At 43.3% G+C, this 72,089-nt stretch overlaps 1 protein-coding gene across 1 annotated transcript; it reads left to right on the top strand.

The window, feature by feature from the left end:
• The first annotated feature begins 22,455 nt into the window (after positions 1 to 22,455).
• ERICH6B (glutamate rich 6B) lies at positions 22,456 to 68,486 on the top strand. Its single transcript, XM_065399559.1, has 15 exons — positions 22,456 to 22,837; positions 29,757 to 29,814; positions 33,915 to 34,027; positions 35,935 to 36,015; positions 41,931 to 42,029; positions 44,338 to 44,397; positions 51,184 to 51,251; positions 54,666 to 54,767; positions 55,876 to 56,030; positions 57,052 to 57,116; positions 57,773 to 57,888; positions 61,126 to 61,214; positions 61,532 to 61,684; positions 66,547 to 66,775; positions 68,262 to 68,486. Exons 1-15 carry the CDS (start codon positions 22,456 to 22,458, stop codon positions 68,484 to 68,486), a joined length of 1,995 nt encoding a protein of 664 aa, XP_065255631.1.
• The last annotated feature ends 3,603 nt before the right edge of the window (positions 68,487 to 72,089 follow it).

Raw genomic sequence — 72,089 nt, 5'->3', positions numbered from 1 at the left:
GCAAAAGCTACAAAAAGAGATTCCAATGTCTTCTGAATCTCACTGCAAACAGGCTCCCAGAGCAGTTGTAATGGGACAAAAATTACATGAATTCCAACAGATCCCATTTGTTCAGTCAATGTAGTGAATTTTTGAAATGCCTCATCATTTTTTCCCCTATGCAAACTGCAGGCCTGTCAATTCTCACACTCTTTACTAATACAAGCCCAGTAATTCTTTATCTGTCCCTCACAATCATCACTAGAGTTTTCTGTTCATACTAGAAAGATTAAAAGGAAAACCACCCAAGAATATAGGAAGGAACTATCAGCTGTGTAATATGATTGGTTAATTGTTACAGAATTAACAGAAAAGAACAGTGCTTTAATCTGTATATGTAGTGTGCTAATAAAAATACTCTAGTTCATTTGTCTCTTTGAATGAATCCAGCTTAAGTTTTTGATTAAAATTCATGTTCTGAATCTGTGATAGCTAAGTAACATGCAACCCCTGATTTCTTCCTTCCACATATCCATGAGCTGTTTGGTTCTTCTGAATGGTTGAATCACAAATTGTTACTGTTCATTAGAGATGGCCAGATTTTTTTTTTTTTTAAGGGTTTGACATTTCAGTGAAATATAGAAAGAAATTCTGGAGAATTTTTTCTAGGATTTTTTTGTTTTAACCTTTTTGCAACCAGTTGTACCCACACATATGTGAATGCAAACCAGCTAAATGTGTACACAATTTGCAGTTTTGATTTGCAATTTGAATACTCTTGTTACCAGCAAAAAATGCAGCTCAGTAGCTCAAAGTTTCAGAAAGTTATGAGCAACCGGAGATAAGTTCTTAGGGTAAAATCCTGGCCCCTTGCAGTCAATGACAAAACTCCTATTGACTTCAATGGAGCCAGGATTTCACACACGGAGTGGAAACATTTTGACAACCTCTACTATAGCTGTTACTATGCATTCAAAGAAATGCAAAGAGGATTTCACTTGTGTGCAGTCTAATGATGAGAGGCAAAATTCTGCTGTCCATTATGCAACAGTGTAAATCCAGAGTAAATCCATAAACAGCTCCAGTGCAGTTACTCTAGACTTGCCCTGGTGTTCATGAGAACCAAATTTTGCCCAAGAAATTATATTTGATTACATTTTTCAATAAATTCCATCCTGATGTAGAGTCCAATTCTTCACTCAAGCTAAACTCCCTCGTGAGTGAGCAATGAAAAGATTTCAGAGGTAATCTGCTGTTCAGTACTTAAGCAACATTATTTTCACCTCTGAGGTTTCAAAAGCCACGAGGGTTATTTTCAGGGCCTCGTATATTAAATTAATGCTAAACCAAAAGTCCTGCCCGCCATGGAACTTGATTGGATTTGGACAAAGAATGTAGCTTTTTGGAGTCATCCAGGCTGTAGATCATTTTTTCCCCATGTAATCATGACTGTGGGGATGTAAATCATGAGAATTACAATAGAGAGACTGATGAATGTGCACCACAGGAACTCACACTTCAATCCACTCTTGGATCATCACTGCAGAAAGTCATTTCCCTTAGTTGTGTTTCCCCCTTTACAGACCCACTGGAGTGTGCTGTCTGTGATGAGATGCTAATGTGCCCCATTTTTCTTTGTTTTGTATCAAAAAATGCTTTTTTTCCTTTTAACTGTAAAATAATGCCTTCTAATTGTCTTCGCTTTAAAGTTTTCCTATCAGTTTTCTATCCACTTAAGATCGTGCTCTTAATAATTGGATGTGAAGCAAGATCTGGTGTGTAAGTATAAAGTCTACAAGGGCCTGGGAATTCAATTCTCTCAATATTTATGTTTAGCATTAAACACTTCATGCAAAAATAATGACTTTGGCTCCGGGGATTTCCCTCCATTATCTCAAAAACTGTCCTTACATATGCTCCAGGACCTCTATCTAAATATAAAAGGGGATTAGGGTGTAGGTGCAGTAAACTCTGTTTTAGATCAAATAGGAGAAGCTGAGATCTCTTTGATCTCTTTGCCAGCTTACTGAATAGTCTTAAAGTTTCCTCCTCTCAGTCATCATTGGAAGATAAGAACTGACCTTTTTCTAAAGGGAAATTGAAGTCAATTATACATATTAAAAAAAACCCTACATCAGGGAGCCCTAAATTCTTCTCTCCCCAAAACCACATCTTGAACTGAAATTCCAAGCCCCCTCAACCTTGTTAAAAGTGCATCATAATCTTTTCTAACAATTTTGCTATACATAACTTGATGGTCTAGGAGTTTGACTTTAACAAGTCCTTCATGATGTCAGATTAAAATCTTAAATTGGCATGGGGGAAGAAGTCCCGGTTGCTGGAATAGGTAAAGGGATGCAAGCTACTCCAGTACTACACTATCTCCAACTTTCCTCTTATCAATTTTAACTCCTTCAGACTTGCAAAGGTCAAATCCACTGACATTTTGTTCAATTTCTATTGCCATTTCACAAAAAGAAAAGCGAGGATGTGCTGGCAAGCCGAAGGGCACGTAGAGCACGGGGCTTTGCTGGCAACATGGCATTATGGCCATTGACCTTATCACATTTAGTTTTGTTTCAGTTATTGTCATTTTTCTCATTTCAACACCCAGAATAACAGAACATAAGAAAAATTCTTCCTCGTGAATTACTTAAGGTCACCTTATTGGGCCACCCCGTAAGAATAATAGCAAAGATGAAAAATACCCTTCGAAGTAACATATAGGGCTCAGGACCAATGAAACGGTCTATAAAAGACAAAGCCAGAGCTGCCAGTGAGATTTAAGAAGCAAAAGACTCCAAGAAAGTGCAACAGAGTTCTTGGTCACACCTGTCCACATCAGCACTAGACTCTAAAATAGCTGTCTCTTTAAATGCGGTTTTTAGAATCATAGAATCATAGAATATCAGGGTTGGAAGAGACCTCAGGAGGTCATCTACTCCAACCCTCTGCTCAAAGCAGGACCAACCCCAGCTAAATCATCCCAGCCAGGGCTTTGTCAAGCTGGGCCTTAAAAACCTCTAAGGATGGAGATTCCACCACCTCCCTAGGTAACCCATTCCAGTGCTTCACCACCCTCCTAGTGAAATAGTGTTTCCTAATATCCAACCTAGGCCTCCCCCACTTCAACTTGAGACCATTGCTCCTTGTTCTATCTGCCACCACTGAGAACAGCCTAGCTCCATCCTGTTGGGAACCCCCCTTCAGGTAGTTGAAGGCTGCTATCAAATCCTCTTTCACTCTTCTCTTCTGCAGACTAAATAAGCCCAGTTCCCTCAGCCTCTCCTCATAAGTCATGTGTCCCAGCCCCCTAATCATTTTCATTGCCCTCCACTGGACTCTCTCCAATTTGTCCACACCCTTTCTGTAGTGTGGGGCCCAAAACTGGATGCAATACTCCAGGTGTGGCCTCACCAGTGACGAATAGAGGGGAATAATCACTTCCCTTGATCTGCTGGCAATGCTCCTACGAATGCAGCCCAATATGCCACTGGCCTTCTTGGCAACAAGGGCACACTGTTAACTCATATCCAGCTTCTTGTCCATTGTAATCCCCAGGTCCTTTTCTGCAGAACTGCCACTTAGTCTGTAGCGGTGCATGGGATTCTTCCATCCTAAGTGCAGGACTCTGCACTTGTCCTTGTTGAACCTCATCAGATTTCTTTTGGCCCAATCCTCCAATTTGTCTAGGTCACTCTGGACCCTATCCCTACCCTCCAGCGTATCTACTTCTCCCCCCAGCTCAGTGTCATCTGCAAACTTGCTGAGGGTGCAATCCCTCCCATCATCCAGATCATTAATGAAGATGTTGAACAAAACTGGCCCCAGGACCAACCCCTGGGGCACTCCGCTTGATACCAGCTGCCAACTAGAGCGTTTCCCTCTTCTTTATGAAAAAACATCTGAGTGATGCACAGAACCAGCCTTTGCCTATTTCCAAGACTTTCCAAACACAGAGGCACTGTACACTCAGCTGCTCAGATGCCATGCTAATGGGCAACTGTATAAAAACCTGGGTCGATAAATAGATCTGCAGGAGGGATGTGGCATGTCAAGGATATATGGGAACATATCACTCACCACTGAATTGTAGCACTCTTTTGTGTGGAAACAGAGCTATTGGTTAACAGCGCAGAACAACAAAGCAACCCAGAAATTTTTCACATGGTACTGTCCACTGTCCCTCTCCCAGCAGGCTCTCCAGTGCGGACATTTACTGCAGCTCCCCATACTTGCAGCAGGTCTTCAGGCTGTTGCTGAGTGAGTCCTGCAGCCTGGGCACAACAAAGGGGATAGGGGCTGCTGTCAACAGGGCAAGGTTAGGCTGGCCCAGGGGGAAGCCCTAGTGCAGGAACCAGCCCCACAGCAGCAGCAAGGAGGAGCAGCATTGTCCACCACACCGCCTACCCAGATTTGGCCCTGCTGTCCCACTATCGTGACAACTGGTGGTAGGGCCAACACTGAGTGAGTGGCACTACAACCTGGTGCATGGGGGTTGCAGTGTTGCTCCCCTCTGTCATGATGAAGGGGGCACAAGGCAAAACTTGCTCCTCCTTACCACTGCTTTTGGGAGTGGCCAACACTGATGAATTGGTATCCCTGCCAGGGGGTATGTACCATGAGTAACATGTATGGCTGGGGGCACCACTGCACTGCACAACAGTTTAGGACAGAAAGGGAAGCGGGATACCTTGTTCTGGGGGCAGAAAGCCGTACTTAGTTGGAAATGGACTAGGATATAGGCGCTAACATCTTGACTCTGAAGAAAGGTGTCGCTGAACTCTTCCTGACCAGAGGACTTTAGCTTTCAGGAACACAGCATCTCCCAAGCCCCCATCCCTCTCCGGTCTATGCCTATTTCAGTCCAGGTAATGTTCCAGTTATATTAAGGAATGAGATTTAAGTCTGTGCCAGGCCATTAGCACAGGATGCCTAAGGAATTTCCCCAGCCAGAAAGAAGATGAGTAAGTTGCAAGCTATACCCCATGCAGGGTATCTGCTCTCTTGGCCGAGCATCCCTCAGGGCAAGGCAGCGGTGCTCGGGTTGCCATGGGAGTAGAAAGCGAAACACACTAACAGCTGTGGGCCGGCAGAGGGCGGGGCAAGCTTAAACTGGGTTCGAGGCGAGCTCTGAGCTAGTCCCGGCGGCTGAGAGAACGTTAGGACAATGTTTTCCGAACGTTGCAGTCGCGAGGATTCGAAAGGAAGGTCTGAGCGTGGGGGCGCGGAATGCTGAGCCGCTGTGATGGCATCCGGGCTAAAAATTGACCAGGAGCGGGACTGGCTGGTCAGGAGAGGTGGGACAGAAGAGAGGAATGAATTGCAGACCGAGTGCATTTCATTTCTCACAAGCACTAATTAGTTCTTGATGTCACTGAAAGGCAGAACATGTTGCAAAACAAGGGAAGTAAGTTTCCAGGGTGGGAGAGAGAGGGGGGAAATCTGGTTGCGCAGGGAGAGAGGTTTTTTTGGTGTTGGGCTTTTTGTCTGTTTTGTTTTTGAGCTATTGCTAGGGTGACCATATTTCCCAAAGGGAAAATGGGACACCATGGTGGGCTGGCCCAAGCCCTCCACCCCCCAGGTGGGGCTGGCCCAAATCCCCCTCCTCACGCGGGGGGCAGATAGGACTGGTGAGCAGAGATGCACATGCTAGGCTGACTTTGTTGAGGGGTCTGTGTGTTTGGCAAGTCTTTGAGGGGTTTGACTCAGGAAGAGGGTGGTTCTCACTCACTCAAATGTTTCTTCAGAAAGAAGAGGTAAAAACTGCACTTCGTTGAGACAGTTCTCTGAGATTTTATTACTGGAAGAGGTTTAGGAGAATCTAGCTGTGAATATTAAACCCTGTGGCTGCCTTAATATTGCTTAATATTTTATACTTTCTCTAGTTTGTATTGACCTCCAAATTTCCCCCTCTGCAATCTGGATTAAAAACAAACAAAACCTTCCCAAAATACTGGCAGCAGGCCTGAAAAAAGGTGAGGGCTTCTCCAAGGGCAAACCATTTTGAAACAGGCATATAGATGGGAACATAGGTAATGGAGTGCTGGGGGTGCTGCCTCATCCTCTGGCTTGAAATAGTTTCCATTTTATACAAGGTTTACAGTTTAGTTAAATGGCTCTCAGCATTCCACACTATATAAATTGTTCCAGCACCGCTGGATGGGAAACCTAATAAACTTGGTGAAAAGGGATGAGAGGTGTGTTGTATAGAATCTTAGCACCTTGCCCACACCTACGCGTTTGCAAGTCAAACTCTAATACATTTCTGTTGCTAAACTGCTAGTTATAATAGCGATTTCTGGACGTGTTTCCCGCTCTTCCCCCTCCCCCCACCTGTCCCCCCCCGAGAGCTACCCATAATGCTAGAATTCTAGGTGCTTATTTTGGGGTCTATATGAATAATCAGGTGACTCATTTATTCCAGTGTAAATCTGGAGTAACTATATTTACGTCTTTGGTATTACTGCAGATTTGCCCAGTATAAATGAGACTGGAATCTGGTGTCTTAAATTTGGTCCTTATCCCTGGTATATTTTAGCTTAGCGCCTAACTTGCGTCCCAGCACTTTATAAGGTACATGGTGAAATTTACTTTTAGCCCTGTGTTTAGGGCCACTAGGGCCTATATATGGACCCAAGGGACTAATGTATTATTTGCCATGTGTAAAGGTTGCAGAACTGGGCCCTCTTAAAATCCTTTCCCCCTGTAAAGGAAAGGGCCTCGTGCACTGTTATATGGACTTGATTCTTCTCTCACATGGGTGAATCAGGAGTAACTCCACTGAAGTCAATGGAGTTACACTGGTTTGTAACTCACATAAGTGACTAGAGAACCAGGTCCTGTATATAGAAATAGGTCAAAAATATTTCTGCCTGAAACCTACTGCCGTGTTGGAAATCTAAACTCTACTACTGTTTCTGACTCAAACTAGAAATATTACTTAAAGCTAAACATAATAATTCTTCTGTGGTATCATCAGAACAATCATTTCTACTTTCAAAGCACGAAGGAGCCAGTATAACTGGAAATATTATGTTCTGGGAATTCTTTGCATTCAGACTATCTAGCAACACTTTATCTCTGTTCTTTTATGACAAGAATCCATAAATACTCCCCAATAACTACAATTTATGGACTGACCCATTCTTTTTTATTATGTCGTATAACTGCTTTCCTGTTGAACGATGAAGCTTTTTAGAGAGTATTTCAGAAACGTAAGTTCCTCAACTGTTAATAGAATATGTGCCCAGCCTGCCCTGGGATGCACTGGTGCAACTTGCCATTTAAATACCAATATGATAGGTGAGTTGAAAACACCAAAGACAGAGACTTATGGCCTTATTCTTACCTCCTCTGACCTGGTATAGCCAGTTACACCTGTGCAACATGAATGCAGAGAAGTAACTATTCTCATTTACTAGCATTTTACACGTACTTTGCACAGGTGTAAATGACTGCACAAGGTGCCAGGTGATGGAGAATCAGGCCCAGTGATAGAAACTTTCACTGAGCTAAGGTCTTCTCTGAGTAACACTGGTCTTATTTTTGTACAGAGGCCTGTTTCTGATACCTTTACTCATACTGAATGCACCTGATTCCGTGTGTGGTGCGTGTCATTGACTTCGGTAGGAATGATCATGAAGTCAGGTGCCATTCAGCATGAGTAATGCTATGAGAATCTGGTCCAGAAGGGATCTAGACACTATGGGTTAGATGGGCTGCTAAGCAAGGAGTTTATTCCCCCAACCCACAGCATAGGGGAGAGCAGAGAAGGTGTTTTGGTTGAGAGTCATCCTAAGAGCAGACCAGAGCACAATGCTGCCCCCTTACACAGAGCCGATTGTAACTTTACAGTCTAGCCCAGTTCTGCCACCCTTTAGTTTACACTGAGGTGCACTACCATGAGTACTGCTATTGACTCCAATAGAGCTATTGGTACTTATCTGAGTAAGTGCTACTCAGCGTCAGTAAGGACATCAGAATTGGACCCTGTGTAGAATTGTGTGTTACTTGCAATAGTTGATTATTGTACAAACACCTAGAACAGTGCCGAATAGAGCTATTTTAGCTGGTTGCCATAACATCAGCTGTGGTAGGGAAACCACAGATCTGGGGAGGAATGTGATGGAGGAACTGTGTGGGATTGTTTTGTTTTAAAATGTGTCTGCTCCATTCTGTTACACCACATCTGTGTTGCTGTACCTCACTTGATATCAATGGAAGTACACGGGTCTAAAATTAGTGTCACGGAGGGAAGAACTGGCCTACATACATGAATGGTTTAGAATTTATACAGCACTTTTAAATTTTTTCTTTACAAAAGCTTTTCTGGTTACTTCTACCAAGTGTGCGGTCCCTGTCTGTGGGTATTGATGACAAGGGTGTTCATTAGGATAGCAGCGTGAAAGTGCTGAGTTACAGAGAGAGGTTCCCATGGGTTATACTGGCTTCCTGAACTGCTTGACCTCTCAAACAAGAGACAAAAAGGACCAGCTATACATCTGTTGATTTTTTTTTTCCACTCCCCCACCCCTTCTGGCATTTTGTCCTTTGGCAGAAAAATGTAGCACTGCATCCTATTCTCAATGGAGAGAGGGAACAAGCCCAATTAAGGATGGGGCCTGAAAGGGAGCGGAATAACATACTGGGATTTGCCCTTGTGACTGAACTCTTAGGGCTTGTCTACACAAGCATTTAGTTTGTGGCAATCTGAGATGTGAATCTACACTCCACTAACCTGCCACATGCTAACTGTCCACGTGGACCCTGATGACGTGATCTACCCTGCTTTAGAACGGGAGTGGGTTAAAGTGCTCTAACAAACTTAATGCACATCAGCAGGGCCCACCCGGACGGTTAGTGCAGGGTAGATTCACACTGCAGATTGCTGCGAACTAAGTGCTCATGTAGACAAGCCCTTATTCTTCAACTTTCTTTCTTCAAGAAGGCCTTACACATGGGGAAATTTACCAAGAAGCTGAGCAGAAATCAAGTGTGTCCAAACGATTAATGGATTTATTAATTCTTCTTATCAATTTTGTTAATTGTCAAAGATATTAGGGCCTGATTCCCCTCTTGCACCAGTGTAACTTTGCTGTGCTCAACCCTGATGTCATTACTCCAGTGAATCTCAAGAAACTCCATTGAAGTCAGTTCAATTACTCCAGATTTACACCTGAGTAACTGAGATCAGAACCTGGCCTGGCGGAACTCACTTTGATTCATACCGGTGTCCATTAGAGGAGAAGTGGGCCCATTTGCTGTTTGCTCCCTCACAGCAAATCCTGCCTCTCCGCCTGTTTTTCAGTAAAATCACAATTCTGCATTTGAGGCCCTTCTTCTGGGTCTCTCAGTGCATTTTGTATTGTCCACCTGTTGTAGTCTGTAAGCTCCTCCGAGCAGGGACAGTGCCTTCGTGATCAGATCTGTACCTGTCAGGGCCTTACAAATAGCAATCACCATTTTATGCATTTCCATAGCAATAGACTATGAAAGCAGAGGATTATGAATACTGTGGGATCAAGCAGTCACTGCTTGGAAGGAAAGATCACCTATGCAAGCACAACTATCTTTAAATATAACAAAGGAAAATGCAGGCTGAGTAAAATTCTTTTGGCCGAGTATTATTTCCAGGCTTACTGCTGTGTGAAAATTCTCCTTTAGTGCCTAAGTTGCTGTATACAAAAGTCTCTTTAGCATTGCATACATATTAGTTCTCTCTCTTTTGGGACATGTATAGGGAGTTTACAATTAGAAATAATTTTGCTGGCAGTTCTCAGTATGATACTTTGTGTTTAACCTCATTTAAGAGGATTACATTTTCCTCCTCCTGCAGCTGGCTTGGGATGTGCAGTAATACAAATAATAAACATCAAATAATAAGATTCCCTCCCCTGTCCTTGGTTAATCCCAGAGGGAGGGAGTCTTCTCTGTGTCCTCACAGCGTGCACTGGATCCTGATGCAGTTTCATTCAGCTCTTATGCCTGCTAGGGATTCTCTCTGAGAAAGGCTTCCAAGTGCATTCGTTACCCTCAAACAACATGCAAGCTTCCCAAGGGTGGCACCCGGGCTCAACTCACTACAGAGCTTATTGCCAGAGTCTCTGGGCCTGATTATTCTCCCCAACTGGTGTAAATCAGGAATATCTTAGTGGAGGTTCGCCAATATAAGACTGGTGTGAGGAGAGAATCAGGCCTTATCTACAGTCAGGAATAGCTCTGATTTGTCAATCAGTGGCCAACAATCTGTGTAGCTACATCATTGCTGACCCCTATGTGTAGGAAAAGCAAGCTGGAGTTTTTCAAATGACTTAATCAGGGTTTATCCTGGTTGCACCGAGGGGTAAATCTCAATTAGCTCAGTCAGAGTAAACCCCAGGCATAATGTTGTCTATTGGGTCAGTGCTAGTGCCGAATCAAGGCTATGCCTGAGTATAGACAAGGCCTCAGGGACTCTTCACTTTTCTCCCCATGAAAGCGAAGGTAGAAGGTCATCAGGGAGCGTCCGCACATGTGAGAAAGCCAGGCACTCACCCCATCCCTGAACATAAAGACCCACTTTCAGCCTTCCTTCTTGGATCATTCTCTAAGGCCCATAGCACTTACCCCCACTGTAACCTGAAAGAGTTTCTGATTCGCAAATGATGATTTCCTCCAAGCCCAAATCATGAGGATGCGTGAACTGGAATGAATACAGCTTGATTTTTATGAGCTATGATTGAAGTGCTCAGAGTAAGGGAAACATGTTTTTAATCGTGAACCAAGCGGATGTGACCAGAATGTATATTAGGCGAACAGTAGGCCATGCTAAGTCACTTGCTTCACCAGGGGGACTCCGAGCTCACTTGAGTGGTCAATTTTATCTGGGCGAGATTGTCAGTGACCAGATGTTTTGTTTTTAATGAGGGAAGGCTGCTCTGACACTCACTTCACTGCCTGAAGGCCCTGGATCAAACAAGGTCCTTCTGCTGCTTCCAGCAAATATGTCAGTTCTGATTGCCATGGACAATTGAAGTGCACTGGTGGTGAGACAGAAGATGAAACTAAGGAAGAAATAAATGCAAGGGGCAGCTATGCCAGCTAGGCGATCCCACTTTTATTAAAATGAATATAATCATCTCTTTTCCTATGTCCCCTGATGAATCAAAGGAGATTGCCTCATAAACCTGCAATCTTCAGTCCACTTCAGATGTATTTATTTCCTTAAGTTTCAAGTGTTCGGACTAGATTTCATCATAGAAGAGCTGCAAGGACTGTGAAGCTGTGTAAAGGAAATAGCAGACAAGCATCACTTTTGCTTACTTTTCTAAATACAACTGTGATGTCTGGGTGCCCTGGCACAGCTTGATTTGGTTCAGCTTAGAGCTTTGCAGGAGAGGAATAGCTGCATGCAAACATTTGTGTATTCTAAACAGGTGATCCCTCGTGACATTTTTAATGGCAATTTAACATTCTGTAGTTTAGTTTATTTTCTAGGCTGTAATTTTAATGCGACTGGATTATTATTTGATATTTTATTTCATGGCTTCCTAGACCATGAGCTCTGTAAGGCAGAGACTGTCTTATATGTTTGTAGGGAACAACGAGGACTAGATCCTTTATCGGGCCCCCTAGAAACTATTGCAATATAAATTTGTATTAATAGCAATATTGTCCAGATGCTTGGATCAGGATGAAAGCCCCATTATGGCAGATGTTGTACAAACACAGAGGTAGACACAGTCCCCTGCCCTACAGTCTAGGATGTTAGATTTGTACGGCGTTCGTATTTTGCACTTGTGTGGCAGGGGGGAAAATACATTTGAAATGAGCCCCCAACTAAAACCTCTCCAGCACATCATCAGAGATCTACAACCTATCCTGAAAGATGATCCTTTACTCTCACAGATCTTGGGAGACAGACCTGTCCTCGCTTACAGACAACCCCCCAACCTAAAGCAAATACTCACCAGCAACCAGGTCACTGAACAAAAACACTGACCCAGGAACCTATCCTTGTAACAAAGCCCGATGCCAACTCTGTCCACATATCTATTCAAGTGACATCATCATAGGGCCTAATCACATCAGCCATACCATCAGGGGCTCGTTCACCTGCACATCTACCAATGTGATATATGCCATCATGTGCCAGCAATGCCCCTCTGCCATGTACATTGGCCAAACCGGACAGTCTCTACGCAAAAGAATTAATGGACAAATCTGACATCAGGAATCATAATACTCAAAAACCAGTGGGAGAACACTTTAACCTGTCTGGCCATTCTATGACAGACCTGCGGGTGGCTATCTTAAAACAGAAAAACTTCAAAAACAGACTCCAACGAAAGACTGCTGAGCTGGAATTGATATGCAAAATAGACACAATCAACTCAGGATTAAATAAGGACTGGGAATGGCTGAGCCATTACAAACATTGAATCTATCTCCCCTTGTAAGTATTTTCACACTTGCTTCTTATCAAACTGTCTGTACTGAGCTATCTTGATTATCACTTCAAAAGTTTTTTTTCTCTTACTTAATTGGCCTCTCAGAGTTGGTAAGACAACTCCCACCTGTTCATGCTCTCTGTATGTGTGTATATATATCTCCTCAATATATGTTTCACTCTATATGCATCCGAAAAAGTGGGTTGTAGCCCACGAAAGCTTATGCTCTAATAAATTTGTTAGTCTCTAAGGTGCCACAAGTACTCCCGTTCTTTTTGCGGATACAGACTAACACGGCTGCTACTCTGAAACTTCCCACCATTAGTTCTTTGTGAAAGTGTGGCACTCTGTCCCGCTCTAGTAGTGGGTAAGTCAACTAGAAATTGATGAGTCAGCTGCAGCACCAGCTAACAGAGAGGATTGTGTTAGTTCAGGTAGTAAAAGCTCCTATACTAGGTTCCAGATGTGATCTCTGCTGCCAACAACCCACCAAAGGGCATTGGTGTTACATTTGCACCTGGTTTGTAAGTTGATTTTGACATTTCATTTTAAGAACGTCAGGGTATGGAGGGTGAGAGGTCAGGCTAAACACGCTGTATATTAGGGAGTGGATACTGCCACGAAGTTCTGCTATTGTATAGAGCTAGTCAAAAAAAAAGAAACTCCGCTTTGTATGAAAATTAAGAACTGTTTCTGTTTTGCAGGGTTCAAAATGGGCCTATTTTCCATTTTTCGCTAAAGTTTCTGTGCAATTTTTTATTTTTGTCATGATTTTTTAACCACAAGCAAACATATTCAGTAAAAAATTGATGATAAATATCAGTAAGAATGTCACTGTAATTTTCAGGAAGAAAAATATTCAATTTTTTTTTTGTGAAAAGTCCCATAGGTTGAAAAAAAGGCCATTTTTAATCAGAAAAAACATTGACTAGCTCTAGTGTAGTAGCCTTGCTCAGAGCTGCAGAAGGGCAGGGATGAGTTGGTTGGAAGAATCCTCTTCCTCTCCAACAAACGAAAGAAAAATTATTTGTATTGTGGTAGGACCCAGTCAAGATTGGGGTCACATGTAACGTGCACTGTGCAACACCTAAAGTAAGAGACAGTCCCTGCTCTGCAGAGTTTATATTCTAAAGGCTAGATGAGAGCTGTCCAATGGATCTGCCTGGGCTCGCCCCTGAGCCTGTGTAGATCCCACTGGAAGGATCCAGTCCTATTATGAGAAAAGACATAACAGGGTGTAACAAATGGATGGAAGGGATGAAGGAGGGAGAAAGAAGGGAGAGGAAATTTATGGTTATAAAGGCTAGCCATATACGACGCTTAGATGGTTTTGAGACTTCATCTTTTAAATAAATAACAAAATATCAATAAGCAACTAAATAAAATACCAGAAGTCCCAACAGACTTTGTCTCACTCTTGTCACACACACAAAACTTCTCAACTTCCTCCACAACAACTGGTACTGGGAACTCCTTGAAGAGAAAGTGAGCTGGAAACTCCTCTTCTTGGCCCAGCTAGGGGCCGCAGCAGCAGTAGTAAATTTGAGGAGCAGTATGCGCTGATGGACTGGTACTGAACTGGAAGTCAGAAAGCCTGATTTCTAGTCCCTGCTTGGCCACAGACATATTGTGTGATCCTGGGTAAATCACTTCAGATCGCTGCCTCTGTTTGTCCTCCCACCCTTAGTTTGTCTTGTCTATTTAGACTGTAAGCTCTATGGGGCACGGACAATCTCTCTTACTGTGTATTAGTACAACATCTAGCACAATGGGACACTTTACAAAAGATGTTGCCATAATCATTACTATTAATTTTCCCCTTCTTCCACTTGTTTTTATTTATTTTATATTTATTATATAATATAAAATATTATCTATATCTATCTAGATAGATAATAAAAAAGTGGAAGAAGGGGAAAATTAATAGTAATGATTATGAATCAGAAGTTAAGAATTGTAGAAAATTGATAAGGGAAGCAAAGGGATCAAACAGAAATCTATGGCCAGCAGAGTTAAGGACAGTAAAAAAAAAAAAGGAGTTTTAAAATATATTAGGAACAAAAAGAATCCTGACAATTGTATCAGTCTATTACTATATGGAAATGCTAGCATTATCAATAATAATGCAGAAAAGGCAGAAGTGTTCAATAAATATTTCTGATCTGTATTTGGAGATAAAAGAGATTATATAGTCATCATATGGCAATTCCAGTAGTATCTCTGGAGGATGTTAAACTGAAGCTATGAAAGTTAGATTCTTTAAAATGAGCAGATCCAGATAACTTGCATCCAAGAGTTTTAAAAGAGCAGGCAGAGGAGCTCTCTGGACTTTTAATGTTGATTTTCAATAAGTCTTGGAGTACAGTACTAGGGAAGTTCCAGAAGAAAGCTACTGTTGTACCAATATTTTAAAAGGATAAATGGTATGATATTGATCCTGGGCAATATAATGAAGCGGCTGATATGGGACTCAATAAAGAATTAGAGGAGGGTAATGTAATTAATGAAAATCAACATAGGTTTATGGAAAATAGATTCTGTCAAACTAACTTGATATACATATTTTGAATAAATTACAAGTTTCGTTGATAAAGGTAATAGAGTTGATGTAATAGACAGAGACTTCTCTAAGGCATTTGATTTGGTACCACATGAAATTTTGTATAAAAAAACGAGTGACAAAATTAATATGGCACCTATTAAAAGGATTAAAAACTGGCTAACTGATAGGTCTCAAAATGTAATTGTAAAGGGAGAATCATCATTGAGCAGGTGTGTTTCTAGTTGGGTCCTGCAAGGATCAATTCTTGGCCCTAACATTTTGATCAATGACCTGGAAGAAAACATAAAATCATCACTGATAAAGTTTGTAGATGACACAAAAATTGTGGGAGTGGTAAACAAAGAGGACAGGTCACTGATTCAGAGCGATCTGGATTGCTTGGTAAACTGGGTGCATTTTAATATGGCTAAATGTAAAATGTATACATCTAGGAACAAAGAATGTGTGCCATACTTACAGGATGGGGGACTATCCAGGGAAACAGTGACTGTGAAAAAGATTTTGGGGTTATGGTTCATAATCAGGTGAACAGGAGCTCTGAGTGTGCTGCTGTGGCCAAAAAAGCTAATACAATCCTAGGGTGCATAAACAGGGGGGATCTCTGTTAGGAGTAGAGAGGTATTTTACCTCTCTATTTGGCACTGGTGTGACCACTGCTGGAATAGCGTGTCCAGTTCTGGTGTCCATAACTCCAGAAGGATGTTAATAAATTGGAGAGAGTTTAGAGAAGAGCCACAAGGATGGTTAAAGGGTTATAAAACATGCCTTATAGCGATAGATTGAACCCCTTGAGTCTATTTAGCTCAACAAAGAGAAGGTTAATGGATGACTTGATCACGGTGTATAAGTATCTGCACGGCAAACAAATACTTAATGTGCTCTTCAATCTAGCAGTGACCGGTGTAACACAATCCAATGGCTGGAGGATGAAGCTAGACAAATTCAGACTGGAAATAAGGTATACATTTTTAACAGTGATGGTAATTAACCACTGGAATGATTAGCCAAGGGTCATGGTGGATTCTCCATCACTGACAATTATTTTAAAATCAAGATTGGATGTTTTTACTAAAAGATCTGCTCTAGGAATTATGTTGGGGAAGTTCTATGGCCTGTATTACACAGGAGGTCAGCCTCAATCATTATCATGGTAAATGGTCCCTTCTAGCCTTGGAATCTATGGATCAATGAATCTATTCTCTAGTGCTTATTATTATTATTATTAATTAGTAGCCACTACTGGACCAAATTGTGATCAGGCCTCATTTATATTAATAGATTTTAATAATGGACCATAACATTCATCTAATTTAACCTCCAACATAACACAGGCCATAGAATTTCACCAAGTGATTTCCAGAATCACACCCATAAACTTCTTCTAGAGCTACAACGAATCTTTTAAAAAGACATTCACTCTTGATTTAAAGCCTTCAAGTGACCGTGTCCATCGCAATCTTAGGTACATTGTTCCAATGGTTAAATTCCCTCATTGTTAAGAGTTTGCTCCTTATTTCTAGCATGAATTTGTCAGCTTCCACCCATTGGATCTTGTTGCCTATGTCTGCTAGATTAGAGTCCTCTACTATAAAAATTTCTTCCCCTGGAGGTACTTGTAGATGGTGAGCCAAGTAGCCTTTTAACCTTCTCTTGGATAAACTAAATAGACTGAGTTTTTTCCGTGTCAATGCATGGCAGGTTTTCTTGATCTTAAATCATTCTTCTAGCTCATTTCTAAACCCTTTCCAATTTGTCAACATATATATCTTATATATGACTTTTTATAGCTGCCTTCTCTTCCCCTCCAAACCAGTTGTTTTTTTAATCAGCACAGATTTCTTCATCAATGTGGGATTGTGGCTTTTAGGGCATCTAGGAAGGTGTTCTTAAATGACTCCCAATTATCATTCACATTTTTATTAAATTCTTCTTTCCAGTTGATTTAGCTCATAATTGTTTTCAGCTTTTTGAAACTGGCCATATTAAAGCATCAAGTATATATATTATGGGCTTGGACTTTATTCTGTTTGCACTTTATAAATGTGATCAAGTCATGATCACTTGTACCTAAGCTATCATTAATTTTTAGTTGTGTGTTCAGTTCCTCCTTATCCATTAGGACAAGATATAATAAAGAATTCCCCCATGCTGGCTGCAACACTTCTTGGGTTGGGAAAATGTCATCTATGATGTTTTTTAGAAATTCAAGGATGTTTTAGTATTGACAGCATGTGTCCTCCAGCATATATCACTCAAATTGAAGTCCCCCATGATCACTCAGGGTTTTTTTTCCCACATTATAGATAGGTGCATAAAGAGGTGGTCATACTGTTCCCTAGTGTGATCTGTAATGGAGACTAACTAATACTCCCGTTTGTGCTTTATTTGTTAGGACAGTGATTCATAAGCATTTCAGATAATTTTCTTCAAGTTATCAGTAACTCGGAAACAGGTAATGCCATTTTTGACAGAGTGCTACTCCCTCTCCCCCTTGATGCACTTGATCCTTCCTAAATAGGTTATAACCATTTATTTTAACATTCCAGTTGTGCACATCATCCCACCAGGGTTCAATAACACCAGCTAGATCTAATTTATCCTCATAAATGAGCAATTCCAATTCCTCTTGTGTGTTACCCTGGCTACTAGCATTGGTGTTAAGGCAATTCAATATTTTTTTCTCCTCATGCCCTTTGGTTCCTTAATTAATTTTGTTCTCCTCATCTTAATTTTGTGCTGAGTGCTCAGATCTTCCCTCTTTTTACACTCCTGTTTTGCTATTGGTTTACCCCCTCCTGACTACTCTAGCCAGTCTGTCCCTGGGTAGATTGATCCCCCTTCTTCTGAGGTGGAGGCCATCCAAACTAAACAGCCAGCTCTTCCTCAAAAGGTGGATCAGTGTTCCACAAAGCCAAAACTTACACCGCTTACCTAGCCAGTGGTTCACTTCCAGAATCTTCTGCCTTCTGTCTTCCTTCTCTGGTGGGACAGCAAGGATCTCAGAGAAGATTGCTTGAACATTCTTCTTCTTCAGCAAGTTTGAGTTCCCTGAAGTCATCTACTATCTGCGAGATATTTGATATTTCATGACTCAGTGCGAATGTGAACCATCCCTGATGGCTCCTTACCCATCAACTTTAGACGCCTATCCAATCTTGGAGTGAAGTCTCATGTTTTGGCTCTGGGAAGGCAACACAATGTCCTGTTGTCCACCTGTCCCTTGCAGAATGTTCTTTCAAGTGTTCTGAGTATTGGATCTCCAACAAGGATTGTCTGTCTTCCTTGGATGGCTGGAGAACTCTTTGAGGGCAAACTCGGTTTTTCGTACAGGTTGGACCAAGCTGCCATCTACATGTGTGTACCATACTGTGACAGTGTTGGGACTCACCACCGCTGGCACCTCCCACTGGTCACTCCGGGAATTAGCTCAGTCCATGGGGAGCACCCTCTGCTTGCGGCGTCCCCTTCAGGATACTGCCCTCCAGCAGTGCCCCCTGGTCCGGTCTCACCCCCTTCCAGGGCGGGCTAACAGCAGTCTTTCACCTGCCACAGTGGCCAGCCGCTCCCAAAGTCTAACCCCTTCCCTCAGGGGTATGGTGCAGTCCCATATGGCCACTTCCCATGGCCAGTTGCAATATAAGAGGGAAGGGGGGACCCAGGCCCACCCAGTACTCTGGGTCCCGACCCAGGGACCCTCTAGCGGCAGCCTCCCTGCCCTCCTTCTCTCCCCTCGCTTGCTGTCCGCTCTCCCTGGGTCACTTCCCCTCTGACCCCTTTGCACCCTTAAGGCCCTTCCCTCAGGGCCTGCAGCCTGGCAGGTAGCGGCCTGGAGTTTCCTTCGGCTCCCCCGAGCCTGCGCTGCGCCGTGCCAGGTGCTGGTCTCCTAGCTCAGGTCTGGGAGAGACCGCCTGCTCCTCTCCTAGGCAGCCTTTATATAGGGCTGAGCCTGGCCCTGATTGGCCGCCACTTACTCAGCTCTCATTGGCTCTCCCACAGGCCTTCCCTGATTGGCAGCCTCTCGGCGCAGCCGCTCTGGCCTGCCCTAGCCCAATCTCTCACAGGGGTGGGGCAGCCGCCCCACCACACTACATCTCTCTGTCCCCTTAGACCTCCTGGATCTTGAGAGGTATCTTCCAACATTTCCACATTCAGGACCTGGTATCAATTTGAAACTTCTATCTATGTAGAATTCCTCCTGGTCCTCTTCTCTGTGATGCGCCCATCCTCATCTGTCTCCAGCTGTGCAGATTGCCTCCGTGATTTCTTATAATAATAAGGAAAGCTACCCAGGAAAATGTGGGACCCTCTAATGTCCTTAGATACAGGAAACTGTCCCAAAATCCTGTTAGGCAAATGTCCAGTATTAACACACACAATAGCGAACACCCTATGTCTGCTTAGATCAGTAAGAGTCAACCTGGTTCTGCTGAGGCTGAACTGGTGGTAGGCCAGCATAGCCAGGGCCCTAGTGTTTTACCATCAGGTTAATTAAAGTGGTGGTAAAAAACAGCCTTGTCTACAGTAAGGCTCCCATCAGTGAGAATTTTTTGTAAAGAAGGCCCAACTAGGAAAGAGAGGTAGTAAATTCTGCTCCACATGGCCAAGGTGACTATGTTGGAACACACACCTATGACATGGCAGTGTGTCTTAACATGGTGAAAGCAGAGAATGGCTTTGAAAAATTCTAGAAAAAATACTGCTGATAAAAAGAGACATAAACCTCTCAGTGGAAGAAGGGGGGAAAGAGAAAAAGCAGAAAAGGAGAAAAGTTTAAAAAAAGATGGGAACTTAAGTAAATTTTAATGTTATCAAAAGTTTGACACCAGAATGTCACAATAAAATACTCACACACCTATTTCCAAAAGCTTTTCTAAAATTTGCCTCCAAAGTTTCATTCCACCAGCCCCAACCTCAGAATTCCCTGGAATTATTATTAGGAGGAGGGTATGCTATAAGGAGAGGGTAGGACAGGAAAAGGGGAGCAGTTGTGGGATAGGAAAGGGCAGAAAGAATTTCAGAATAGCTAAATGTTTTGAAATGGCTTTTGCAAGACATTCTTGGAAAGCAACAAAATACATTGTAATAACACCAAACCAATGTACAGCACAGAACTCCTTAAAGAGCCTCAGTTGTTCCTTGCAAGGAATTGCATTTGGTTCCCTCATCAGACTTGAATTTCCTTGCCCTTAATTTGGACGAATATGGCAGAAGACCCCTTCCAATAAAAAGGAAAGGAAACCACAGAAACATAATGAACAAAACTCTCCAGAACTTGTAGAGATGTAATGTAGGGCCCCAAAGGAACTATCTGAGAATATAGCAGAGCTACAGCAAGGATAATATTTGGCACCAGTGTGACCACTGCTGCAATACTGTGTCTAGTTCTGGTGTCCACAATTCAAGAAGAATGTAAATAAATTTGAGTGGGCTCAGAGAAGAGCCAGGAGAATGATCAAAGGATTAGAAAACATGCTTATAGTACAGACTCATGGAGCTCAATCTATTTAGCTTAACAAAGAGAAGGTTAAGGGGTGACTTGATCACAGGCTGTAAGTATCTACATGAGGAACAAATATTGGGCTCCTCAGTCTAGCAGAGAAAGGTATAACATGATCCAATGGCTGGAAGATGAAGCTAGACAAATTCAGACAGGAAATAACATGTTAATTTTTTTATTAGTGATGGTAATTAACCATTGGAACAATTTGCCATGGCTCATGATCAATGTTCCCTCTAATTTTTTACATCCATGTGCGGAATGAATTTTGTTATGTGTACCAATATGGAGGTGATGCATGGTGGGGATGAGGCTGGGGGGGTTGGAGTGTGGGAGGGGGCTCAGGGCTGGGGCAAAGGGTTGGGGTGCAGGGGGGTGAGGGCTCTGGCTGGGGGTGCAGGCTCTGGAATGGGGCCGGGGATGAGGGGTTTGGGAAGTGGGAGCGGGCTCAGGGCTAGGGCAGAGTGTTGAGGTGTGGGGGGGTGAGGGCTCTGGCTGGGGGTGCGGGCTCTGGGGTGGGGTCAGGGATGAGGGGTTTGGAGTGCAGGCTGCCCCGGGTCTGCGGTGGGGAGAAAGGACTCCCCCCAGCCCTCTCTCACCGCAGCAGCCCGGGGCTGGGAGAGAGGTGCCTCTCCCCACTGTGCGCCGGTGTGGCCCTTGATAGCCTGCTGTGCGGCCGCACAGCTTAGAGGGAGCTTAGGTCATGATGGATTCTCCATCACTGACCATTGTAAAATCAGGATTGGATGTTATACTAAAAGATCTGCTCCAGGAATTATGTTAGGGAAGTTCTATGGCCTGTGTTATACGTGAGGTCTGACTAGATGATCACAATGGTCCCTTCTGACCTTGGAATCTATGGTAATCAGGTGAGTTTTCCAATCACTGGAAGAAGCCGAATGTTCCTCCAATCTTTAAAAAGGTAAAGGAGAGTCTCCAAACTATTGATCTGATGTTTAATGTAGGTAAAATGAGTGTTAATGGCAATATTGGTAAGCAACCAGAGTAGAGGAAAACAATACATGATTATCCAAGATGGGTTTGTGAAGTACAGGGCCGTCAAGCTATCTTTTAGTCCACTCCCACTCCCCTTTTCCTTTTTCTTTACATAAAATGGATTGGGTGGATCAGAGGAAGAAGATATTGTCAGCCAGATATTCAAAAGAGCAGGGCAAGTCGCTCTGCTTGACTAGTGTATGTTTCACAAAGAGCTGTACAAAACTAAAAATATCAAATCCATACAGGATTTTCAAAGGCTAATATTTTTATTCATTTCAAGTCTTTCTTGGGCTGTCTTGTTTGTCATCTCTTAATTGGCATGTTAAATGGACGACCAGCTGGGCCAGTTAAACAGATTCCTCTCTATATTTGTGTTCTTTGCCAGCATGTAGCATAAAATGCCTAAAACAATTTGTTTGGACGCTGGTAATGAATATAAAGTGCACTTGGATCCAGGCTTCATATGGTAAGTTTCAACCATTCAGCATTTTATAGCCAATGACAAAGCTCCTGGAAAAGTGGGCTAATAATGAAATCACCGGTGCAATCTTTAGTGGGTACCACGGTAACGTTGTGTATTATGAGGCGAGGTATTTGATTCTAGTGTGTTTGGGCCTATGAATATGGAGTTCTCTAAGGTATTTTGGTGTTTCACTTTTTTAAGCTATCCCAGGGCCCAATTCAGCAAAGCACTTAAGCACACGCTTAACAAAGTCCTGCTGACCTCCATGGGATTTAAGCATATGCTTAATACTAAGGACATGCTTAAGTGCTTTGTTGGATTGGAGCCCTAGTAGACCCTCCTGAAAAGAGAGTGATTTTCAATCTAATAAGGTTATCTCAGTGTGAATATTTTAACTACATAAATCAATGTGCCCAGCAGTAGCAAATGACTAATGGGATTATTCTTTCTTTCTTTGTTACCAGAATGATGAATTGACTTTGCCTGTTGCTGAAGGTTTTCATCTCCTTAATGCATTGCAGATATGTCGAAAGGACACAAGCTGTCAGGGGCTGGCAGTAACCAGCCCCAACCGAGAACATCCCCGTCTCCCTCTGGGTGTATTTCATCAGATTCCCAATCTGCTATTTTGCGCCTCACTGTAGAAAATGTTAAAAAGCTAGAAAAAGAGTATTTGACTGCAAAAGGAGTCCTTGGTAACCAATCTGTGGAGGAGTACGTTAAGCAGAGTAATCTCTGTTTGCTGGAGAGAGAGAGGAGTGGGGAAGTCAGCGGAGAGCATGTCCCAGATAAAAAAGATCTGGAAGGCGCCGTCTCCTTCCTTCCAAGAGAGCTGGATAAAAAGTCCAGGGAAACTCACTTGGAAAAGGCTGAAGAAATTTCACACAAAGGCAGCTTATTGGCAGGTATTTTGGCTGAGAGGGGGATTTCTTTTTGTCCTTTTAAAATGTGTTCAGACAAGGAGAACATGGTTATCAAACTTGGGTGCCTAAAATGGGTACTCGGGGAGGGCTTTTCAAAGATGCTCAGTGCTGATCTAAATGCTCCCGGTGAAGGCAACAGTAAAACTCCCACTGACTTTGGTGGGAGCAGGGTTAGGCCAATGCTGAGTGCTTTAGAAAATCCCACCCATGGACACCTACATCCAGATTTAGGCACCTCATTTTAGGTACCCAGCTTTGGGAAATGGACCCACAGTTGCTACATAAACAGATGGATTTTTTGCAGCAGATATACTGGGTAGAGAAGGGTGTTGAGTTTTGATGGTGGGGTCAGAACCCAAATCTGAATTTCAAATACAGACCCTCTGGGAGGGATTTTCAATAGTTCTGCACTCTGGCCTAGATACTCCCATTGAAGTCAGTGGGAATTTTACCAATGATGGGAACAGAGTTAGGGCAAGGCTGGGTGCAAATCCCATCCCATCCATACGAGGGGCCAAAACAACACCTTGAAACTTTGAGGGTGCTTGAAATCCAGATGTGAATTTTGTGGCTTATGCCCATCTGGAATTTAACAAGTTATTCTGTTGCATACAACCACCAACAAATTAATAAAAGACAATGTCAGGTGGTGATATCCTAAATCTGTTTGATTGCAACTCTTTTGCTTTATATCCAGCCTTTAGCAGTATTTTATTGCTTGTCAGGCAATCCAGCCAAACCGTACAAAGCAGAAAACTGAGGGAAGAAGAGTTTGTTAAAGTACCTCTTAAATCACAAAAATCTTGTTTATTTATACTCACTACGGTTTTGCCTCATCACCTATGTCATGCTTCTTTCAACACCTTTTATTTCACTGCAGTCTCCAATATTCTGGAGTCACTTAGCTATACATGATTGTCTTTAAAACTGGTAGTAAGAAATACCCAATTCTCCGCTCCCTTGTACCAGTGTAAATCAGAAGCCAATCCATTGAAGTCATTGGTGTTCCACTGGTGTAAACCCAGGGAGTGAGTGAAAAACCAGGTCCTGTTCTATAAATGCACTAGTTCACATGAAATAATGTCTTATGGATATGGGATTAAAATTCCAAATTTATTTTGCAATGAGTTGCTCACGTGTGATCAATAGCCACACTTCCATTTAATTACACACACAAAATCTATGTTTAAAGAACACGATTAAGATTGCAATGTCAAGCACTCAAAAGTTAGAAAATGTGGCAAAAATAGTATGTGATGGTGTAATTAAAGACTGAATCATAATGCATATGCATAAGGATGCTGAATTAAAGTTTCAGAGGCAACCTTGATTCTGGTATTTTGTAATTTTTGAGAGTTTGATATTGCAATATTTATAAAGTTCTTTACACACAGGTTTGGGAGAAGGGGTATATAATTTTCTAGATTTTTTTTTTTTTAAAGCAATTGAAAAATATAAATTCAACACTCACATGAGTCAATAGCAGGGTTGGAACTTTCAGAAACACTGCACAGACCTCTGCCACTTGCGCTAAGGAAGTAACTGATAACAATAGTAGGTTGTTATCTTCGAAGGGGACCAGCACTAGAGGGGGATGAGAGACCTACTTTGCCAGTGAGTTTCAAAGCTATTTGATGGGAGCAGAGGGATGGTGAGACTTGGGAACTGTGGGTTCAATTCTAGGCTCTGGAGGGGAGTGTTCTCTCATGAACCCAGTGTTTTCTTTCTGTTCCCTTCAAACTTGACCCCTTCTGTCCTATCACCTTCAACCTGTCCATGTTCTGTCCTTTCTTGTCTCTTCTCCACCCTTGGCTCCTCATCCCAGTCAATTCTCGACTAGCCAGTCCTAGTCTTTACTCCGCAGGTTGCTCATCCAAGCCCCAGTCTCCTTGCCCAGCCAATCCCAGTTTCTCTCCTGCCCCCAGTCCCAGTCTCACCGGGCTTCTTGTACAAATCTCTCCTTTCCTTCACCCCTGGTCCAGCTTTTGTCCCCTCTGCTTTATAATCAGATGGCTTCCTCCTCCACACTGTGTGAATACCAGCAAGACACGTCATTGAGCACTCAGAGGAGACAGGCTCCCTGTTCTGAGTTCCAGTGACCACTCATCCTCCCCTCCTAGCCCAGAGCAGCTGAGAGTGGTCACTAGGGGGAAGTCTGGGCTGGAGCATGCTCTGTAGCTGTGTGGGGACTTCACACTAGGAGCTGTGAGCATGCTCAGTGAGGACAAACTTTGGCTTTTAGTTTCTAAAATTGAAGAGGTCTCTACTGAGCATGTAGGAACCATGATTTTCAAAGGCTTTATACCAGCGGTGGCCAAATTTACTGACTCTGAGCCACATACAACAATCTTAAGAAGTTTGAAAGCTGAAACCCCAAGACCCCCCCCCCTCCCTGCTGGGCAGAAGCCGGAGGCGACGTGTAGGCGAGGCACGTGGGGTCATGTGTTCTCTCCCCCGCCCCCTAGATTTTTGCAAGAGTGTGCTGGCCCCGCTCCGTCACATGATGCAGCAAGGCCCCCTCCCTGCATAGCAGTTGCTGGAGCCAGCAAGCTGGGAGCTGTGGCCATGGGGAGAGGCAGCAGCAAACAGCTGGGCGCTGCAGGGACAGCCACTGCTTTTGCAGCTGCCACTCCCTGCGGAGCTAAAGCTGCAGCATTGTGTCTTCTGGAGATGTTGGGGGGGGGGGTTTCCCCCTCAACTCTGTATTTTCAGTGCATGCCTTACCCACTTCCTTAGAATTACAATAGTCATCTCTGCTCATAAACTAGGCTTATTTTCTAAATGCGTAAAAGCCATTTAAAGTCTCTCTTCTCCACAATGAAATCAAATATTCTTCGCATGCACTCACATGAGCCACATCCTTGCAAGTAAATCCCCTACTGGAATAGGTCAAAGATTTGAAACGATGCTGGCAACTAACTAGAACTGAATGCATATGGCTAGGTCTACACTACCCGCCTGAATCGGCGGGTAGAAATCGATCTCTTGGGGATCGACTTATCGCGTCTCGTCAGGACGCGACAATCGATCCCCGAATCGACGCGCGTACTCCACCAGCGGAGGTGGGAGTAAGCGCCGTCAACTGGGAGCCGCGGAGGTCGATTTTGCCGCCGTCCTCACAACAGGGTAAGTCGGATCTGATACGTCGAATTCAGCTACGCTATTCGCGTAGCTGAATTTGCGTATCTTAAATCGACCCCCCCCCTGTAGTGAGGATGTAGCCTATAGTAACCTCAACAAATGCCATTCTGATGAAGGAAGCTTGGAACTAAAATGTTGGATCACAAACTTTTGACTTGCAATTTAAAATGCAAGTAAGATGATATGCTGTCTATGGCTTCTTTGGCATAGAATGGTGCATGGTTGGATGGTAGGTAAAAAATCAAATATGGGTTTGGGGAACTCCTCGTTTTGGATCCAGAAAGCACAGTCAATAATACAAATTTATACAGACTCTTATCACTACAAAAATTGTCAAAAAAGGGAAATTCCAAATGTAATTTTATCTTCTTTATTCATTGTTCATTAGATTTATTTTTTCTTTTTGAAAAAAATAAAATATTTCTGTGGGGGAAAAATCTCAAAAGGAAGGGAAAAAGCAGGAAAAACTATGAAAGCTGGTAAAAAAATCTGTAGCAAAAAAAAAAAGGAAGAATTTTGCCTTATTCTCTTCAGGTGCTGACTGAACAACCTACGGGTTTCTCAATGTTTTTCCAGTTTTTAACATTGTTCGATTAAATAATTGTCACAAATAATTCTTGGTCTGTAGATTGTGAGTAATTTGTGGGAGAATTCAATATTTGAAATTTGAACTGGTTTGGTTAGATTTGATTGGACACGTTGATTACATGGTATGCTATACTGTGATCGTGTGGTATGTTTCTGTTCCCTGGCTGGATGAGAGTAACTCTTAAGTCCTGCCTACTTTTCAGAAATTTACAAAAATATTTCATCCCATTCTAAAGCTGGTTATCCAGTAATATAGACAAGCTCTAGCAAAGGGATCCATATTTAAAACAGGTTTAGTTTAAAACCACTTTTCACGAAGTTAACTGAACTAGATCCATCTTCCAGAGCCTTGTGTGCACTAGCCCTCCAACCGGTCCTAGAACAGGTCTGAATGTCTGTATAATGCCAACCCAACCTTAGAGTCAGGTTTTCAGTGTGAATACTCAATTTACAAACTCAGAATTTCCTGTCCATGAACACTTTTGCTTAAAATTTGGTGTTGCCACAAACGGTTTGTGCCAGTAAACTCACCCACTAAAATATTTACAGAAAGCAAATACAACAAGGGTATAAACATACTTAAAATTCTCACATCTTCATTTTTAAATGAATGTCATATAAAGTTTAATGTAGTGGATATATGTGCAGCTCTACAACACATTTTTTAGAATGTCCACTGTGACTTAAAAATATAGGGCCAGAGTTTCATTTGCACTAGGGCCCCTTTACACTACTCTAGAAGTGTAAAGGGGCCTAAAAGTGGGTATAAATTTGCACCAGATAGCCACTTTTAGGCTTCTTCATGCTGCCAGAGCAGCATAAAGGGGTCCCGGAGTGAATGGCCCATGAAGTATGGGCATTAATATGGCATACAGGAAGCTTTGTTTTGATTCTTTCAGCTACCTGTCCAGTTACTATCAGCACTTCTCTCTTGTGCTTTCTTTTCCCCAGGTGTCTTCTGCATCTTCCCTTTCTTATCCTCAACCTCCTCCCATCACCTTAGTGTATAAACCTCTCTCTCCATCCCCTTGCTCTCCACGTGTCTCTTTCTTCCCCCAATCCCTGATGGTCTCACATGTCTCTCTTCCATCTCCTACTCATTTCTGAACGTCTGTCTTCTTTCTCTCTATTTCTCTCTATATGAGTTCCTCTGTTTTAGAGCACACCTATGCTTGGGATTTTTGCACTGATGCTAGTGTGATGGCCTTGGCCACCATGTTGGTCAACAGCAGGAATTGAACCAAGGATCTTCAAAGCAGAGTGTCTACAGCTTGAGCTAAAGAGCCAGACTCTCTAGCTGAAAGCAGTAACAGACCCATAGTCTCTGTGGAGTGGGTACAGAGGGGGATGTGTAACACACACTGACCAGTGGGTTACAGCAGCACCTAGTATAGATGTGCTGCACACGTGTAAAAAATGGCTTGCATTGATGCAGCTCACCCTGGTTGCAAACCAGGGTAAACTACACCAGTGCAAACTACCTCTTACACTGGTGCAGCATGTTTACACTAAGGGTTTGCACTGGTGTAAGAGGTAGTCCCAAGTGCAGACAAGCTCTTAGGGTGTGTCTGTAGTGCAGATAAAGATGGGATGGTAGCCCAGGGAGGCATATCCATGCTAGCTTCAATCTAGGTCACCTAGGTAACAGCAATGCAGATATGGTGGCCCCCATTTCAGCACAGGATCGCAGCCTGAGTACAAGTCCTCCAGGGACCCTGGGCACATATTCAGGTTGCTTGCCCATACTGAAGCCCACACTGCTATTGTTACCCATACTAGCTAGGTTAAAGCTAGCACAGGTATGTGTACCCATGCTAAAATCTCACCTTTCGCTTGCAATGTAGGCATATTCTTGGACTACATCTACGCTCCGAGCTAGCGTGCTGATTTCTCTGCTCATGTATGCATACACAGTAGCTGTCATCCAACTAGTGTGAGTGTAAGTACCAGTGTAGCCGTGGTAACATGGGTAGCAGCAGCAGAGGCCTGGCTTAGACGTGCCATGTACCCACCCAGTTTCAGGTGGGTTTGTACTCAGCACAGCTCAGTCATGGCTCGACTGCTGCTACCCGTGCTACTGTAGCTACACTGCTATTTATACTCACACTAGCTCTCAATGAGCAGCATCAGAGGACACTCAATCTTAGCCTCTCTGTGCTCCTCACAATACCACGTGTAACGCCGTTGATAGTCAACTGGCTGTTAGCTAAGGCTGTAGAGCAGACCCATTTTCTCTCTCTCTCTCTCTCTCTCTCTCTAAGTGGTCTCGGTGCCACTAGATGGCACCAGGAGGTGTGTGGGTTACACACACTCTCAGTCTCAGCACCACTAACAATTATTTTCAACTAGAAAGAATTGATTGTGCAATTCTAGTTAGTTTCAGATTAGTCACACCCACACACACACACGCCCCTGAGAGTACGCTACCGTGCAGAAGCACAGGCATGATTAGGTCGAGTGAGAAGTTCACAGGAGTCCGCTATTTTGATAAGCGGGCAAAATGTGGGGTTCCTGCCAACCTACAGCCAATTTAACTCCCCATATACCAGATTTTACATGGCACTTTGGGAGGTTTGGACAAAAGTTTTCAAAACATATTGGTTTATACTGTATGCAAGGAATTCACTTGGCATGCTGTCAGTGGTAGTTTAAAAGGCATATTGCTGTAGGTTGGTGTGTGTGTGTGTGTGTATTGGAATTTACATAACATTGCTAACTGTGTATACATGGCATATTGCTAGGTTTGTAGAGTAATTTACATGGCACACTGTCACGGCTTTATCTCTTTAAAAAGTCCTTTGAGTCTTAGGAACAGCATATGGTACAGTCTGCAGAGTATGATGTGATACGGGCAGTTATAATCATAACTGAATAGGAAGGCAAAGTAAATTTGCTTGTAAAATTTATAATTTTCTGAAAATTCTGTCCTCAGACTCCAAGGGCTTTTTTTTAATAACTAATTTTAAAGGCTTTCTTCCCCCTTCCTCCCCCCCCATACAATTTATTGTATCATTAAAATACAAAAAGCTTCCCATTAAGGCAGCAACTCTGGCAAAGTGTTGTCTGAAATACAAAATAATGGAACAGCAAGAAAATTCATACTGAAAAGCCCCATTGTTCCACAGGGCAAAACATATGTTTAAAGAAAACTTTTCTCTCCTCTCCCCTCTAGAATTTCAGGCAGATTCTCTATCAACTCCGCATGCTGGTTCTAAGTCAAAGGAATCAAAGTAAGGAGAGTATTTGGTAACATTTTTCAGTACAATTCAGTTAGGTTACAGTATATTTGTACAATACCTAGGCTAGTACTGTGAACATCTAACAACTGGAGATGTATAGTATGTCTTCGGCATCTACAATCTGGCAGGATCTGCTGTATCTGTGCTATTAATAATCTGGAAGTTACTTCTGTCTAAGTAATTGTCTCATAGCCCGCATCGCTTACTATATTAAAAAGAACATTGTCAACCTGTTCAGACATCAATATGATTGTTTGTTTCTTAAAGGAAAATGCATTCTGCAGAGCAGCTCTGGAAGTTGTGTGTGTATTTATATGATTTTATTTGACAAAATGTTTGTATAGTTTGGGTGAAACAATGGGCCAAATCCTCTGCTGGTGTAAATCAGCGCAGCTCCATTGTTCGCTTCATTGACTTCAGTGGAGCTATGCTTATTTACATGATCTGAGGATCCGGCCCATATTTTAGGCCCTCCTCTATAAATGTTAGACCTATTTAATCTCAGAGAGAGGGGGAAATAACAGGGCTGTTTCAAAAGAAGGTACAATTTTGGCTCAGAACGAATTGGACCAAATTAATCTCTGGTGTACTTTACTTATCACTAAGGGTGAATGTGGCCCACTGAAGTTATTCTTTTAACTATTAATATTTGAGCAATATCTATACACTGGAATAAATTGCCTAGGGAGGTTGTGGAATCTCCATCTCTGGAGATATTTAAGAGTAGGTTAGATAAATGTCTATCAGGGATGGTCTAGACCGTATTTGGTCCTGCCATGTGGGCAGGGGACTGGACTCGATGACCTCTCGAGGTCCCTTCCAGTCCTTGAATCTATATTTTCCTATAGTAAAAAAGATGGGCCTGTACACCTAAGGGTCTGTGTGTAACACTAGCCAAAATAGCAATAATAGTCTGTTTATAAAAAGAGCGTTTATTATATTGCTACATGTAGACACAGTGAAATGTCTCCTTCTGGGGTATCAACACAGATTGTAATTTACAACCTGGAAGAACTGAGGCATCATTCATTTCAAAATTCGGGAAAACAGTTCACTGTGATGGGTTGCTCTTCCCCCCCCCCTTCTGGGGAGCCACCTGATGTACTGGGGTACCACTGAGCCCGCCTGTTCCACCAGTCTGGGCTTCCTCACCCTGTCCTGCTAAGCAAGGTCCCTCAAGCCTCCTCTAACGCACGCACACAGGTAGGGGGACACCCAGCTGCAGAAAGACAGACACTGAGATCAGTATTGCATGGGAAGGCTCTCAGCTAAGGAATTGCACTCAAGTGGAGAGTAAACCCAAAATTGTATTGTCCTACACTGAACAGAGAACTGTACAGTGTAAGCTAATTGAAATTCGCCCTCTCCCTCAATGTGGAGAGAGAGATGCACAGCTCCCCCCCCCCCCCCCAGTTTTGAATTACACAAACTGGGTTTAAAACAAAAACAAGTTTATTAAGTACAAGAGGTAGAACTTAAGTGATTATAAGGGATAGCCAACAGATCAAAGCAGATTACCTTAGTAAATAAACAAAAACCACAAACTGAGCTTAACACACTAGATAGGTAGGATATAAATTAACAAATTCTCACAAGTTGCTTTGACTTTCCCAGATTTTCATACATAGGCTAATGGTCCTTCTAGCCTGCGACCATCATTTTCCACAGTTCAATCCTTGCCCCTCAGGTGTTTCCAGGTGTGTTGTTGCACGGAGAGTGCAGACCCCCTATGATGTCATTTCCCCTCTTTTATATCTTCTTCTCACTTGTTGGAAAGCTCTTTTGCTGTGCCCTGGGTCAAACAGTTCCCATTGTGTAGTGCTAGCTCTGAGAGGTTTCTACTGTACACAGTTCCTGGGGTAATCCTTGTGCTTGTGTGCATTTCCTCAATAATCCATTAACGTTGTTTGGCCTTTTTACTGTTGTACTTGAAAGGCTGTTTGTGGGTGTTTTCAATCTCACAACATGTTTCAGGAGCACATGCATAGCCAAACTTCATAACTTCACCTATGACGATAACACATACAATCCAACAAAATATTAATGTCTAGCAGATCAAGACTTTTAGAACAATACCTCGCAAGACATACTTTGTACAAAACATATCCTAATTACATGACAGTGGTGAACAGTGGGGTGCTAGGGTGTCACATACCCATCCTGGGGTAAATTCCTCTCTGTGATATGAGGAGAGATTAACTACACAACTCCCAAGAGACTAATGGGAGATCACAAGAGTAAGCAAATGGTCTCTGCAAATGCAAGAAAAATCTTATTGGCAACCTAGGAAGTAGAAAAGCATGGGCGGGGAGGCTTTATTCCTTCCCTGGAGGTGGGCAATTCTGCTCCTAGGTGAGGTAGGATCTAAGCCAGTGATTAGGACACTAGCCTGGGACTTAGAAGACTTGGGTGCAATTTCCTTCTCTGCAGCAGACTGTGTGTGACCCTGTGCTTCTGTGCCTCCTCTATAAGCTGAGAATGCTAGCACTTCCCTACCTCACAGGATGTTGTGAGGGCAAAAATGTTAAAAGATTGTGAGGCGCTCGGATACTACAGTAATGGGGCCATATAAGTAACTTAGATTGGTCATTCCTGTGGGGTTTTCATCAGTTAATATGTAAATTTCAATGTGTACAGTGCCCAGAATCTTTTAAAATTCTTAACCATAAGACACCTAATATGAAGGCAGTGATGTGTAACAGCCTCGCTGAATCACTAATGCTATGGGGAAAAAAATCCACTGGCTTTCTGCGAGTCACATTCAATCAGTCCCTGGTGGCACTTTGCTCAGCCTTGTTTCTCCTACGCAGGAGGATGCTCATAAAGACCTTGAACACCTTTAAATGACCATTTAGGAGGCAAACTAAATTAACTATCTATCTCACAGGGATGTCAGGTAGAGATGGCTGGATGGGAACCATGTCAGCTCTTTAACACTAGTTCAAAATGATTGCACCGCTTGCCAGTCAATTTTAGGTGAAAAGAAAGTGCAGAAAATGACAGGCCAATCCCTCAAACCTCATTGGTTACTAATCATACTGAGGTCCAAGAGACCCACCTCCTTCTCCTCACCAATACACTCAGCCCCTGTGTCGGACTGTGGCGCACACACAATGCAGAGTGAGTGCTACTCTGAGAAGTGGAGCTGAGCTGCATGATCAGAAGATGAAATGAGCAGAGCATCAATCACTCCAAATTGAGGTTAGGCTTGATGAGCACATGCCAGTCATGCTTAGGTTAGAAATCCCCAGGGAACAGCGGTAATGAAAGTGACAAGGCTGGAGGCTTGCTCTTATACACTGATCCCCACTAATATTTTTGGGTGCCTGAGGCTGATAGTTGCCCCCATGTTTTCATTCATTTTAAAGTGTGGCTTTCTTCTGAAAAATTCTGTGTGAAGTCAGCTGCCTCTTATGAAACAGATCTGTTCCCTTTGTGAGTCCAAAGTGACTGGTGATTGTGGGTGCCCACCTTGAGACACCTTAAAGGGGTCTGGCTTTCAGAAAGTGCAGCACCCCCCCACACACACACACACACATATACACACACACATTGAAAATCAGGGCACTTTAAGGTGTTTCAAGTTGGAGGCACCCGAAATCCAGCGGTGGCAAAAGGGGGTGGCTTGCACAGGTAATAGCCACCCCAAACTTTGCCTTGGCCTCCCAGTAGCCACCCTTCCCCGTGCAAAGGCCAAACATTATGCAGAAGTAAGGGTGTCATGGTATGGTATTGCCAGCCTTACATCGCTGCTGCTGGCAGCGGCACTGTCTTCAGAGCTGGGCAGCTGGAGAGCGGCAGCTGCTGGCTGGGAGCCCAGCTGCAACGGCAGCACCACCAGCAGCGCAGAACTGCAGAAGGCAGGGTGGCGTGTGCCCACAAGATGTATAGAACCCCCCCCCTAAAAAAAATTTCTGTCTACCCCACCTCAGCCCCGCCACTGGGAAGAGGCTGGCATCGCCCCTGCTGTAATCACTTGTCATTTCTGAAAAATTTGGCTTGTGCGTTACTTCAGTGAACATTTCTGATGCTTTTTCCACTCTGGTCACTAGTAGTAATGTAAAAGCCAGTCTGCTGTGGCCTCTTTGCAGAAAGTCTGTTGATGGATCTTCCGCCACTCACAGAAGAAGATGTGAGGTTGAGGATCTGGGGACCCAGACAGAATGGAGTTATTCAGACAAATCCCTGGCATCCATTGAGAATGGTGAGCTCATCAAACAGCAGCACCATATTTAACATCCAAAACACACTGCTTTCCAAAGAGTGCACTTTTGAAAAATGAAACAGTCGGTTTGCTTTCAAAAATGGCTTTGTGGCATCAGGTAAAAAAAATGCACAATTTTATTCAGCATGAACTTTGATGCATTTGAAGCATTTTGACAGGAGGATAAATGTCTCTCATTCCTGAGTTGCTAATGTGTGTTGCCCTCCTGTTATTCAGTGCAGTGCATCTACATTTGAACAGCTGGTTTTCTGCAGCCAGGTTTGTTTTGCCTTGTATTTTAGTAGGGTTGTATGCAAAGATTGGCTCAGGTAGCAGTGTTCGGATCCACCTCAAGCTTGGCATTAGACATAGGCTAGAGTTCAGATCTGAGGCTAAATCAGAGCCAGGGTTCCACTTGAGAACTGCTTGTGAGCAGTAGCAGCAGTGCCTTGAGTCATAATGACCCCCTGCATATAAAGTCAAATCCCCATAGGTTCGGAGAGCCTATTTGCAATGGGTCAAGGCCCCAGCACTGAGTAGGGCTCCCTGAGAGACCTCACAGGAGTCAGAAGGCAGGGTTGCAACAGAAGAAAGGCCTTAGTGGGAGTTGATCCTCGGGGTGCGTATGTGCTTAGCCAGACTGCTGTCAGTTTCACTGCCTCTGTTGGCTGATGGCTCCCTCATGTGGCCAGTCTGCAGGGGTGTGTGGAAACCTAGACAAAACCAACGAGGACACTTGGGATATGTCTACACTGCAATTAAAAACCTGTGGCTGGCCCGGGCCAGCTGCCTCAGGCTCACGGGGCTTGGGCTAAGGGGCTGTTTAATTGAGGTGTAGATGTTCTGGCGTGGGCTGGAGCCTGAGCTCTGGGACCCTCCCCCTTACAGTGACCTAGCGTCTGGGCTGCAGCCTGAGCCCGAACATCTACACTGCAATTAAACAGCCCCAGGAGCCCGAGTCTGCTGGCATGGGCCAGCCCCGAGTGTCTAATTCCAGTATAGACATACCCTACAGCAGACATTGCACCTAGAAACACTCTAGTTATTGGGAGCTCCCTTCTGCTCACATTCCCATCCTATCCCCATGACCATTACAGGTCTCTTCAGGCTAATGGGCCCCTTCTCCCTCACTGATAGCTCCTGCTTCATAATGGAGTTGTTGGCTGGGAAAGTTCACTTCATGTGTGAGTGCCTTAAAACTTCTACCATAATGGACTCTGTCAGCTGGTTCAAAAATGGCCCCACTGTTGTCTTGCAGAAGGAGGTGGTTTCTCCTGGATGCCTAGGAACAGGATAGGTCTCTGTGATGGTGTAAAATCACCTTTAAGGGCCTGCTTGTCCTCTTACACTAGTGTAACTCCAATAGTTTCAGTGGAGTTACTCTGGGACACTGGTGAGAGAGCAAAATCAGGCCCTATGTATCTGCCTTTGAGAGGAATGGCCCCCCTCAAAGGAGGACATTCCCTCTTCTGTTGCAGAGCCTGGGGAAAAAATTCAGACTGCATCGGGCCCCAGCTGAGCGAGGTTGTCTGTCATGCCACTGGAAGCTGATGGTGTAGTATTTTCATGGCTATATGACAGAAAATGCATTACCGCCAACCTATCACAGCCCACCTCTGAATCTATTAAATGCTTAGCAACAAAACAAAGGACATTAACTTATTAACGGTAGCTTTTGCCAAAGATGTGCAGGTTGTGCTTCGAAAATGTACAGGACCTCAGAACTGGGATTCATAGAATTATTATGCTCATTTCTCATAGTTTATTAATAATTTAAAACCAATCTTGGTGTTATTGATCTATCATTGAATCTGAGATTTATTTCATATCTCTAGTCACAGAAGCAGTAAATTTAATTTCCCTCCTACTTCCTAAGCTTACTTCATAACTAAAACATGATCTTTAAGCTATATCAGTAATCAGAGAGGAGAAGAGGAGCAGAGAAGATGTGGATGGCAAGGACAGTCCTGAGCCCATACCAAGTCAAGGTGAGGAGCGCTAAGGGTCAGATTCCGATACACTTTCTTATGTTCTGTCTTACTCCACAAATAGCCACAGTAAAGCCAATGTGATCACAGAGAGAGTAAAATGCTACTGAACAGGAGTAAGTATCAGAATTAGGGCCTAAGGACCAGACCCTCAAAGGCATTTAAGCACCTAACTCCCATTGATTTTCCTGGGATTTAGGTGTCTAAAGTACTCCTGGGAGCATTCTGTTCCAAAAAATTAAAAATTCTGTACACAATATTTTAAAATTCTGCAAATTTTATTTGTCAAAATAACACTACATAATCATGCCAGTTTCAATTATTTTGGTAATTTATTTCAAAATACCCTGTCAGCAAGTATGTCTGTAACAATACAGACACACACAAAAAATCCCCCCAGGAGTAGAGTGTTAAAGAAACCCCTATGACAACCCAGTTCCTGTTTCTCTGTGCCCTTCCCACCTCCCCAGAGCCCAGATGGGGGGTCAGACACGCAAAACCCCTCCCCACAGAGCCCAGCCACACACACACACCCCAGCCAATACACCCAAACCCCCTTCTTCCCCCAGAGCCCAGCACAGTGATTTAAGTGAGGCCCAGGAAATCCAAAAGGACAGGTTCCTACAGCAATACTAAGGTGGCCATATTGCATATCCAGTGTATTTACTGTGTACATTTAACAACATAAGCAGCAATGTAGTAAGGACTACCTTCAATAATAAACCAGGGATAGACACTACCACTTAAGAACGGTCATACTGGGTCAGACCCAGTATCCTGTCTTCTGACAGTGGCCAATGCCAGGTGCCCCAGAGGGAATAAACAGAACAGGTAATCATCAAGTGATCCATGTCGCCCATTCCCAGCTTCTGGCAAACAGAGGTTAGGGACATTTCAGAGCATGGTTTTGTATCCCTGCCCATCCTGGCTAATAGCCATTGATGGACCTGTCCTCCATGAACTTATCTAGTTCTTTTTTTTTTTTTAACACTAATATAGTCTTGGCCTTCACAACATCCTCTGGCAAAGAGTTCCACAGGTTGACTGTGTATTGTGTGAAGAAATACTTCCTTTTGTTTTAAACCTGCTGCCTATTAATTTCATTTGGTGACCCCTAGTTCTTGTGTTATGAGAAGGAGTAAATAACACTTTCTTATTTACTTTCTCCACACCAGTCATGATTTTATAGACCTCTATCATATCCCCCCCTTAGTCGTCTCTTTTCCAAGCTGAAAAGTCCCAGTCTTATTCAACTCTCCTCATATGGAGGCTGTTCCATACCCCTAATTATTTTTGTTGCCTTTTTCTGTACCTTTTCCAATTCCAATATATCTTTCTGGAGATGGGGCAATACGTGAGTATTCAAGATGTGGGCATACCATGGATTTATATAGAGGCAATATGATATTTCATGTCTCATTATCTATCCCTTTCCTAATGATTCCCAACATTCTGTTAGCTTTTTTGACTGCCACTGCACGTTGAGTGGATGTTTTCGGAGAACTATCCACAGTGACTGCAAGATCTCTTTTTTGAGTGGTAACAACTCATTTAGACCACATCATTTTGTATGTATCCTGTAGCTGAGATTATGTTTTCCAATGTGCATTATTTTGCATTTATCAACATCGAATTTCATCTGCCATTTCGTTGCCCACACACCCAGTTTTGGGACAGTTACTCACATTTGTCACATAAAAAGAATGGCTCAGGTTTGGGAATCTGCCTCACATCCTCAGCCATAAAGACCAATACAAAGAATTCATTTAGTTTCTCCACAATGGCCTTCTCTTCCTTGAGTGCTCCTTTAGCATCTCGATCGTCCAGTGGCCCCACTGGTTGTTTAGCAGGCTTTCTGCTTCTGATGTACTTTTTAAAAAAAAATTCTGTTACTGTTTGAGTCTTTGGCAAGCTGTTCTTCAAATTCTTTTTTGGCCTAATTATATTTTTATACATAACTTGCCCGAGTTTATGCTCCTTTCTATTTTCCTCACTAGGATTTAACTTCCACTTTTTAAAGGATGCTTTTTTGCCTCTCGCTGCTTCTTTTACTTTGTTGTTTAGCCACGGTGGCACTTTTTTGGTCCTTTAATTTGGGGCATACATTTAAATTGAGCCTCTATTGTGGTGTCTTTAACAAGTTTCCATGCAGCTTGTAGGGATTTCACTTTTGGCACCGTACCTTTTAATTTCTGTTTAACTAACGTCCTCATTTTTGTGTAGATCCCCTTTCTGAAATTAAATGCTACCATGGTGAGCTGCTTTAGTGCTTTCCTGTGCATAGGGATGTTACATTTTGTTATGTTATGGTCACTATTACCAAGCGGTTCAGCTAACACTTAACTGTTTGTACAGTGCCTAGCACCATGGGGTCCTCGTCCAGGACTGAGGCCCTACTTGCTATGGCAATGCACATAACATGTATGATGAGGCCAAGTTAACACAGAAATGTCAGCATTTGGGGATGGATTCACCAGCAGGATCCAGCTGCTTTGCATCACCCTAACGCTACAAACTCAGTGTAACCAGCCGATGAAGCTGGGTTTATTACTGCTTTGCCTTTCTAGCGTGGTGTAAAGCACTGGAGCATACCAGTGAATTTGGATAGCATGGAAAACATTCTGTGAGGTAAGTATAAAAAAACCTGTGAGCTTAGAACTATAAATTGGTGATTCTTAATAAAATAAACTCTTTAAAAAAATTTAATCTGGAACAAACAATGATTAAACACTGACATTTGTTAATCTCTTAGGGCATCAGAAATTTTAATCAATAACCCATCAGGAGGTAAAGCATGTGACAGGGTGTTGATTGGGCTAGTGGTTGGGGAGGTCCGGGACTAAAAACCAGAGGAATCCTAACTTATAAATCCAGCTCAACAGCGCTCTCGCTGTGGGACACTGATTCATAGATTATTATTTTTTAAGGCCAGAAGGGACCACTATGATCATCTAGTGTGACCTCCTGCAAAACACAGGCCACTAAGTGGTTCCTGCATCAAGTCCATAACATCTGGCTGAGCTGAAACCTGAGAAGGTCAGGTAATGACCAAATTTACCCGAGAGGGAAAACAACAGTAAATTCCCAGACACTGTAGCTTTCCCGGGTAAATAAATTTTACAACAGAGAGTCCCTGGTTCGTAGATCGTAGGCAGATGTTCAAAAATAGGTGCCCGTGAAACAGGTGTGATTGCAAAATGGGTGACCACATGCACAAGAACCAGATGCCATATACAAATGTATATCTGTATATAATGGACTCAGCTTAGGTGCCTATCTTTGAATATTTGGCCCATAATATTGTGTGTCCCAGAGCCCCCCAGAGATAAGTGCCAGATTGAAAAAAGGAAGCCTGTGTAGAGGGAGGGAAGGTTCTTATTAGCTGACTGACAGGCCATAACGAATTCCTGTAACTCTTCATAGAGGGCAGTTCCGTCTTATTCCTATGGCAGGTGCGTGCATGGCCCCCATGACCAGCATATCTGAGCACCTCTCACTCTTTAATGTATTTGTCCTCACAGCACCCTTGGGAGATAGGGAATGACTTTTATCCCCCTTTTGAAGATGAGGAACTGAGGCACACGGAGACTAAGTGACTTGCCCAAGTTCACACAGGAAGTCTGTGGCAGAGGAGGGAGTTGACCCTAGGTGTCCTGAATCACCCTAACCCCTAGACCATCCTTCCTCTGTAAGTTATGGACAACTGTGACTATGAAGGGATTAGAACCAACCACTTTATGATTTCTGCCCTTTTAATTCTTATAAACCTCTTGCTTTCACAAGCTCGTAGGACCCAAACTGCCCCGCCTGCTGACTCTTCCACCTCCAAGGCATGACTCCAGTTTTGATAAGTAACAAAGCAGAGGGACAGGGTTTTTTTTAATACTTTTGCGTCATCCCTATTGGCCTCTGTTTGGAATCGTGTCTTTCTAGCTCTGTGGAATGCTGGACAAAAAGAGTGCGGTCAGGTTGACAGCCAAACTCACTGCCACGGGGCGTTCCAGGGCCTATCGTCTAGCAAGATAGTATCAATGTGACGCTTCCTGGGTGTACCAAGATTGTGAGGGGGCCTTGTCTGTCCCTGCAATGGCTCAGCTCGCCAACCCCACCAGCCATGGGCAATGCAAGCCCACCCCTCCAGGCCTATGCATGCCCTGCTCTCACTCTGCAGGTTAGCGATAGGCACACCCCAACTCCCGAGCCCTCTGAGCATCTCCCTGGAGTGCCCAGCCCCTGGTCCACTGGACGGACATTTACAGTATTCACAGATTTACTGCTGCCAAATAAGCAGTACACCCCAGCTTATCAGCTCCACCTCAGATCACCACTCTGCTTATCCCACACCCCATAGACATGTGTATGGTAAAAACCAGTGTGATCTTCTTTAACAAAGCATAGCAATTCAAGGGCAGCAAGGAGAAGTATTGGAAACAAAGGGTCACGTAGCAAATAAAATCATAACACACATTCTAAAACCTAGACTTAATTAACTAGATGCTCCCATGTCTTATAGAGCAAGGCTCACCCAAAGTTCTTCTAGCGTTTTACAGCCAGGCTTGGCTGTGATCGTCCATTCGTGAGTCAAGATCCAGAGTGTCTATTAGCAGCCCCAGATATATCAGAACAATCCATTGTCCTTTTTCATAAGCAGGACACCCCCCTGCTGCTTGTTTTTTTCCTGTATACTCCTTACTTGTAGATTTCCCAATCTCTTAATCAGGGGCGGCTCTATGTATTTTGCCGCCCCAAGCACGGCAGTCAGCCGGTCCCCTGCTTTTGGCGTATCCGCCACCGAAACCGCGGGACCAGCGGACTTCCCGCAGGCATGCCACCGAAGGCAGCCTGACTGCCGCCCTCATGGCGACCAGCAGGCCGCCCCCCCACAGCTTGCCGCCCCAGGCACACGCTTGGTGCGCTGGTGCCTGGAGCCGCCCCTGCTCTTAATCAGCGTGTGGCTCAATATGCAAATAGGCCTACATTATTATCAGCACAATACACAATGGCCAGACAGGGAGATAAGCGTCTGTTACCCACTGCCTCAAAAGGGACTGTCTGAGACATGTCACTGCTTGGTTACCTGCCTTAAGAACATAACTTTTAGTATAGAAACATAACTCCTTAAATATTATCTGTACATACATTTTGCAATGATTATGGCAACCAGTCATTTATGGCAACCAATTATGAGCAACTGGCTCTCAGTAGAGACCTTACATGCCAAACTTTGGTGAATTAATATGCACCTATCCAACCCAGGGGATCCCTGTAAAACTCTATGCACCGTCTCTGTCCTCTAACAGTTGGCACCAACAGGTGCCTGGGTCACAATCCGATTTTATACTAACAAAGCTACGTTATCCATTTTTATGCTTAGGGACATAAATGATCCCCAGCTGGGATTGGGAAGTAACTTCCACCCCATGGCATCTAATGATTCATGGTTACCCAGGCAGTGGTGCTGGGGGGTGCTGAAAGCCAGCTAACGAAACTGTAAACCACGTGTGTTCAAAAGCAATGTCAAAAAATGTGATTCCCGCTCACACCACACGGGTTCAGCACAGCTCCGGGATTCTCAAGAATCGCAAAATAATGCCAGCTCCATTCTGATAGCACCAGCAAACTTTTCACAGTGAAACTTGGGGATGCTGCCTGCAGCTCTAGTTCCTGAGCCTATGTTACCCAGGTACAAAGTTGGGGATTTTCTCCTTCCCCTGAAGCACCCAATTAAAACATTTTTAGGGCTGGGAAACCAAACTAGATGGATCATCATCCTATTCCAATATAAGGTTTCTATGTGGGACAAGAGTTTTGGCCACACACCACATGGCTCTGGTTAAGGATTAGCCTCATTTAGTTCAGCACAGCCAGTGCACTATCAGACCAACTCAGAACACAAATCTGCTTTTATGTTTCAGGTGTTGTGGTGCTCTTTACTAACGTAGGTGAAGAAATTGAGACACAAGAGTCTGAAGAAGGAAGCGAAGAAAATAACCAAACAAAATCCAAAGACGAAGGTAGGGTGCGCTTGTGGAGACTCCATCATTGGCAATTTTTAAATCAAGATTGGATCTTTTTCTAAAAGAGAGGCTCTAGTTCAAAAGAAATTATGTTGGGGAAGTTCTATGGCCTGTGTTATACAGGAGGTCGGACTGGCCTGGGAATCTATGAATAATCCTGGTCACTGTAAATTAAAGTGGGGTTTTCAATGAGAGTTGGGCATCTAACACCCTTAAACTAGTCTCCTTTGAAAATCCCAGCTTTGTTGCTTTAGAGGAGAGATGGCTAACGCTCCGTAGTAATGGGGGATAAATCACCCTGTCCAGGAATATTGTCGAGGGCAGCAACCAAAGTGAGAGGGGGTTTGGCACCTTGGCAGGAGGGTTCTGGCTCATGGGTGGGGATTTGAATGAGGTAGGTGTTACTTTGGGCTTGCCCATTTGATGATGTAACATTTCGCCCTTTCCCTTCTGACCATGCAGTCATCTTTCAGCTTCCCTCATCTCCCATCTGTACCTGTCCCACCAGCCTCCGGACTCCCAGGCCTTTCCCACAATACAACCACATGAGATGCTCGATGGAATTAAAAGGATAACATAAAATACTTTTAACTGGAAAGTATAAGGAACCTATGGAATTCACTGCTGCAGAAGGCTATTGAGGCAACTAAAGTAGCAAGAGTCAAAATGTATTAGACCTTCCAGGCAGACCTGTCTCTGTGAGAAGCATCAAGAGGCACTGCATCCCTGCACAGCATGGACCACCTCTCCAGTCTGCTTGAGAGGGTCAGCCCATGGACAGCTGCTGTCCATTCACAGTCTCAGACTGTGGCTTCCATCTGGGCACTGGATCATGCCACCTCCCCTGATGCTGTTTGAATGTTTGAAGGAGGCAGCCTACCATGCCCTGCCCCAATCTCACCACGAAACACTTAGCAACATCTGGCCTCCCTCCCCAACTTCACCAGTGGGTCCCACATTCCAATCCCATGGGAGGGTGCGGGGGCCCTATTGGAGGGGTAGGACTCTGCAGTTGCCATGAAAGGTGAGAAAAAGCTTGGGCTGGGGGGGGGGGGGAAGAAAACTGAAAAGGAGACTGTGGGGGAGTCAGAGAGTGGACAATAAATCTGAGAGAAGGGGGATGAAAGAAAAACAGTGGGAAGGAAAGACTATGTGAAGAGGGAGGAGGAGGCATAGGGCATGGGGGGAAGAGAGAAAGGAGAATGAAAAGAGAGTAAGAGAAAGGGGGAAAGGTCAGAAGATGGGAAAGACTTGAAAGGGGGGAAATTAATTAGAGGTAAAATTGAGGAGAAAAGAAACAGGCAGCTAGCAAAGCAAACATAGGAAAGCAAAGAACGAGGCAGACAGGCATAGCAAGTTAATTTTTCTCATTGTTTCATAGAAAGTTTGGTACCAGAATGTTACATAAAGCCAAATACAGGTATATTTTTATATCTGTAGATCAGGATGACATCTGTCCCTAGCAGAGCAAGACAGGAGGAAGGCATGGGGTAGCAGCCTGCTTCCCTGTGTGGGGGTTTTCTTGCTTTTGTTCTGTATTGTGCTGATGCTGGTTTCTATATGTAGCTCTGTGGTTGTCAGGTAGGAAACACCTGCGTGAATCTAGGCCCTGGGGGTTTGATGTGCAGCCTTTCTTGGTACTTTAACAGAATGTACTTTGACAGTGGCAAACTATTATAGGACAGAATTCCAGACAAACCCATCCCTGCATAGCTTCTCTTCCACCACCACCCTCCCCCAGACTCCATACACTTTAATAACTGAAATATGTTAGTCTTCAAAAATGGAAGGCATTAGACTCCAAAATTTTATGGAGGAAGCTCCGTAGAAACCTTGCTTAATTTTTTCCTCTCTCTCACCACAGAGTCCCCACTTTTGCTTGGTTGGAATTTATGTATATAGGATTAACATCTGCAATTGCACTAGCTAGGTTGCAAATTACACAGGCTATCAATCTTGATGCTTCAGGGCATACAATGATTACCATCTGGGGTGGGGGTGTCAAAAATTAGTTTCTCCCATGCTATCGTATGGTATTGTCTGATTGACCAGCTGCATAAAGGAGAAGGAATGGGTTTGCCTTCATCAGGAGTATCAGTTATATGTCACTATCCGAGGCAAAGTACCTGACTGACTGAACCAATAGCCAGTTCCACTGTGACATTTCCTATGTCTCAGTTCAGTCTCCACAAGTCTAACACTTAAACCACTCCTGAATCTGGCCATATGACATGTAGGTCAGGTGACTACCATTGCCCAAGCAGGTTAGCCACTAAAACACGCCATGTTTGTTCTTTATCTGTAGTTGTGAGAGCTGAAAGTGATGCAGCAGGAGGAGAAGAAGACAGGAAGTCAGATGATGAAGGTATGCCAGGATATGTGGCTATTTGGGCTGTCATGAGACAACTGTCCTCTCTATGCAGTTAAGAGACCAAATCAGGCATAAAAACTTGGAGTTCTTCATTACTGCTTTTCTGTAGAGATGTCCCAACCCTGACTAGTTACAGAGGCCAAATAACTGCTTTCTAATATGGCTGAAAGCCACAGGAAAAGTATGGGCCACATCCTGTAAACAGCTGAGTGCCTCTTGCAAGGAACTGAGACTCCTCTTGAGGTCAACGAGAGTTGGGGGCGCCCAGCACTTTGCAGGAGGCACTGAGCACTTTGCAAGATCAGGCCCTCAGTGGGAGGGGGCTCGTCATGGGCAGGGCTGGAGGATACACAGGGGGTTGGGTAATCTGGGGCTAAGGATGCTTTTCATTGCGAGGGAGACAGAAAGCATTGACAGCTGGGAGGGGTTGGTTTGAGGACAGTTCAGCAGTGGGCAGTGCAATATATTCCAGGGGTACCTCTGATTAAGGAAGGCTCTTGATCCCACAGGAGTTGAAAACAGCAGCCAGGCTGGGCCCGGCAGAGATTTTCAGATCTACTGAGACCTCTGGTGGATCTAGTATCTATATCTACAAAGGCCCAGGTGCAGACCAGAAGCTGAGATGGAAAAGAGGGGCTTTGATGGGCAGGAAATGGAATGAGTCACTGGGTCCAGACAAGAGGTCACAGGCTGATGTCCAGCATGGGGGTTGGGGGTGGGGGTGATACTAAAGGACACCTGGCTAGTGGGTACTCACCCATAGTTTTTGACCCTTCCAAATGCTTGTGAATGAGGTCTGAGGTTCAGACAAGTTCTTATTTTCTATGACCAAGTTTGCCTAGCCTCCGTTTTCAGAACATCTTGGCAGCAGATGATTATCTCAGTAGAATGGAAGCAAAAAGCAAAAACTGACAGAACTCCAAAATAAGAAACATGATTAGCAGCAAAACTTTTAATTTGCCATTCTGAACCATTTCTAAATGAGTTAGTGGCTTATTTATCGGACCTGGCTTGACATTTAGACAGTTCCTTTTAATGCTAATGGGCTTGATTACCGGTATGAATCCTACTGCTCTGCAGAAACTGCTGCTCAGTATTCAGAGCTGCCAAATTCTTCCCACACAATAACACCTTCCTTTCTTCACAGTAAATATGTATTATTCAGTGTACCCATATTACAATAAGGTGCTCACCGGTGTGAGGTGTTTGCTGAAATAATTAAAGCAGCAACCACCAGTTTGCTAGAAATCTAAATTGTGGAAAACACTAGGTACCAATTGTACTGCCTCTTGTCGTAGAGTTTTCTGGCCCTGGACTTTCCCAGTTTCTTTAAATGGCACCACGCACTTCTCCTGGCCCTTCCCCACTCCAGCTCACCCCTCTGCAACCTTAAGTTCAGCTGGGAGACTGAACCAAAGACCATTAAAATCAGTGGAAACCCTCCCCCCCCCCATTGAGTTCAGTGGGCTTGGAATCAGATCTTTGCAGGGTTATCATTATCATGAGTTTATACAACCCCTATCGCAAAGGGGCCTGACCTCGTTGTGACCCTAAGGTGCTATCAGAACAAAAGTGTTGAATAATTAATAATAAAATTCCCCCAGACGGTTAACACTGGCAGGGCTGGTTCAACAAAGGCTCTGATGGTGCATTGGTGACAGCCCATAGGCAGCTAACTGGGCCCTTGCATTTTAAGGTAAAAATTTAGTGTGTGATTTTTCCCTCCCTCACTTGCCCAAAACTGCTCTGCTTGCCAGGTGGGTGAGGAGTGGGGGAGACAACAGGGCTCGTGTCCAGTACTGGTGTTGAGAGGTTAGGGGACTTCTGGGTGGAAGCTTCTTTCTAGCCTAAAGGAGATGGAAATCCTGTGCTGTGTCTCAGTAAAAGCCAAGGAACCAGGGCAGGGCATGGGACTTGTGTTAGCATCACAGCACTCTCAGTCAGCAGGGAGACGCTGTTACGCCATACCTAGAGTCCTACCAAATTCACGGCCATGAAAAATGCATCACAGACCATAAAAATCTGGTCTCCCCCTGTGAAATCTGGTCTTTTGTGTGCTTTCTATATGAGCTGAGGGGTGAAAACATTATCTACTACCTGATTGCCGTCTATGGCAAGATAACTGGCTCTGTGGATATGGGGAAAGCAGTGGACGTGATATATCTTGACTTTAGCAAAGCTTTTGATACGGTCTCCCACAGTATTCTTGCCAGCAAGTTAAAGAAATATGGATTGGATGAATGGACTATAAGGTGGATAGAAAGCTGGCTAGATTGTCGGGTTCAACGGGTAGTGATCAACGGCTTGATGTCTAGTTGGCAGCCGGTATCAAGTGGAGTGCCCCAGGGGTCTGTCCTGGGGCCGGTTTTGTTCAACATCTTCATTAATGATCTGGATGATGGAATGGATTGCACCCTCAGCAAGTTCGCGGATGACACTAAACTGGGGGGAGAGATGGATACGCTGGAGGGTAGGGATAGGGTCCAGAGTGACCTAGACAAATTGGAGGATTGGGCTAAAAGAAATCTGATGAGGTTCAACAAGGACAAGTCCAGAGTCCATATTAGGTTGCATTAGTAGGAGCATTGCCAGCAGATCGAGGGAAGTGATTATTCCCTTCTATTTGACACTGGTGAGGCCACATCTGGAGTATTGCATCCAGTTTTGGGCCATCCACTACAGAAAGAATGTGGGCAAATTGGAGAGAGTCCAGTGGAAGGCAACAAAAATGATTAGGGGGCTGGGGCACATGATTTATGAGGAGAGGCTGAGGGAACTGGGCTTATTTAGTCTGCAGAAGAGACGAGTGAGGGGGGATTTGATAGCAGCCTTCAACTACCTGAAGGGGGATTCAAAGAGGATGGAGATAGGCTGTTCTCAGTGGTGACAGATGACAGAACAAGGAGCAATGGTCTCAAGTTTCAATGTGGGAGGTCTAGGTTGGATATTAGGAAAAACTATTTCACTAGGAGGGTAGTGAAGCACTGGAATGGGTTACCTAGGGAGGTGGTGGAATCTCCTTCCTTAGAGGTTTTTTAAGGCCCGGCTTGACAAAGCCCTGGCTAGGATGATTTAGCTGGGGTTGGTCCTGCTTTGAGCAGGGGGTTTGACTATGACCTCCTGTGATCTCTTCCAACCCTAATCTTCTATGATTCTATACAGATTTCAGGGGGAAGACCAACCTTTCTCAAATTGGGGGTCCTGACCCAAAAGTGAGTTGCAGAGGGGTGACAAGGTTATTTTAAGAGGGTCACAGTATTGCCACCCTTACTTCTGCCTTGCCTTCAGACCTGGGCAACTGGAGAGCGGCGACTATTGGCCAGGCACCCAGCTCTGAAGGCAGCGCCCCGCCAGCAGCAACTCAGAAGTAAGGGTAGCAGTACCGCAAACCTCCCTACAATAACCTTGCGACCACCCCACAACTTCTTTTTGGGTCAGGACCCCTACATTTACAACACCATGAACTTTCAGATTTAAATAGCTGAAATCATGAAATTTACAACTTTTAAACTCCTATGACCATGAAATGGACCATGAATTTGGTAGGGCCCTATCCATACCACATGGTGCTGGAGTATGAGGAGTAACCAGACCACTGGTATGTCAATTTGGCTCTGGAGGCCTGGGAAGGAACCCCCCCAAGATTCATCAGTATTATGGATTATTAATTTGACAGTGATGCTTAGGAGCCTTTGTCATGGACCAGGACCCCATTGTGCTAGGCTCTGTACAAACACAGAACGAAAAAACTGGTCCCTGCCCTAAAGAGCCAATAATCAAGGTTTGTAGGGGGGTTGTTTGACTTTTGTGTGGGGGGGTTATATTGCTTTAATCTTTGTCATCCCTTTCCTTCTTCTCTTTCACACCATATCTGAGTTGTATAGAAGGACAACACGTTGGGACAGCAGAATGGCTGTGGCACCTGGAGAGAGGGAGGGGGAAGGTTTGTAACTAACAAGGCATGTACCCAGCAGCACAGGACATCATCCCAGACACATTGTTTGAACTTTGTATATTGGTTTTCTCTGTCTTGTCTATTTGCATAGTAAGGTCTTCAGGAGAGACCCCTGTCTTCCTCTGCGATTATATAGCATCTAGCACACGGGAGACCTGATCTTGATTGGAGCCTTTGGGCTCTTCCATAATAGAAATAATTACTACTAATAATAATAATAATAATAGGTGCAGGAAGGGAAGATCCATTCTGTTTTTCACAAGTCACCACCTGTTTTTTCTCTGTATACGCATTATGCCCTGCAGAGATCCCTTCTTTATGGGATCAATCAGTCTTAAAGAGCGCCTGATTCTCCTCCTGCATCCATGTAAATCAGCAGTAACTCCAGTGAAGTCCGTTCAGAATGGCACTGGTGCAAATAAGAACAGAATTGGGTCCCACATTCGTTAAATTATTACATTTTTTTAAGATTAAAAATGATAGATTTTAGGAGATAAACGTGCCTGTTTTATAAACGTTGGTGCAAAATGCCAACTGAGGAAGTTCATGGGACCCAGAGAGCCTTATAAACTAGGACAGCCTGGTAAGCATTCTGAATGACAAGGACCTGACAAGCCATGCTGCTTTAACAAGCTTTCCTGATGGCTAACCGACCCCAATGAGATTATCATGATCCGTGGAACATAGATACATGGGCCCAGTAATTTCCCCAGGGGTGTGATTATCTTGTAATAGCCAGATCCCTGATGCTCATTTTTTATACCATGAAGAAAATGAGGTCTGAAGTAGGAATGCTAGTTTGTACCATTCAGATTGGCTACGCAGCCAAGACATATGGTTTCAAACCAATTCTACAAAAAGAACACAGGTAAATAAGTACAGGTTCCTCCAGTGAAGAAGTTGAGGCTTTGTCCCAAAAGAGGTCCTTGCATATTGGATGGTTAGAGCCCCTGTGTGCATGTTTGTTTTCATTTACTAGGGGAAAAGCTGCTATGCGTAATACAGGTTCGGATAACCTAGTGAAGCCAATTTTATTTATGTTCTTTCCGCCTCCTACGCCATCATTCATGTAACCATGAATAATAAGCTGATCAGGAGCCGGTTCTATCTGAATGCTACTTTGCAATGATGGTAAACAGGATGATATCAGCAAGGTTGAGGGCATACAACTTGATTTCCATAAAATGGGCTCATTCAGAAATACGGGCACTGCCAGGCCATGCATCCACTCACAAAGGATGTACATATTAAATGTCTGCATGTAGTGTAATGTGTATGCTCCTGGATTACCAGTAGGTGTGTTTCAGAGTTATTTTTCCTCTGATATAGGTATTTAGGGAGGCCACTGTTTCTGAGAGGGGGATTTGGCTTTTATGGATTTCCTCTGATCCCCTAGGTTTGTTTGGATACTGTCTTTTTAATGCATCACTTGCTGAAGCTACAGGGAGCATGCAGAACATACAGGAGTTTGACACTTTATTCAGAGGAACCAAAGTTTGCTCAGGGGCTCCCATTAATTACCATAGTATAAAAACACCACACTGTTGCCCTCCTCATCTTCAAGGTGTGGTCCCAACAGATTGCAGGGCCCAGTATGAAGCAGTGTACTGTGAATAAGTGATGCTGTTCTATAGTGGCTGGCCTAGAGTGAAGCTAGGTGACATGTTGCCCATAGCAGTTCCCAGAGTTTTCCTTTGGTAGAGGCCTTTTGGGAGGAGTTAAAGGAAAACGAGTTCTAGTCCCAGTTTCCTCTGTGTCTGTGGGTGGGATGTGTCCATATCATCGTGTCCGCTCTCTCTATCTATGGATTCACTGCAATGGAACTCTCCATCTGGATCTGAGAAGCCATATTTCCTTGATCCAGGATGTTGTATTAAAGATGAAGGTGGTGATAGGCAGTAGTGTAGGGTTTCATGGGTCACACTTGAACTACTCTGCCTTAATGTGGGAAATTATCTGTCTTGAAATTAGCTGAGAATGCATATAAAGTATCCACCCTCTCTCCAGTTTATAAAAACCTGGCAGAGGGGCACTAGTGAGTGACATTTGGATGTTATCGTAGCTATTTAATAATCTGGGTAAAGTTGCTTCTAACTTATTTTTGTTCTTGACACAGATTTTATAGATCTTATTTTTCTGTGCATCATCATGCTCTTAAAAATTATAATATATAGAAGTTTATAGCCTGCCATAATAAGACATTTGTATTATACTGTAATAACTCATTTTCATCAATTCTTGCAGTCTATTACTATGTTTATTACTATGAAACACTTTTATAATCCCTCTTCTATACTATACACCGAAATTCAGAAGTGTATATAAATTATTACATCCTCTTTGCAAAGTTTCCTTATATGTTACTCACCAAGGTCAAAATGTCCACACCTGGGTTCCTAAAATTAGGCTTCTAAATCCATGTGACAAGTGACTTTGTTAAGGTGGGGGAGGGATGATTTTTCAAAGGGAGAGTGTTCTCCGCTTTTTGAAAATCAGGCCCTGTTAACGTGCCTGGAATTGGACACCACAGCTGAAAACCTAAGCACTTACATTTAGGTGGCTACATATGGATTTAAATGGGCTGAAGCGCCGAGCACCCACAGACTCTATAGAAATCAACAGAAGCTCCTCAGCACCATTGAAAGTTAGGCCGCTTATGCTGAGCTGCCTAAGAATAGATGTGGGAGCCTAACCGTAGGCAGTCAGGTTTGAAATTTTTGATTCCAGCACCTCTGTGAGTGAATTGACAATTGATGCAAATGTCAAAACATTTCTACACAGTGAGCGAAGGCTAATTCACGTCTTTGTCTTGTTCATACAAAAAGCCCCAGGGCCTGATTCAGAAGAGGCGATTCGTGATGACCTGAAAATAACTACCCTGTTCCTAGATGAGGTGAGGCCCATGGAGAAATTAAAATGAATACACCAGTCATTGATAAAGAGGAAGCTGCATGGCTCAAGGGAGTGGTACTGGACAATGGAGCCTTTCGCCTGTAGGTCACCATTCCACACCCAATCTGTGCTGGTAGAGACTCACAGCCAACTGGTGTAAACTGGTGTAAATTGGCGAGTTTTTTTCACTTGGTGGAGCTCTGCCAATTTATATCAGCTGAGGATGGGGCTGTGACAACATTTTCCCTGATGCTGTTTGGTGGCCTGTGTGAAGTGGGTGGGTGGATCTCAGTCCAGTCTGTGCTGGATACATGTTCACGTCAAAAAAGCCTCTCTCACTCGGGCAACTTTTTCATCAGTCTCAGCTCAGAGGGGAGCTGACAACTGAGTGAGCATTAAAACTGAACGATCCCCTTCCACACAAAGGTTCTGTCCCTTCTGGTTAAGGTTGAGGCATGCTTATTTTTGCTTTCTTTTGTGGGTAGGCTTTGGGGGAAAGGTTGCAGTGTTGTTTGTGGATAAATGGTGTCCTGTGGGGCATCATTTCACCGCCTCTGACAAGTACTAAATTCTCTCAGAACAAAGAGGGACAAAGGAAGGCAGCTCCTCGATGAAAATCGGAGGGAAGCTCGTGGAAAGTTCCTTGCGCCTGACACGTAGAAACAGAGGGCCAAATTCATCACTGGTATAACTCCATTGATCTCCATAGAGTTACACCAAAAGTGGGTCTAATCTAAGGACTCTTCAGTAACAGAGAGGATTTTAGGCAGGGCTTGTTTTCCCTGACCCTACTAATACCATGTGGTTATATTTCCAGTCAGGTAGTGTAAGATTTGTCAGGTCTGTGGTGAGATGCCTTTCAGAAAAGACATCTAGCTTCCAGAAAAGTGCTCTCTTGGGATGTTTTGACACTCCTGAAACTGAGAGTAGTGTCCAGGGGAAAGGAAGTTAGCTTTGCTTTCTTGACAATAGACCAAAAATTGCTGAAGAGGCGAATGCTATTCCCTTTAAGAGAGATTTACATTTGACCATCAAAACAACGGGAGTAGTTTGACAAGAAAAGGAAAGAGTAGATGTTATTGACTCAGACAGCAGATGGCTCTCGAGCCATGGCGACCTAATGAAAAACATGTGGGTGTGTGATGTGTCGAATTGTCTTCCTTATCCTCCTGCTGGTTTTGCAGCTTCTCAAAGTGAAGCCAAGTTTAAAAGGAGACCGATGTCAGACCCTCTGGTATTTCAGCCTCTCAAACTCAATCTTATTTTCCTCCTTTGCAGTGTCATGTGCTTAGCCATCACCCAGTTTAAAATAGACAAAAAAGAGGGCTAGTTGGTTATCTCTCTGTTTCTACTTCCATCAGCATTTCAATTGGGGCGGGGGGGGGGGGTTGTAATAATAATATATGGAGATATACCTATCTCATAGAACTGGAAGGGACCCCAAAAGGTCATTGAGTCCAGCCCCCTGCCTTCACTAGCAGGACCAAGTACTGATTTTGCCCTAGATCCCTAAGTAGCCCCCTCAAGGATTGAACTCATAACCCTGGGTTTAGCAGCCCAATCCTCAAGCCACTGAGCTATCCCTCCTCCTTAGATGTTTACATTGCTCTAGTTCAGAGGTGGCCAAGGAGGGAACCTGAGCAGGCCCACACAGTGCAAGGAAGCCTCATCGTTAATATGGAGGTTCTGGTCTCAGCATGCAATGCTCCATCTTAAACAGTAGCCTCTGTGCTATGCAGTTTACTGTAGCTGTGGCCTTCACTCTTCTGTCAGCTTCCCGTTACAGCCCTCCGTTGGGCAAAGTTGGGCTCCCCTGCTGTAATGATAGTGATTCCTTCCAATTTGTGCTATATCAACTCTCTCTTCACCCCTTACATTCAGGATCTTATAGTTCTGACTTGGCTGTTAAAAAGAGCTGTTAGCTTAAAGCTAAACAAAGAAATACGCAGACCAAAAGGGAATGTCCATCTATGATGTGTGTATATATGAAAATCATTTTTGAAAGCTGTCTCCTGTTTATGGCAGTAACTTATTTCAACAAATATTTTGAAAAGATTTTATTACATGGATTTTGTTTGCCTGCAGAGCAGACACATTAGCATTATAGACCATAATGGCAATACTCTAATAATAATAATACTTCATTAACATATTCATCTAAATGTCAAGACTTGTATGATAGATGATGATAACTCTTCCAGAGCCCTGTACAGTCTGACTTGTCAGTTCTAATTTCTTGAAAGACTATTCTTTCTAGGAACAAAGAATGTAGACCATACTTACAAGATGGGGGACATGATCTTGGGAAGCAGTGACTCCGAAAAAGATTTGGGCATTGTTGTGGATAATCAGCTGAGCATGAGGTCCTAGTGTGATGCTGTAACTAAAAAGGCTAATGGAGGAATCTCAAGTAGGAATAGAGAGGTTAATTTACCTCTATATTTGGCACTGATGTGTCCACTGCTGGAATACCATGTCCAGTTATGGTGTCCACAATTCAAGAAGGATGTTGATAATTTGAAGAGAGTCAGAGAAGAGCCAGGAGAATGATAAACGGATTAGAAAACAAGTCTGATAGTGACAGATTCAATTAGCTCAATCTATTTAGCTTAACAAATAGAAGGTTAAAGGACTTGATCATAGTTTATAAGTACCTATAAAATATTTTGGGAACACATATTTAATAATGGGCTCTTCAATTTAGCAGAGAAAGGTATAATGTGATCCAATGGCTGGAAGATGAAGCTAGACAAATTCAGACTGGAAATAGGGTGTAAATTTTTAACAATGAAGGTAAGGAACCATTAGAACAATTTACCTAGTGTTGTGGTGGATTCTCCATCACTGACAATTTTTAAACCAAGACTGGATGTTTTTCTAAAAAAATCTGCTCTAGGAATTGTGTTGGGGAAGTTTTCTGGCCTGTGTCATCCAGGAGATCAGACTAGAGGATCACACTGGTCACTTCTGGTCTTGGAATCTATGAATCTGTTCTTTGTAGAAATTGCCTTAAAAACTTCAGGAATTTTCTTTTTCTTTTTCTTTTTTTTTTTAAATCTGTTTTTCATTTTTTTTCGTCAAAACCTAAAAAAAAAAAGAAGAAACTTTTTTGAAAAAAAAACAAACAATTTTTTTTTCAAAATTTCCCATGAAACACAATTAACACTTTTCATCCAGCTTTGATGAAAGAGTAAAGATCAGCAATTCACTTGGGAATACAGATTGTCACACATAACCTAGAACTTCCTGCATAGCCTCATGACATCACCTTATTGATAGTGGTAGTTATGGAGAGGTGCAAACTTGACTCTTCTTAGATAAATGTGATTTTCTCATGTGAGCAGCTAGGCTTTAAGTACAATTAATTTTTTTTTAAAAAGCTAATGCTCTTCACCATTTTCCTTTGTCCGCTGAGGAAAATCACTTCGCTGAAGTACATGAAAACTGTGAGTTTTGTAAGGCTGTTGCAAAGCCCATCCCAACAGTAGAAGACCTGGACACAGAACCACTGGAAACTGTGAGTAGCTGTGCTACTTAAACAATTAAGCTATCTTTTCCTGGTAATCTTCCAGCAGCAAAGCCAATACATTACCAGGCCCTCGCAGTTCCTGATAACTAGTACCAAACATACGTGATTAGGCCAGGACTGTGGAGGTGAGGGAACTGCTAGGTCTTTTGTAACATGTTCAGGATTGTACTTTGGTCAAGTAGTACCATGGAAGGAAGAAAATTTGGCATCCCAGCATCCCCAAGAATTCCTGCTGCCATCAGCAGTTGGACACAAGACAGGGTCACCCAAAAATCATTGTGAATTATACCAATGGAGGGAAAATCCACAACAAAAAATGGGAGCAGTTTGGTCCAGTGACCAGGGTGCAAGGTCTGAGATTCAGGACTCTTGTGATTTGTTCCTATTTCTACTATGGCCTTGAGGTGTGACCATAAGCAAGTCACCTTTTTAATCTGAGCCTGAGTATCCATAAATGTAGGATGATACATTATGGAAAGGGGAGGGAGACAAATGAAGAAAGCTCCTGCTATGTGCTGTAGTGATAATTGTTATGTGGGAAGCAGGGCAACGACCAGACATCAGAGTTGGGGAGGAAGGCAGAAGCAGGGCTAAGGGGGCAGTATGGAGAGGGTTGTGAGGAGCTGGATGACAAGCAGTTCGGAGTGGATAGGAAATTGGATTAAGAAGGCAAGGGGGAGAAAAGAGGAGCACCTTTGGGGCATGGGTGTTGAGGGGGGAATGGGAAGAGATCACTGAAGGAGTGGATGGTCAGAGAAGCAAAGTTGGAGGGAGACCGTCTGGCTTCAGTCTGGCTTCAGGAAGAGCTGTAGCTTGCGATACAGAAGCGTGGGGTTCTTGGAAATGGAGCAGTGGTGAGTCAACAGGCCAGATCCTCAGCTGATGCAATGGTGCTAAGCAGAGAACCTGGTTTACTGGCATTAATAAAGCCATATGAAGTGGGAAAATCCTGCATCACTCATGAGATGATCTTGCCTAATCTCAGACTGCTTGCCTGTTGGGAGGAATGTGAAGCCATGTGTGGAAAAGGTTACACTTTCTGCCAGTTCCCTGTAGGCTGGTCCCACTGTGTTCCCACGTCTGGTGTATTTTGTAGCTTTTGTGCTGCAGGACGTACAAGGACGTGTTTGAGTGTGTGATCAAGGAGCTGATGGAAAGCACCTCATTTGATGAAGAGATTGACATTGCTCCTCATCCTCACCTTTCGCAAACAGTGCTAGAGAGTGAAACCAGAAAGAAACTTGAGCAACAGTAAGTGTCTCTGTGAGGGGGTGCATAGACCCCATGCTGATGAGGAAGGTGCCAGAGAGGCCCTAGCGACAGGGCTAGCCCGGCCTTGTCAATCATGTATGGTAGGGGAGAAGGCATTTAAAAAGGAGGAAACTGCAGTCAGCTCAGGATGGGGAGAAACAGGAGTGCCCTAAGCAGGAGACTGCTGTGGGGACTCCTGAAGCCACAAAGAGAACCCCCATCTAGGAGATCTTCACCCCGACCCTACAGGGTGCAGCAAACAATCAGGGTAAGCCAGACAGAGTAAGCCCGACTCAGCAGCCCAGCCAGAGAGATTTCTCAAAACCCACTCTGCAGGTGCTGTATTGTTGGCTGCATTGTGGACTTCTCCCCCTCTCCCCCTCCAACCCTGTGAGAAGCGCTAGAAAGGGGGTACTACCGAGTGCATTGGGGCGTTTAACTTTCCTTCTGATCCCCCATCAAAAGGCAGGGCCTCCTTGCAAGAAGTAAGGCACTGGGGTCTGTGCTGGAGCCATCCGGTGTAAATAACTGGGCGTGGTCAGGTTCTCCTACCATCTGGGAGAAAAACCTCAGGTGACTCCTTTACCCTCTCTCATTATCCAGAACCCTTTGCAGGAATCAGGAATCCCTCTCCACTACGTTTCTTGATGAATACACTAGAGCGTACCTGATGGAGCATTGCATGTAGAATTCCATGTTCTCCTCAGTTTCGTATGTGGTCATATACATAGACAAGCAATAAAGCCTTTTTTGGACCCAGAGACAATGGCTCCTGGAGGAAATAGAGGGGTCCCATAGTCCTGCTGGACCCCACCTCACTGTTGCCTCTCAGAGAAGGCCCTGCTGGGCAGACAACAATGTTGGCATGACTTGGGGTGTTCAGGTGGAGTAATTATTTATATATGTAAATGTGCAGGTAGGACATCATGACCTAATGTCACATGTTTTTCTGAAATTGTTTAGGTTGTCGTTAGCCAAAAACAAGTGTGTGATTTTAAAATATATTGTTTGTTGTTCTTAGGTTGCAAGAGAGAGGTTTTGATAAATACAGGGAACTGTATGAGCGGTATATCAAGTTTGGTGCCTGTAAGTACGGTTACCATGGTACTGTTTTCGTCATTGTGTTTGATTTAGAATCATATCGGACAGGGATGGAAGAGACCTATTAAGTCACATGTAATCCATCTTCTGGTCAGTGCAGGATTGTTCCCTACAGAACATTTGATAGCATATTGGCCATTTAGTTTAACTACCCTAAGCAATGGGGTTTTCCTCACTCCCGTTGGGAAACTCTCCCACAGGCTCATGGGGTATGTCTACACTGCACCTGGGAGTGCGTTCATAGACAGACTTGTGTTAGCAGGGCTCACCCTGGCGTGCTAAACATTGCTGTACAGACACTGCAGCTCAGGCTGGCGCTCAGTCTCTCAGTGCCCGCCCTCCCCCCACGCTTGGAAGCCTGAGGTGCAACGTCTACACAGCTATTTTTAGCGCACTAGCACGAGCTCCACTAGCACAAGTCGGTGGACCTGGTCTGGGAGGCTCACTCCCAGACGCAGTGTAGACAGACCTATAGAGCTCATTGTCAGGTTTTTCATGATGTCTAGACTAAAGTTTCCTTCCAGTTGGTTTACCCTTAAACAGAAGCTCCACGATATCGATGAAATTAGGGCTAACTCTGAGCTTTGAGAGGCAGAGCTGTACTGAATTCCCTGAACACCTTCATTTTAAATTTGTTTCAGTGACCAAAATTTCATTTAAATTCTCGCAACCCCAAGAAGAGGTCCCAGTTGTTGGTCCAGTGCTGCCTCAGACTCTTGAAGACCTGGGTACAGAGTTCAGAGCAGAGCACTTAAAGGTGTGTGATGATAACCTGATGGCTGTATTATCTTTTGATGCTAGTACCTATCACTCCACATAAGTAAATTGTCTGAATGCTCACGAGATTTTGTCTATTCAGCAACATCTCTTGAAAGCGCTGTTATAAGGGCAGCGACACCTGTGACAGAAAATCTCAGTGGGACTTAGAAAAGTGGGATGGTGACACGAAACCCTTCACTCGAACGGTGAGAAGAATATGCTGAGCCTCTGCTTTAAAGAGAACACCGCTCTCTGGGAGTTGGCACAACTGTCCAGCCCTCTCACCACTGTGTACTCCACTTTACGTGTCTATTCAGGGGCTTGTCCCAGAGCTGGCCGTAAGGTGAGTACACTGTGAATCCTGTAACTAGCATACAGAGCCCTCCTACCTGTGGAAAGGACAACCCCAAAAGAGAGATTCAGGAGGATGCAGTCTATTCTATGAACTGCCCAGAGACATGGTTTATTATTATTAATTTATTTGTGCTGTACTAGCCCTGAGCGGTCCCAACAGAAATCAGGCCTTCATTGTGCTAGATCCTGTACAAACCCATTAAGAGAGAGTCCCTGCTCCGAAAGACCTTACAGTCAAAATAGGCAGACAACAATTGAGAGAAAGGAATTATTATTATCCCCATTTTACAGAGTCACAGCAAAATTATGTAACTTGCCCCTGAGACAAGGTGGGTGAGGTAATATCTTCTATTGGCCAATTTCTGTTGGTGAGAGAGACAAGCTTTCAAGCTACATAGAGCTCTTCTTCACCTAGACCTGAAGAAGAGCTCTGTCCAGCTCGAAAGCTTTAGAGAGCCAACTTCAAATCCTAGCATCGCTCCTCAGTGAGCATGGAACTAATGTCTGATTCTTGTCTCCAGTCTTACCCAGGAGACTATTCACAATGTGACTCCAGTAGTGGTGTCTCTCACTAGCGATCAAGTCAGGGAATAGTATGGATGTTGCATATTAGGACTGAGAAGCACTGGCAGAGATGGGTGGGAGGTGGATCAAAGCAGGCACAGTAACTGCTCTTAAGCAGTATGCTTGGTTCAGACCAGTGCTCTCATACTCCCTTCTGAATTCTCGAAATAGGTGGGGGGGAGGGGAGGGAGGAAACAATTTTACATGCAAAGTAGCTAATTTTTCAGAGTTACAAAGGACTTTTTATTTTGTCCATCCATGGTAAGAGGCCCATCCATTTTACCAAGAGAGAGACAGGTAACAGAGCTCTTCATCTGGCTGGGACCAAATATGTGACATAGACCTAACACAAAACCACCACGGCCAAACAGCAGAGGCGGGAGCCAGAGATATGCAGGATCCATCCTTCAGCATCTCTCTGGTTTCTTGTAGACTGTTTCCCCGCCGTTTCACATTGCTGGTGTCAGTAATATAAACAGCGAGATAACAGCAGACCTGTCTGGACAGAGGTGAATTTGAAGCTGAATTGAGTGTGGTGCTTCATAAGCAGGCACAGCTGAAAGTTATGCAGGGAGCCAGTTCGTTTACACCAGGATGTGCCTCTGGACTGGGATGTGATTTGCTGGAAGTGTTCAACTGCTTGTATAACAGATGTATACTGTGTAGACATATGTATTAGCAAAGGCCAATGATTTACACTGGACTGGAAACCAGGTTATATACAGGAGGGCAGCAATATGATATGTTGGCTTTACCCTCCTGACTCCACACCTCTGCTCCTTCATTCGCTCCCTGAAAGGGTTTCTTCAGATCCATGTCCCTGAACTACAGCCAATAATCTAGGGCCTTGCTGCTCTTGAGTAGCCTCTTATTCTATGAGGAGTTTCAATCCTATTGTCTCCAGTACGTCACACTCCCTGTCAATACCCGGCCAGAGCTGGGGAAGCTAATGATCCTACCAGTGGACCAAATTCGGTGATGAATCTTGGTCACGTGCCACCTGAAGCACATTGCGCATACACGAAGAAGAAGTGGCAGTACCCAAAGAGTAAGTTACTACTCCATGGGCCTGAGGCTCTCCTGGGTGGTGTCAATCACCCGCAGCTCCCATGGAAGACAATGGGAATAGAAGGCGTTCAGCGCCAAACCTGCATTGTGAACAAGGGCTGGGCTGTTATGTTGAAATCTCTCCTGCTTTCCAAAGCAGAAAATGTTACAGTGCCCATACATTTACATGAAAATTACCTTGATTTACATCACAAGCTGTGGGATTTTTTTATTGTAGATCTAGAAATCCATTACACTACTTTCCCCTGTGAGCTATGTGCATGACAAAGCCTCCTATCTCGAACCGTCTACTTTTGCGCTTCATAAAAAGTCTTTGAAAAATGGAAGCGAGAGCAACATTTATTTCTCCCTGCCCACCCCCTCACAACCAGGAGATCATTTTTAGCTAGTTTGCAGAGCCAAAATATACATCCTTGGGTTATAAATTAGGGCTCTTGCTATGGCCAGAATCAGTCACTTCACACAGGAGAAATGCATAAGCCTGGAAGCTACTGAGGTGGACCTCGAATCTCCTGGAGAGAGAGATGGCAGGGAAGGCCTCTTTCTGCATTTCCGAATTAGCTGTTGCTTTAATAATGCTAAAATGCTAGACTGTAATGTTGCTCCCGCTGCCCCCCCCCCCCCCCTACACACACACAAAGCAAACTGTTCAGCATTCTTCTAGGAGAAGCAAATGGCTCTGCTGTTCATTCCTACAAGGAAGCATGGAGCTCAACCTCATGCAGTGCTTGGAGCCAACCCCTAAGTAAAGACATGTTTATATTTTCTCTGCAATCATCTGTCAGTACATTGCAGGATAAATTAACTTGTGTGTCTGATGGAAAGCAAGCCTCTTGGCAAAATATTATCGGGGAAAGGCTACCAATATAAATTAAAGAGCCGAGCTTTGTATATAAGACGTGTAAAATATAAATATGGAGGGTGTCGTCTCCTGTGAAAGTTAGCAGACTTTTAATTAAAAACAAACAAAACAAACTTCAAGGGTAAAATGGGAGATACAGCATCTATAGACTTATATTATTGGGCCAAATCCTTTGGTCCCAGTTGGAGATGAGCAAATATTGGAGGCAAAATTGTTCGTGAATATCGTATTTGGAATCTAAGCCTCTCTGTCACATTGTTACGGATTTTTAGTTGGGGTGCATGTGCTGCATACACAATCGCAAAAAATTCCTCATGGGTATTAGGCCTGGAACGCCTCCCCTCGACCCACGCTTTCGCTCTTCACCAAATCATTTTATTTCTACAGAATTGTCATGCTCGTGACCCTGTAAGAAGATATTATCCTGATGGGCAGAAATTCTTTCTTCTTTTTCCAGATGGGACAGGTCAGGTTTTGTATCCCGCAAAGATGTATTCCTTTAAATAGTGGGGCCAAATTTCAGAATGATCTAATTGAAGATTTTTCTGGCTAGGAGTTTCCTCCTGTACGAACAGATAAACTATGTCTCAACGTTGTGAGCCAAATCCGCAGCTGGTGTAAAGTAGTTTAGCTTCAGTAACTGCAGTGGTGCTACGCTGATTCAACCCAGCCAAGAATCTGATCCTTTGCGTCTCCCGGGGGTGGTGTTCCACCGAAATCTGCCTTATTGCAGGAGCTGTGGGGGAGTGTTTGTTTGTTTTTGGGGGGAGGGTTTTCCTTAACTATTTCCCAGTTATCCATCAGGTAACATTGCCATCCTGATCGTGTATGTCAAGGAAGTACAGTTTATATACGTCATCCTAGAGGATCACACATACTCAGGGATTCGAGCATTCTTCACAAACCACGGCTATGCCACATGCTACCATAGGAATGGGCTCATCTGGTGAGCATAAGTACTGTTAGACAGTCTTCCAGCCAGTACTAATGATTGCAGCCAGGAAGCCCGAGCCTAATGATCAGTGATTGGGGACACCACCTTGGCTTTTGGGGTAGTTAAGTCTCAGCAGTGAGGATAGCTAAGCAGGCAGGAGCGGCTGGAGATTTGGCACACTTCCACCAGCTGCAGTGGTGCCAACTCTCCTAGGGAAGGAGCTGAGCCACTTGCTAGCTGGTCATAGAGGAGGAGCGATGTGCCACTGGGACTTGGGGGAGCCCAGCTCTGGGGGTGAACAGGGGGTTGCAGAGTGACCTTTGGACTGCTCCCAGTGCATCCAATAGCTAAGAATGTGGAGGGTGAGTGTAGCTACGTTCTAAAACCTATGGGTGCTCATTTGGCCCGTCCAGCCTTGATTGATTATTGAGTATTGCAGCAGCACCTATGAGCCCCAATCACAGACTAGGGCCCTGTGCTAGGTGTTGTACAAACATAGGACAAAAGGTGGCCCCTGTCCTGAGGAGCTTGCAATGTGTGCATATGACAGGAGCCAACAATTCATACAACAAACAGGGGAGCACAAGCTAACTCTGAGCCAAAACCGATCAGCATACTCCACTAAAGAGAGAGCGACAGTGGACCAAAAGCAGCCCACTACCCTCAGACCTAATCCAGAGGTATGGTACTCCATTGTGAGCTGAGGCCAGGGCCGTTCAGCCCAAGACATGCTGGTATTTGTAGCGAGAGTGTCACACCTCTTCTTTAAAGAGGGCAGTAGCTGCTGTCTGCTCCGGTTTATATACATTAATTGTAGACCAAGGTCTTTGGGCCAGTTGCCAGTAATTCTGAGTGTTCAGCAGAGTTTGATTACCCCAGTTACACATCTCAGTCTATTGCTACCCCCTTGCTATCAGTTGGCTTAAACCCAGTTATGCCAACATTCCTGGCTTTTACCTCCCAGTCTGTTTTGCCCAGGCTCTGTACATTAGTCTGTGCATCGGAATGGCAGTTGCAAGGGCCGGTATCGTTTGGCTTCATGGCAACCTTGCATTTGGTTTGTTTCTCATATCCAGTGAATGCTCCAGGCCATAAAGAATTACTCAGGTGACCAATTTCTTCCATAGACTAAACCCTAATATCTATAGATAGATTGTTTGCAACAGGAATCCCTGCTTTTTAAGTCATAACATCCTAATTTCCAACTCCCCGCCCCCAGAAAGTTTACCTTAAAAAGCCAGGGAATGAAAGACATCAATGCAGCATATAAATATCAGTTTTTCATTTTAATCTCTTACACTGAGAAGCAAGCGTGTGCTGATTTAAATTTTACAAGTCCTCCCTGTGTTGAAACTAATTATTGGATACATTAAATGTCTTACTGGATATTACAAATCATTGCAAATAGCTTTTGTAATAACACGTCCATAAAGGCCACTACACTCCCAGTATTTGCCTCCAGACACATTGCTCTTTCATCCATCATGAAGCAGGATGATTTTTACAACACTCTAACACAGCAATTCCTAGCAGCAGTAAAATACCACTGACCCCCTAGACTTGATCCTCTGTTTTCCACCTCTCTCTCCTGCTGGCTTTCCATTACTCTTCTTTGGCTCTCTGGTCTGGAAATGCCTGTGCATTTGTTTTAAGAACGCAATGGTGGCTCCTCTTGTTTTCAGAAGTATTCCAGCCATTTGTTTCCCTTGTTTCATTCCTTCTCTCTGTCTACAGTTGTGATTATAGAACATGTTCCCTCATTTTTAATGTTTTCACCAACTGGAGTCAGATCACATCACCTACACTTGTTCATATTCCGATGGCAATTGGGCCACGGCAGTACTCATGGATCAGAAAGAGAAATATTATAGTGCAGCAGCAAATAGCAAATCCCAGAGAGAAGCAAGCATCATAGTCACAAGCCTATTTTCACCATGAGAATGAGTGTATGGAAATGCACTGCCGCTGAGTAATCTTAAAATTTAAGATTGCTTAACCATGTGCTTCTCATTCCATAATCACAACTTACAGTGCACTTAGTTGATCTGCCTCTGCCTTTCTTCAGTTCTTTGAGTTAACACACAATCACTCCAGGTTTCTTTTGGGATTGGTACAAGTTTTGCGGGGGGAACATTAGGGCCAAGATCCTGAGCTGGTGTAGATGGTGTAGCTGATTTACACTAGCCAAGGATCTGGTCCTTGATTTATAGCTGTACTGTTGTGAGAGGGGATAGCTTTGCTCGGTGCTTCATTGTAGAGAGAAATTAAGGGCTATATAGAATAAACTACTATTACGGTACATTTTTAAAAAACCCTTGGTTTCAAAATAAAACTACTCCACTTTTGTGCCATCTAATTTTAACATAGACCAGTTCAAACATGTCTTCAATTTGTGCTCCAGAGCAGCTTAGCTGGGGTGTATTATTGTTTTTACATTTCTTTTAATACTTGACATACAACTTAACATGGCTGCTGAGCCATTCACCGGCCATTGCTGTTCTGGTCAGTTTTGTGTAGCAGTGAGGTAAGAATCAATTTCTTTATATTTAAACTAGACAAAAATTCAGACTGACATATAGGCTGAATTATAAAAACTATCCGAACTCCTCATTGGGGGGTCATTTATCAGCTCTCAGAGCGATCTCCCCGATTGTCTCTCTGCCCGTGTTGTATCTTGTGAATTTGTGCTGATTTTCTATTTCATTCAGCTCTCTCTATCCAGCAAGTCAGCTCTCTCTCACACACACAAAAATACAGAGAACATGTATTAAGTTTTAATTGAAATGCTGCACATGTATAAGGTACAAATACATACTGATTTGTTGTTTGGCAATGAAAGAGAAATGATCATAGAGAGATACAAATATGTAGGTGCTAACTTACATGACTTGATTCTACAGCCACTCAGGTCAATAGCAGTGTTCCCACTGATTTCACTAGCTCAGGATCAGATCCTTTTAACATATGGGCAAAATTGTAATGAAAATATGAGGCCATCAACTGTTTCATTTACACAGAGGCAACCCTATAGCTGGAAGGGGGTGGGTGTTGCCAGTGGAAATGATGGCAGAGTTTGAGCCACAGCATCAACATTGAGCAAGGGACGTGAGTTACATTAAAGCAAGGAGCATCCAGCGGCACAGCCCCAATTCACATTCATTTCTCCTCGTCCAAGCTGCCGGGATACAGTGTTAGCTCCTCAGAGTGTAATTCTTCAGATATTTAATCTTCTAGGCCAGGGGTTTAATCCTCTCAAGGCCTAGTCTAGTTTCTTTTCCTAGAGGCAGCTGGAGTGAGCAATTGTGATGCTACTTTAATAGTTTTTTGTGGAGTAAGTGTGTGAGGTTGCCGCTCAGCTTTGGCATTTGCGATGTTCAGTTAAATAATCCCCTTTTGAGGCCACTGAAAATTATACTCAGGAAACAGATGTTGGAGAACAGCAGGTGAGAGATGGCCTTCTGCTTGGAAGTGGTTAAGCTTATAGCCAGAAATGCTTCAGAGAGGCTATGTAGGGAGCATTCTTCTTCCACAGCTAGCCATAAGCACCCATTGGGAGCAGCACACCTGCACCTACCCTTCTCCAACTGCTTTTAGAAGTATTCCAGTTATCTCTGTTGCATTTTGGATACCGACATCCAGGAGTTCAATGGTGAGTGTGTATAGTGGGGGGCAAAGACTGCAGCCCAGCTCCGTGCCACTTTGTAAAAGAAAAATACCAAAGTGATACGTACCAATGGTGAGAGCTCCCTTCACTCAGGAATATAGATCAGAGGTGGGAAACACTTGTATGGTTTTAGCATCAAATACTTGCTCAGCAGTGGGAGATGCACCACACACACTGGCTTCCCCTTAATTTGACAGGCCACACTCATGAAGTGTCTGATGGCTGTAGAATAGCTATTTGCTAGGATGAAGCCAGTATGGTCCAAGTGAATCAAGTGGACATCAGTTAAGTTGGATCAGACGCAATGGGGTCAAAAAAAAGCTCATCAGCCACAGTCTGGGGCCGATTTTCAAGAACTCGACTCCCATTCAGGTAGCAGATGAAGAGCCCCGCAGGTTGAGCACTGAACTTTTTTTAAAACCTGGCCATAAGTATTATCACAGGAGCTAGGGTCTTTTGAAACTCTGGCTGCAACTGTGGGATAGAGCCCTTGAAAATCTGTTTCCTAGAGCCCCCTCCACCTTCCCCACTTTCCCTTCATTATGGAAACTGTGATAAGTAGGGCTGGTCAGGAACATACCAAAACTGTTTGAGGGAATAGGTCATTTTCAACAAATTTCTGGGTTCAAAAATTTTTTTGAAAATTTGCTTTGAAATTGTCTAAACATCCCATTTTGACATTTCCAAACAAATGTCCATTTTGTTTTCAATCTGAACCAACCTTTCCTTTAGAAATTTAAGCTAATTATACTAACAATTTTAATAAAAAAGTCAAAGTTGAAACCAAACATCACGATTGACCTGACCAGATTTGATTTATTCTTTTTTTGATTGTCAGTTCACAAGAACTTTTGAGCGTGGCTTTTCATCCTGATTGGCACTGGGAACATTTTTTCAAAAAGCTCAAAAATGTTCCTGGGATGAGAAAACCATTTCCTACTCAGCTCTGCTTACAAGCGCATCCATCACTTGATAGGGTGTAAATGAAGCTTTTGTGTTTGGCTGAATTCACAAACAAAACATGCTGGGCATGATTCTGATCGCATTCATACTGCAGAACATCAGGAGAAATTACGCTGATGGCAACAATTACACCAGTGAGAGGAGAATGGGTCCTAAGAGGCCAAAGAGAGCTGTTCTTCATTATTTATATTCCCCAGGCAGTGTGCACTTTGTCTTCTGCATGCCTTAACTCAGACTCTTTCTCTAGGCTGAATCTGGATCGCCTCACTGGCTCCTACTTTGATAAGAAAGGAAGAAGACAGAAGCACTGGAGTTGGCATGACTTCAGCCATCATGTTCATGCACCTCCTTGCCAGCCCATCTGCATGAAACTAAACATTTATATCAGGATTAAAATTGTGGCTCAGGAGCAAATTTACTTATCGTTTACTAAACAACAAAACTGCATCCATTTCAACATGGGGGCTAGGCTAAAGGTAAGTTCTCAGGACTAAGCATCAGCACTACATATCCATTTCCTATTTACCAATTAATAGGACTAAATTGTCCCAATGGACAGGGCATTAACTTCTTCATAAAAATGGGTCGACTGAGATGTGACATTTTCTGGAGTTCTGTTAGTGTCCTTTGTTAAAAATCCTTACTGACTATTTAGTAAGTTTATTCCACATCTGCAATTGCTGCTGAACAGAGTAAACTGAAAATTGTACACTGGAGCGTTTTTCTCTCAGAAAATGCTGTTTTGGCAAAATTGAAACTTCCTACGGGCCTGATTCTGATGAAATTTCAATTCAGAAAAGAAATAAAAAGCATTTTGATAAGGTTAAAACATTCCATTTTAACATTTTCAGAACAGAATGTTTTGATTTTTTTTGTTTCAAAATTACTTTTCATTTTGAAATGTATTCTAGAAAATAAGTTAATTGAAACAAAAGTTTTGATTTTCTCTAAACAAAATGTTTCAATTAACCTGAAACTAATCCCCCCCCTCCCCCAGAAACCCTGTTTTGCAGGAAACTTAAATGGTTTTTGTTCCAATTCAGAACTAATCCTATGAAATGGAAATTCTGGTGCCTGCCCAGCTAGCTCTCCTGCTGAACTTGGCTTAATAACAGGGTAGTGGACTTGCAGGCATACATGTGTATATCAGTGCCCTCTGCTGGATGAAAACAGAACTACTCAGCTCTTTACCATTGTTCCTATATTGCTAGCAGCTATGAAAATCTCTTCGCTAAAGTGGCAGGGGTCCCGCGGCTTTGAAGTGGGAAGATCCAAGTTCACACCCATAAACAGTAAGCTGGAGACCACAAGTCCCAAGACTTTTCTTCAGCTGCTGTACTGATGACTGCACAGCTGAAAGTCCCACTACACCATCTCCCCACATATCTTTTTAAAAATTTAGCTTGTGGGAGAAAGACAAATTGGAGACGGAGGGATTAGTTCCACCTATGTTCACTCAACTTTACTCAGTTCCTGTTTGAAGGACCCAGGGACACTGTTGGTCCTTCCTTAGACTTTTAATGAGGGTTTGCTTGGCTTTGTAGAAATTACTCCAGAATGTGACATCAAATAAAATCAAAATGCGTTTCTTGTGCATGCCCTGATAACAGGGGTGTCTCAGAACGATGTATTGTGGGATTATTTTCAGTGAACAAAGGATGCACCAGGAGGATTTCACAGTAAACAGGTGTGAAGAGTTTAATTTACTTTCTGAGGCAAATAACCCCTATCTCACTTGGGCTACTAGAGACACAGCTTCAAGGTGTATTTAACTATTTTAGGTTTTTCAGTTTACAGGTGAAGATTTAATATGGTTTAAATAAAAGCTCACTGTAAACACATTGCATGAGACTGATAGTGCAGCATTTTCTGATATTCTGCAATGGGACTCTAAGTATTAATCATGTGGCCTTTTTGGTTGGCTCGGAAGATTAAGTTCTCTTTACATTGACTATTTTGCAGTTGAAAGACACAGCCACACTCCACTTACCTAAACCAACAGAAAGCCAACTGGGGCTACTCCTGCACTCCAAAAGCATTCAGATCAACAACCTCCTAGCCAAAATGAAGAAAGTATTACGAGACTTGCAGCGCACACCATTAAACAAAATTCAAGCATTGCCTCTTGTTCTAGCACAGCTGCGTAAACTGCTGCAATGGAGACGTAGAAAGACTCTTGCCCAGTAGACACTCTGGGTGTTGCAATGTTAGATTTCTCTCTAGTCAAGTAAGATTACATGAGCAGTTCATGGTGAAAACAATAAAACTCATTTTCAAGCATGTCATAAGTGTTTAGCTGTATTCCAATGTAGAGCATCTATGGCACTAAATAGCACATTTGAAAATATGCAGTGGATTGTATATTCCTACGGATAGACCAGTATACGTGCACTAGTTTGATAGAATGAGAAGGTGGCTCTTATAAGTAGGAGAAAGGACAATGGGGTAACCTTAAGTTTGGTGGGAGCCTATGTCAAACAGTGCCTGTTGCGTGACCCAGTGAGCATGCCTTGCCCAGCATTTCAGCCCAGAAATTCATTGTGGGATGAATAAGCAGCATGTGTATAGTGCAACAAAACACCCCTCTTGGTTACTAAAGGGGAAGGGTATGAATATGAATGAAAGTAAAAGATTGTGGATGAAGAGCCTTGTGTGGTATGAACTCTCTCCAATTCTTATCACAGTGATCATCCAGGGGGTTAACAGTGAAGTAGCCTGAGCGACAAGGGTTGGTGTTGAACAAGCTGGCTGGTGTGTTTTTATTTGAAGCCTCCACCTGTGTCCTTCAGTGAGACAGGGTGAAGAGAACGGGGCTCTGCCACAGATCCTAACCGAAACTACAAGTTAATCAAAGAAATGGAGCTAAGAATTTTTTTCCTCTGTGAACTGGTTTTCTTAAATGAAACAGTTGGGCACCACTATTATTTCAGTCTGTCCTTGTAAGTCACTCTCTCCAGTCTTCAGGATTCTTTTGCTCTTCTCTGAAAGGCCTTCAGTTTGTCTACAATTTTCTTGAAGTGCCCAGACCTGAATGGAGTATATTCTAGGAGTGGTCTGACTGGTACTGAATGAAAAGGGACTATAAGTTCACTGCTCTCCATAACATATGGTCTCTGTGCATATAGCCTAAGCTTTTTTCCCCCCTAACATTTCACAGTACCAGCTCATACCTAATTCACTATTATCAAACTTGGCCTCTTTATGTTACTGCATGCCAGATTTCTCTCCCCTTGAATACCTGGGTTTCATATTTCCCCCAGCTACAGTAGCTTGCATTTTAACAGGTTCAGATTCATTTTATTATTTCCTGACAATATTTCTACCTCTCTAGGTCCCTTTAGTAGTCATCACTACTTTCTTTAGTCTTTCAGCTAGCTTTCCATCCACATGGCAGCACTCATAGCCAAATCAATTTCAATTAGTTTTTCCAACTAAAATTTCAAGATGCTATCAAATGATGTACCAGAATTCAGATCTTAGATGTACTTTATTCACTAGTTCAGTAAATGTATTGAAAGGTGATCATGTTCATGTGGCATGACGTTCTTTATAAACTCATTCTACTTATTCTTTATGGCTGTTTTAATGTTTACATCCAGTGTACGTAGGAAGGCATGACATGTTACAGAATTTTATAAAACTTAGAAAAAAAATTACTTATCTAATAAATATTCCTTCCATAAACTGAGTGTGTTTTATGTTGTCCCCACATCATTCCTCCTGTTTGAAACTTCTTGGCTTGGACAAAAAGGGTGCCCCTATGATTTTCACTATTGTATTAGCAATTGGGATGGATGTGGAAACTGGACCGAGACTCAATACAAATAAATAATAGTGTCCAAAAGACTTCTTTGGGTGCCACTTAGTTATTCACTCAATTTAGTTTTGTATGGTATAATTCAAACAGGTGTTAGGACCCTGCCTCTTCATTATGTTTTGTGTGTCCAGGAGAATGATCAAGAAGCAACTGCTATAAGGCACCACTGCGTGACAATTAAACCACTTGAATTCTACAAATGAGATTAGGGAAAACAGGATTTTTTTAAAAATAGTTAATTCAAATGCCACTGTCAAAGCCAACGGATAAATGGGAAGTTTATATTGCATTTACAAGGAAAAAACCACAACAGTCTGGAAGGAACATTCCTACAGGACTGAACACCAGAAGAACAATACATTCAATACGTAATGACAAAGGACAGATAGATGAGCCAGCAAGTAGCTAGGCAACAAGAAAAGCCATCATATAAAACAAGGGCTGAATAATACTTGTGCGTTCTGCCATCAGCTCCCAAGTTTACTCTTAGCAAAAGCCAATTAGTTAAAATATTACAACCTTGGCTTCTTCCCTATAATAAAATTGCAGTGAAGAGACCATTTAGTCACACAAGATCCTTCATGAGTAAAGAAAATACGAATTTACTTTTATTATGACTATAAAGAGATGAATTTAACACAATTAGCTGCACACTCAGTACTCAGTGATACATCTGTCTGTGCCAGATAAAGTCAGTGCTCTTACTGCTAACAACAAAATAGATCTGGTCTTTCTTAATGAAGCATCGTACATGCCTGCAGGATATTTATTGGTTTGCCATTACAGTTATCTTGTCAGACAAGTCTCAAATACACACAAAGCTTTACTCAGGGACCAAAATAGGAAGCAAAATTTTTATTTAAAAAAAAAAAACATTAAAAACAGCAAATGTCTAGTCAGATCATATAAAGCACTTTAAATTAATCTTTTGAAATTATTTACACTATTTTATATGTAAATATCTGAAACTGTACATGTTTAAACAAATCTTCATTTACCAAACAGGCTGAATAAACTGATTGCTCTTGTAATCTTTTAAATCAGCTGTGCTAGAGCTCTCTGAGTATTTTAGAAGTGAAAAGATTCAACACACAAGACTAACATATTTTACCCTTCAGACCATTTCTGTACAATTAATTCAGTCATAACTCTGTACAGCAATCATGCACTCTTTTGTAAAACACTATAAAAAGACCAAATGTACATATATTACAAGGCATTGGACATTATTTTACAGCCTATGTTCTTGAACCGGTAAAGGGAAGAGGTATGTTCTCTTCCTTGTTAGTTCCTTAGTTAATTTCAAGAAGTTACATGAGATCCTGTAAGTACCATTTCCATACCCCAGAGTGTCTGCTATAATGCTGCTCATGGTGGCTTTAAAACTTGCCATTTTAGTATCCAGTCAGCTGATCTGTAACAGCAAAACTGTTAAATCAAGTTACCAAAAATATGTAAAATTTCTACAACATGCAAGCTAGAGAATAAGTAAAAATCTGCCATTTAAGTTGCTATCTTGCCTTCCACATATCTATACAATAAGGTCACTAAAGACACTCTAAAGCCATTTTCAGTGTTTCATCCCGTTTATGGACAAGTGTTTAAGCACTTAACCTTCTGAAATGGAACATAGCAATGTTGTGTATCAATCATTCATTGCACGCTCACCATAATCAGATGTTACACACATATGCATAGTTTACTGATCAGCAGGTACTTCTTTCATGACCCTAACTTACAAAGGTGCTTTTGTATTCACTCATCATCACTTCTCCTTTACACATCTTTACTCCACCGCACCAGTACTGCACAAGTTCCATAGTCACAGCTTTGCCACCAGGAGCTGCTCTTTGAGCCCCTTTCCCTGGCCTACAGCATCTTAGCACTCACTTCTGACAATGCGGCTGCACTGCTCAACCTTAAATCAGAAAAAATAAAAACCCTTAACCTGAAACCTTAAGTACCTAAAAACT

Source organism: Emys orbicularis, chromosome 1 (assembly GCF_028017835.1).
Source record: "Emys orbicularis isolate rEmyOrb1 chromosome 1, rEmyOrb1.hap1, whole genome shotgun sequence".
Lineage (NCBI taxonomy): Eukaryota > Metazoa > Chordata > Testudines > Emydidae > Emys > Emys orbicularis.
Note: the sequence above shows the minus strand (reverse complement) of the source record. Positions and strands in the feature narration are given on the sequence as shown.

Coding starts and splice junctions, on each gene's coding strand:
- ERICH6B (XM_065399559.1), top strand. CDS start 22,456: ATGTCGAAAGGACACAAGCTGTCAGGGGCTGGCAGTAACCAGCCCCAA. Junction 57,889..61,125: donor TCAGAGCAGAGCACTTAAAG/GTGTGTGATGAT, acceptor TTATTTCTACAG/AATTGTCATGCTCGTGACCC. Junction 66,776..68,261: donor ACATGGGGGCTAGGCTAAAG/GTAAGTTCTCAG, acceptor ACTATTTTGCAG/TTGAAAGACACAGCCACACT.